Source organism: Medicago truncatula, chromosome 4 (genome assembly GCF_003473485.1).
Source record: "Medicago truncatula cultivar Jemalong A17 chromosome 4, MtrunA17r5.0-ANR, whole genome shotgun sequence".
In the NCBI taxonomy this organism is placed as follows: Eukaryota; Viridiplantae; Streptophyta; class Magnoliopsida; order Fabales; family Fabaceae; genus Medicago; species Medicago truncatula.
In genome coordinates this window covers 37,053,242-37,118,378 of record NC_053045.1, presented here as the reverse complement: position 1 = coordinate 37,118,378, position 65,137 = coordinate 37,053,242, and the positions used below count along the sequence as shown (strand labels likewise).

General features: G+C 32.8%; 4 protein-coding genes, 1 long non-coding RNA gene and 1 pseudogene across 7 annotated transcripts; 3 read left to right on the top strand and 3 right to left on the bottom strand.

The window, feature by feature from the left end:
- Positions 1-1,690: 1,690 nt before the first annotated feature.
- On the bottom strand, positions 1,691-4,121 carry LOC11444939 (scarecrow-like protein 3). Of its 2 annotated transcripts, none has more exons than XM_003607253.4 (2): positions 3,861-4,121; positions 1,691-3,376 (listed from the first exon to the last, which is right to left on the bottom strand). In XM_003607253.4, the coding sequence occupies exon 2, from the start codon at positions 3,372-3,374 to the stop codon at positions 1,956-1,958; it is 1,419 nt and encodes a 472-aa protein (XP_003607301.1). In that variant the 5' UTR covers positions 3,375-3,376; positions 3,861-4,121; the 3' UTR covers positions 1,691-1,955. The 2 variants fall into 2 exon arrangements, with proteins under 2 accessions (XP_003607301.1, XP_039689741.1); XM_039833807.1 differs by lacking the exon at positions 3,861-4,121 and adding an exon at positions 3,648-3,697.
- A 7,036-nt stretch (positions 4,122-11,157) lies between these two features.
- LOC11437726 (probable protein S-acyltransferase 19) lies at positions 11,158-17,703 on the bottom strand. The gene is made up of 9 exons (XM_003607251.4): positions 17,477-17,703; positions 15,523-15,636; positions 15,015-15,422; positions 14,573-14,641; positions 14,386-14,457; positions 14,162-14,290; positions 13,985-14,065; positions 13,115-13,306; positions 11,158-12,808 (listed from the first exon to the last, which is right to left on the bottom strand). Exons 1-9 carry the CDS (start codon positions 17,519-17,521, stop codon positions 11,687-11,689), a joined length of 2,232 nt encoding a protein of 743 aa, XP_003607299.2. The 5' UTR covers positions 17,522-17,703; the 3' UTR covers positions 11,158-11,686.
- Positions 17,704-27,367: 9,664 nt separating this feature from the next.
- LOC11438136 (vanillin aminotransferase) lies at positions 27,368-38,329 on the top strand. The gene is made up of 19 exons (XM_003607250.4): positions 27,368-27,541; positions 29,195-29,337; positions 30,073-30,157; positions 30,335-30,407; positions 32,462-32,559; positions 34,165-34,257; positions 34,631-34,704; positions 34,792-34,830; positions 34,937-35,025; positions 35,111-35,187; positions 35,271-35,345; positions 36,021-36,068; positions 36,169-36,252; positions 36,342-36,429; positions 36,507-36,585; positions 36,686-36,776; positions 36,855-36,933; positions 37,302-37,417; positions 38,063-38,329. Exons 1-19 carry the CDS (start codon positions 27,506-27,508, stop codon positions 38,135-38,137), a joined length of 1,542 nt encoding a protein of 513 aa, XP_003607298.1. The 5' UTR covers positions 27,368-27,505; the 3' UTR covers positions 38,138-38,329.
- A 1,000-nt stretch (positions 38,330-39,329) lies between these two features.
- LOC11440254 (uncharacterized) lies at positions 39,330-40,045 on the bottom strand. Its single transcript, XM_003607249.4, has 2 exons — positions 39,845-40,045; positions 39,330-39,766 (listed from the first exon to the last, which is right to left on the bottom strand). Exons 1-2 carry the CDS (start codon positions 39,935-39,937, stop codon positions 39,653-39,655), a joined length of 207 nt encoding a protein of 68 aa, XP_003607297.1. The 5' UTR covers positions 39,938-40,045; the 3' UTR covers positions 39,330-39,652.
- A 3,833-nt stretch (positions 40,046-43,878) lies between these two features.
- Positions 43,879-44,792, top strand: LOC11438135 (putative uridine kinase C227.14; annotated as a pseudogene).
- Positions 44,793-57,387: 12,595 nt separating this feature from the next.
- LOC120580025 (uncharacterized) lies at positions 57,388-59,243 on the top strand. Of its 2 annotated transcripts, none has more exons than XR_005645644.1 (2): positions 57,388-57,633; positions 58,515-59,243. It is a non-coding gene; the product is annotated as an uncharacterized lncRNA (long non-coding RNA). The 2 variants fall into 2 exon arrangements; XR_005645643.1 differs by lacking the exon at positions 57,388-57,633 and adding an exon at positions 57,643-58,176.
- The last annotated feature ends 5,894 nt before the right edge of the window (positions 59,244-65,137 follow it).

Sequence of the window (65,137 nt, the reverse complement as noted above, 5' to 3'; positions counted from 1 at the left end):
TAAACACACACCAATTCTCATTTCATTGCATTGGTGTGACACAACACAATTGTATAGAATTTTGCATAAATTGAAATTAACACAAACATGGCAACTAGTAGCACTTGTTTGGCCTTGACAATCTTGGTTGTTTTTGGAACATTATTATACAACACAAATCAAGTTTCAGGTCAATGTGGAGGAAGTCTTCCAGATCTTATATCACAATGTTCAAAGTTTGTTGAGAAATCAGGACCAAACATTCCACCATCACCAGGGTGTTGTGCAGTGATGAGAAACTTTGATGTCCCATGTGCTTGTAATCTCATCACTAAAGAAATGGAAAAGTTTGTGAGTGTTCAAAAAGCAATATCTGTTGCAAGGTCTTGCGGATTGAAAGTTCCAGCAGGAATGCAATGTGGATGTAAGATCTTCCATCTTTTTTTTTTGGTTACATTATAAGATCTTCTATCTCTTCATTTACGCGCGCACACACACGTTTCTTTTATATGTTTCATAGTTAGTAATGAATAAGAAATATTTTGAAAAAGAAAACTGATGAAACTTGTGATTACATTATTTGTTTCAGCTGTTAGAGTGCCTCCAAAAGCCATGAAGTGATCAACACACCTTCTACTGCCTCAGTGAAAATGTTTCCTTTTGTATTGACAATAAAGTTACCTTCAATTTTCTGTGATGACAAATAAATAACTAAATATATGGAAATTGTGAGTGCATGTATGATCTAATATCTTTTATACATACATATATTGTATGATCTAATATCTAATTTACAAGTTTTATATCATGTGTCACTCTCTCAACTATTCTTTTATTATAGGGAAATGCTATTTATCACGAACAAATATATCTTCGCAAATAGTAACGAAGTTACATGATTGAAACCGGTATACTAATACAGTGTCAGTGTCCAATTTTTTTTGTCAAAATATGTTTTCTGACAAAAAAAGCAAAATAGAAGAAAAGATGACGTGGGAAAAAATCGATTTCTTTTGTCGTGTTGATGATTTTCTTCATATATGACTATAGCTCTTGGATTTATGTTTGAATTGTCTTTCTTGCTATGGTGAAACCAGAAATAGTAGTTTGTGGTTAGCCGCATAAGAAGCTACCACGCCGTGATTTTGAAACAGACCATTAACCCTTCCAAACACGAAGACATGCGACAATCGTCACCATGACCAAAACATCAAAAGCATTAACAAACATTCTTTAGGAATGAACCATCAAATTTCTTGACCACATCGATGAGACAAAAGCGACGACATGTCAAGAAATGAACTGCATGCGGTCACGGAATCACGAGGTTGCTAAACTAAATCCCCTAATCTTCGACCAGAAAGTTCATGTTTTGAATTTATTTTGCAACCTGGAGTACAAGCCCTCGTATTAAAATCGGACGTTTGTAATCGGAAGATTGTGTGAATGTGATTTCAGGACTTAAGTCCACAAAAGCCAGTTTGCTAAAAGAGAGCAAACAATTATCTTTGAATATAGAAAATCCACCTAAAGAGTAAACAATTAAATGAATATAAACAGGTTCTGAAGAGAGTACATGGTTCATAAAAATTAAGATGGTCAACAATGAATGATGAAAGAGTAAACAGAATCCCAAATATATTTTCCCATTTCTTCTGTTGTCTGTCATACCAATGTTTCTTTCCTGATATGGTTTACCATGCAATAGGAGTATATCTAAAAATCAATAATGATGAATAGTCATTACTATAAAGACAAAATACTTTCATACAAAGATACAAAGTCATTACTATAAATACAAAATACTTTCATACAAAGGAAAAAAAGATTAATACTTCATCCTTTATTTTTTTTTCTTATTGCCATTACGGCTTATGATTTTGTGCATGGTTGAGTTGGCGGTGAGATTGACAAAATCACAGTGAGCCACCGCAATTTTTCCAACCTCAGGTGCTCATCCAAGCAATGACATCGTCTTACTTCCTTGATCTCCAAGCTGATATTGAAAACAAGGATCTATCTTGCCAGCATATTAGCACACAACCATTTTCCTCCTTCATTCTATATGCCTCACAACCATAACTCTGCATGAACCTCCTTGCTTGCAACTTACCAAAATAACTTAGAGGCTCATTACCAAATCCAGCTAAATCAAATCTCATAAACCACTTATCCAGCTTTTCATGCCTTTCCTTTCTTTCTAATCCCTCACATGCAATAATGTTCTTGATTTCCTCACCAAAAAGCAGTTTCTCCACCCTAAATCTCTCCAATGAGGTTCTTGGGATCGTTGATTCCAAACAATCAAATAGTGCTGCATAAGAGTGTAGAGCTTCCAGTAGCCTGTCCGTAAAATGTGAGCCATTATGATTAGAGTCTTGTTCTGTTACAACCATCACCTTTGGTGATAAACTCCACAATGCATTGAGAAACATCTCCGTGTTCATTGAATTTGAAGTCTTCAATGAAGCCGGTGATGATGAACTTGAGTCAGGACTTCTGGTATAGCTGCTAATCAAATCTTTCTCAAGCAAATTGTCGAATGTGCTTCGGTTTATTGGATGGAATCTTTGTAAGTGAATTCCATTTGAGGTTTTTAACAAAAGAGGAGATTTTCTCTTCATGGTTTCATCATCCAAGGCTAAAAGGGTATGTAATTGGAGAATCGAACTAATTGCTAGTGCCTCCCCGGTTTTAACACGAAGTTTCTCAAAATCAAGGTTTTCCAATTTGCTGACAACAGGATTGAATTGGAATGGTGTATCTAATTTTTCAGCTTCTGCAATCAGTCTATGAGCTACCTGGTCGAGAACCTCTTTCTTCTGATGAACGCCGGTGATTCTCAAATGTGGAGGGCCATCAGGATGAGCACTCAAAACTTGGAGAAGTGAAATCCACTGAGCAGGTTCAGCAGCATTGAGATCAATTATGTGAATCATTCTCTCCCCTTCCATTGCTTCAATGATAGCCTGATTTGTGAGAACAAATGCTACTTTCAAGAAAGGGAAAAACTCAAAAAAGAGCTTCTGCACAAGAATCTTTTCTGAAACCATCGACACTCGAGTAGAGTTGAGTGCTTTGTGGATTCCAGGCCATGCTTTAAGAATCCTATCAGCAAGTGCCTCGGTAAAATACGCTGCAATCCGCTGCATAGTATCGCCGTCAGGGGAAGCAAGCATCGAAATTTGCTCAAGTGTTGCATTCGCATGCTCAAGATTACAAGCAGCTACATGGTTTGCACAAGTGAGCAACAAATGGATCAAGTACAAACCCCTTTCCTCAGATTTCAGTTCCTTAAGCCAAGGGTGTGGAGATCCAAAGCCAGATGAAGGTGGCATCATGGAGAAGAGCTTTAAGGCTGAAGAAGTAACAGAAGATGACCCTTCTTGCAACATAGCTGTATCATGTAACATAAAAAAATCTTAGCATAGGAATTTGATAATAACAGAATGTGATTATTGTTAGCAGTATGAAAGATGCATAATGCAAAAATGAAAATAAAAACTTTCCTTTTTGTTATAAAAAGACTTAAAACTTTAGGCTCATTTTGATTGAGAAAAAAAAACACTAACCTTTTACAACAAATGAAATGAGTTTGAAGAAGAAAATGAAAACTTATAAAGCAGAATAATGCAGAAACTCGAAGCAAAAAAAAAATAAAAAAATACCAAGATTCTCAAGTAGACTCATTGCAAATCCAACAAGCAAAGCAAATAAGAAAAAGATAATGTAGAGCACAAATTCATAAACTTGTGATAAAAAACTGAAACTTTTATAACTCAGAAACATAGAAAACAAGACAGTTATCACCGACTCATGAAAAAGTTATGGACTAAAACATGGAAGAAAGAAGCTGTTACAAGAAGAAAAGAGGAACATACCAAAATCATGACTAAGGAAGAAACAAATATGCAATTCCTTGATGGGTTTTGAAGTTGAAGAGTAATGAAGAAGAAAGCCTAAGAAAATTCCAAAGCTTGCCTCTTGGATTTGAAGAGTGATGGAAAACCTTAATGAGTTACTTTGTTCTGTTGTTGGTGGTTCTGTTCTGTTAAGAGTGTGAGTTTGAACTTTTGGATTATTTGATTTGATTTGTTGTTATGGTTTCAAATGACTTGTTCTTTATGTCTACTCTGTCCATAAAGTGTGTGAAGTGTCCCTTTTGTCTTCACTGTTTTCTTGTCCTTCACACTTTGGTGGAATTTTATTTACTACCAAAATTACCTTTCTCTCTCTACGCTTTTCTAATGAAAATTACACTTGATTTGGGAAGAAAAAAATGTTATTAAGACACCAACTAAAATATGTTTTTCAACATCATTTATTGATTGAGATTGAAATTTAAATATGTTTAGTAAATTATTTAAATGAGAGAAATTACATTCGGATCTTTTTAATTTTTATATTTAAATGACTCAACATGAGTATTATGTGTAAGAAATTTTACTTTCGTTAATAGGGTTTGGAATCTCTATAGTTGTTATAGAGTTGTCGACAGCGGATGGATTCACGATTTAGATAGGGTTTGGAATCTTTGTGTATAGAGATGTTGGAAAGTGGTTTGATTCGCGATTTAGATTTTAATTGATCCACCGACTTTGCAATTGTCGTAAACGATGCAAACACTTTGTTAGTTATTATCACGTCATGCCCTCCAACACTTTACAATTGTCATAAACGGCCCTTTGTCGCATCTTGCCTTTTAATCTGGAATGAGGCGCGAATGGGGGAAATGGATTGATGGAAAGCGTATGAGTGGATAACAGAATGGCGTAATAGAGAGATAGACATGGATGTTGAATACGTGATCTTCTCTGTCTCAACTCAAAATGACACGTTAGAATCTATGGTGTAAGAAAATGTCACATGCTAGTGCAGCCGGTAAAATTAACATCCCGGATTAATGTATGAGTAAATGAATAAGAACCTATAGGTTTTTTTTTGGGTAGTTGATGATGGTCATAAATCAAAATGGCAATGAGTTACACTTTTAAAGATCAAAATGGTTGTTCCGCCTTTAAAAATAGGTGATTTGTGTTGTTTATAGAAAATGCTCTTTCCTAAAAACAGTTAGTTTTTTTACGGTAGACACGAAACCATGTGATTTATAATTAGTTTTTCATTCTTCATGTTTTCCATCAAACAACTATTTATTTACTCGTAAAACATGTGAGAAAAGTAAATATAATTTCTTAAACAAAGCATACACACTTTTGAAAACGTGAATTAGTTTCATTGTTGTGATTAGGTGCTTCAACCTCAATGGTATAGTTAATTATTTTTGTTACATGAAAAAAAGAAAGAGGAAAAAGAAGGAAAGGACAAAAAAAAAAAGAGAGGATTGCGTCCTTACAAATTACACGCCAATAGCGTCAGCTAATAAAACATGTCCTTACAAATGGTATTTTTAGTTTTGATACGTGCCAAAATTTAAAATTAAGTATTTTTGCTTTTGGGGCTTCAAAATAATACTCAAGAAAAAATGTCACTAAGACACTAAAATATGTTTTTCAACACACTAAAATATGTTCAAATTTCAACAAATAAGAGATTTTTGCTTGAAATTTAAACATGTCTAATAAATTATGTGAATGAGAGAAATCACACTCAATCTTCTTAATTCGTATTAAAATGAAACGACACAAGTATTCTTTGAAAGAAATTTCGCTCTCATTAATAGAGTTTGGATCTTTGTAGTAGTTATAGAGTTGTTGGATAGCGGTCATATTCGACATTTAGATTTTAATTGATATAGATCCAACCGATTTCCAATTGTTGTAAACGATCTTAGCACTTCTTTAGTTATTGTCATGTCAAGCCCTCCAACGGCTTTGTAATTTTCGTAAACGGTACTCTGTCGCATCTTCCCTTTTGATCTGGAATGGAGCGTGAATTGGGGAAAGATGGAATGGTGAAAAATGAATGCGTGGATAGTAGAATGACGATAATAGAAAACGTTTCATTTAAAAATCTATGGTTCTTTGTCTCAACAAACACAACGCATTAAAATCTATGGTGTAAGAAAACGTCACCACGTCAGCGCAGCGGATATAGCTAACATCCCTAACTAATGTAAGGAGTAAATGAATAAAACAGACTCCCTTCGTCCCATAATAAGTTAGCCTTTTGCAAAAAAAAATATTGTACTAAAATAACTGATCCATTTTACTTTTCAATGCAATATTAATTACTTTTTTTCAATTATAACTCTAATTAATAATATTTTAGTCACTCCAAATTCAATATCTTCCACTTTGCATTTATGATAAAGGTGAATGCACCCGTACTTGACAAAAATGCTTAAAACCATTTTTCTCTCTCATTCACTTATACTTATACATTTTGTTTAATATGTGTGAAATGAGCAAATAGTTCACTTAATCTGGGACGGAGGGAGGATGATTTTTTTAGTTTCATAATAGTCCTGAATTAATATGCACTTTAGAGATTAAAATGGTTGTTCCTTTTTTAAAAATAGGTGATGTCTGTTATTTATGGAAAATGCTCTTTCTTAAGCACAACTTTGTCACGAAAGACACAAATCCATGTGATTTGTTAGTTAGTCGTTCGCCTTCTCCATATTTTCCATCAAACAACTATTAATTTACTCTTTAGAATTTAATTTTTTTTTTACAGAACTCTTTAGAAAATTGACAAATTGAGGTTTGCGTGTTTTGTGAGACTTCACTAGCTAACATATAAACTTATATTTGTCATTTAAACACATATGAGGAAAAAGTAAATATAATTTCTTCAACAAAACATACACACTTTTGAAAACGGATGAAGGTCTTTAAATGTAGTTAAGCTTGAACGAGTTTCTTCAACAAAACTATTTTCCTTGATTCTTTTAAGTTACTTTTCACTTGAGTTTGTTGTCAAAACATACCATATAAATGGAAACATTAGTGCAATTGTCTCAATATTCTTAAAACATTAGTGCTTTTCACTCGTGTTCTTTTTCTTTCTATGGTGTCCCTGGTGTTGTATTGGATTGTTGAAGTGTGAAGAAAAGTGCCTTCAAGTGTTATTGTCTCAAAGACTCTTAGATTTTTGTTTTTACTAAAACAAAAGAAGACTGTAACTATCATTAAAAAAAAAAAAAAAAAAAAAAACTGTAATTTTTCCTAGGTATTTAATTTTTGTCATTAATCCTAGATGGGTAGGGAATCAGAGCTGACCTAAGTATTTAAATATTCCCAAAAGGGTACATAAATACAAACATATCTTGACAAAGACAAACATTGCCGTCAGATTTGCTTTTGAGGTGGGGGTAGTTGTGTGTGTGAGTGAAAGAGAAATGGTAAGAAAACTCCAAACTATTGGTTTTGTTTTATTTACAAAAGCAATGACCATACAATTGGTATTATCCTCTTCTATCAATACAAACAGACATGGAGGTTAAGGGTGAGTCCAAAAATGAGTTTCAACCTTTATCACTACTTGTGGAATCTTAGGTAGCCCTTACGAAAACCCTAACATCAACCCGTTGTTCATAGGAATTCCCGATTTTCATAAATTGCCAAAAATATCAACTTGATGTGTCAGTTGATGATGAGTGTGTTTGTTACCGTTTTTTGAAAAAATAACCTATTTTTAAAACAATAAGTTTTAAAATTTTCAGTATTTTACTTGACATGAACACAATTAACTCATCATCATTCATAAAATTGGTCTCAATACAAGAAAAAATATGATTATAAATGTGAGAATAATAACTAGCATATAACAATTATGCCATACTAATATTTTAACGACGTTATTTGTTTGTCTTGTAATGAAACTTATCTTAAATTTAAAAAAGAGTGAAGAGACTCTCCATACATAATTGGTATTAAGTTTGTAACTCAATATATCGTCAACCACTTGCTTACGGTCAAGTTCTATGTACACCCTTCTAATAATTTAACAACATTATTTATTTGTCTCCTAACGAAACTTATCTTAAAATTTAGAAAAGAGTGAAGAGACTCTCTATACATAGTTGGTGCCAAATTTGCAACTCAAGATATCGTGAACCATTTTGCTTACGGTCAAGTTTTATGTACACCATTGCTAAATTCATGCTACCTGGGCAAGATGTGTTCGGTGGTACAAATTATCCCTTATCATTTCATAAGCATATCCACACATCATTTTCCTCGCTCTGCAAAAATTGTTGCGTAAAATATTGCATTTTAGAGCTCATGTTTCCCGTTCGTGCTAGCTAAACCTGTGTTTTTTTTCTTTCAGGGAATAGCCTCAAAGTGTTATCAATGCTTGAGGGTGCGTTTGTTTTAACTTTAAAAAAATAGATTTTGAGTTAAAAGAATCTAGAGATTTAAAAAAAAAAAATCTAAAGCTATTTCTTTTTGTTTACTATCATAAAAATCATTTTTTAAAGATTTAAATCTCTTACACTTGAGTTCTTTATGTTTAGAAAAAAAATAGATTTTAAAAAAGTTACTTGAAATAGCTTTTCAAACACTATAAAAATAAAAAAGTGATTTTTTTAGATAAAAAAAATAGATTTTTTTTCAAAAAAATCCAAAACAAACGGACCCTGACTATGCCTCGGCCTCACCATTGCTTTAGCTTGCTTGTAATTTAATATTTTTCTTATTTTTGACCATATAATATTCATGTAGTCTAAAAAAGTGACTTAAATGTTGAATTTTTTCCAGACATATTTAGGAGGTTAAAATATTGTTTTACACAAAAAATTAGATTTTTACGACTATGACAGATTAATTACGAATTTTTATTCCCTATAACTATGAATTTCTTAATCAATTTAAAATTAATTTTTGTCACGTTTATAAACAGCAAAATTTCATTGTGAAATTTCTTATTATGTTCTAATCTTGCCTACAAAATTAGAGAACAAAATTTGACCTATGAGTATACAAATACTAGGAACAAAATTTCAATTTTAAACGTTTTGGTTGAAAAATAAAAATAAATTGAAACATCTTCGAAATGAAATGAAACTTTACAGATTCTTTTTATGTATTTTTATAGATATCTTTTCAAACAATGAGCTCAAAATTCGATTTATAGGTCAAGATTTCTATTGTTTTGTTTTTTGAGTTTTTCATACTTTAAAAATTCATAATTAATTTGTTGTTTGTCGAAAATTTATAATTTTTTGTATAAAATCATATTTAAACGTTCTTAACATTTTGTCAAAAAAAAAAAAAAAAAAAAAACGTTCTTAACATGCCTAAAAATAATAATGAAAAAATTCAATCTCTAGGTTGTATTTTTAGACTTCACGAATATTACATGATCATGAATAACAAGAATCTTGAATTACAGAGAGTCAGAATGTGTTTTTTTTTTTGTTGCAAACATCTTTCTTTTGGTGGCCGCCTTGTTCTTCTTAAGTCTGTCTTGACCTCTCTCTCTGTCTATGCTCTTTCCTTCTTCAAAGCTCCCATCATCGCCTCTATTGAATCTCTTTTAATTCGTTTTTTTTTTTTTGGGTGGGTGTGAGGATAATAGGAAAATTGCCTGGATTGATTGGGAGGCCATCTGTTTGGCCAAGGAGGTTGGAGGTTGGAGGTTAGGAGACTTAGGGAGTTTAACTTGGCGTTGTTGGGAAAGTGGTGATGGAGGATGGTGGTGGATAGAGAGGGTTTGTGGTTTAGAGTTTTGTCTGCTAGATATGGTGGGGTTGAGGGGCGGCTTCAGCCCTGTGGTCGGGAGGGTTCAGTGTGGTGGAAGGATATTGCCAGTATTCGTGATGGAAGTAGTTCGATGTTGGGAAGTTGGTTTTTAGACAGCTTGCGTCTTAGACTTGGTAATGGTGTTGACACCTTGTTGTGGTTGGATAGATGGGTGAGTGATGTCCCCTTTTGTGAGAAATTTCGTCGCTTATATGATTTATCTGATAATAAATTAGCTAATGTGGCGCAAATGTTTCAATGGGGGTGGGATGTTGGTGGGGAAGCTTGGAAGTGGCGGAGGAGGCTTTGGGTGTGGGAGGAAGAATTGTTAAAGGAGTGTAGGCTTTTTCTGTTAACAGTTACATTGCAGGTTGATTATGCTGATACGTGGAGGTGGACCCCTGATATAGCCAACGGTTACACGACTAGTGGTGCATATCGCTTGCTTACAAATACGACGCAGGTCAATGTTCACAGTGGCGGATCTTGAGTAATTTTGTTGGGGGTGCCAAATATCGATAGAATATATAATAAACAGTTTCAAACACTTTCAAGGATTATGATGTGGTATGGTGGTTTGTTAGCTTGAATGATACTTGGAAGACGCTGGTTCAAGTTTTGCCAGGATGTGCCTTTGAAGGTTTCGATGTTCGCTTGGTGTCTGTTTCGCAACCGTCTGCCTTCAAAATTAAATTTGTTTCGTAGAGGTATCATTCTTCCTGAGGCTCGTAACTGTGTCAGTGGTTGCGGTCTTCATGAATCCGAATGCCATTTATTTCTATCTTGTACTTTTTTCGGGCATCTTTGGAAACTGGTTAGAAGTTGGCTTTGTGTTTACTCAGCGGATCCACCACTTATTTTGGATCACTTCATTCAGTTCGGTTCTTCTATAGGTTACGGTAAATCTAGATGCTCTTTTATGCATTTGATTTGGTTTGCTACAACTTAGGTAATTTGGAAGGAAAGAAATGCTAGAATCTTCAAAGGCACCCAGAGTTCCCATATGCAACTTCTGGAGAATGTCAAACAGCTTTCCTTCTGGTGGTTTAAAGCAAGTTCTGTATCTTTTTATTATAGTTTTTACAACTGGTGCCAGAATCCTTTGTTATGTATAGAAATTGACTAATTTTTTCTTTGTTGTTTAACACTGACTATTTGGTGAGCATTCTCTGTGGTACACCTTGTACCTGGAAGATAACTCTTTATTCAATATATCATTTTGATTTCTTAAAAAAAATATATTTTTTTTTACTTTACAGTGTCATTTTTCAGACTTCGCGTATATTACATGATCAATTTCAATAATTAACCCTATTTTTTTTTTTTTTTTTTTCATAAAAACCTTGAACAAAAAGTTTTCTTTAATAGTGAAATGAAAAGTAATTCAAATCCATCGCAAATGATTTAAATCTAACAGAAATTGTAAAACATCAAATAATTCGATAGGTTAAACAAAAAAGGAATGTTGTCTTATTTAAAAACATCAAACCATTGGATCGGTGGTAATTAATATTTTTTGGATAAGTGGTAATTTACCTTGTAGAAAGCAAAATGTATTTTGAAATATAAAATAGTTTATCACATTCTAAATGATTAATTTTTTGCTGAAAACACTACACCTTTAAAATGTATCACTCAATTTTAGCATCTAGGGAAACAAAAACTACAATACAATGACTTATATTAAGAACTGGGGCTTAATGAAGTGACATGCCCTGCATTGAGATTTCATCTTACTACAAAACGGAAGATTCACATTTCTCAAGGCATGTTCAGCAGGAAGAAGAATGGAGCTCATTCTTTCAAACGCTCACTGGCATTGAAATGTAGCTCAAATATACAGACTGCCAGATGACAGATGTCCAACCTAAATGTTGATTTGATAAACAACCGATTAGCTGATGGAGTCGAGAATTCGAGAATGTTGTCGTGCGCCATAATGTATAGTCAGAAAGGCCAACATGGTGTCTACGGGATCCTTTTAACATCTAAACCTTCTTCACTATCCTTTAGACTCCAACAAAAAACTGTGTCCAACTCAGAATCTCAATCATCTTAAGCTAATTCATGCCTGACCGAGGTTGAAGAGCAGTATCAAAACCACCAGGAACAAACACTGGAAGCTGATTTGAATGTGAATCTCTTCTATATCTTGGCTCTTGGGGCAAGTTTACTGCTATACTATCATGGGCCTCCGCTGACCCCAAATGTCTTTCATTTTTTAAACCATCCTTAGCAGCCACGCTCAAAAATGGACCACCAAAAAAGATAGACTCTCCTGTATACATCAGATTCTGCGCATGCTGCCTTGGAGACTTAGGTGCAGATGACGACGGTTCCTGCCGGGGTATCACTGGTTTCCTCGGCTCCTGCAGAGGTATCACTGGTTTCCTTCCAATACTGCTTGTTTCAGCAATTGAATTTGGCAATTCTACTTGCAGGGATGACCTATTTCGAGCTTCTAAAGGTAATGACGGAACCGAGACATATCTGCCAGCTTCTTGATCCCAGACAACTGATGTACGTTTCACATCTCTCAGAATGGACGTGCTGGAAGCTGAAAGCAGTAATGGGTCGTTACTTGTTCCCTTCGGCATCACTGTTCCATCAAATCCAAGAGAAGGATTGGATATCGGGTTCTTGAAGTTCGGCAATGTAGCTTTAGAAGCTAAAGGCCGCTCAGGCACCAAACTAGGAACTGAAGTACCAGCCCTGAAGCCACCCAAAGTGCGCCCCTGGGGAAGAGGGCTGAGTGTAACTGCCTCTTGAACATGGCTTGGACTACTGAAACTACTCATACTCTGAGTTCCAGTTTCATACTCGTCACGGCTTCCTTGACTAGGAGCAATCGAATTCCTCACTGGAGACAATCTCAAATCATATTTTGTTTCCTTATTAATTCCAGTCTCTGTGCTCATACTACTTCTGATGCTCAAGTTGCCGCTAGAGCTTAATTCGGCATCAAGTGGACGATGGCTATCTACAGGTCGTAAAACTGAGGAAGATGCCCTGGCTTTTGCAGCTGCTCTCACCGCCTCTTGAGAATCCAACTTAGCAAGCTTCCAAGCACTAATACGAACAGGTCTTTTTGGCATCTTTTGCCCTCTTTCTGCAAAACCAGCTGCATCTGGATCAACAGTAGATGGCAGCATTCCAGGTTCCAAGTGAGGCACAACTTCATCCTAAAACCATGATTTAGAAAAGCCCCATAAGAGAGTGGTAAATATTATACTTTAAAAATCAGGATAGAATACTCAGCAACATAATTGAAATATCCTTTTAGCGGATTAAACATTTCAACTTCTATAACAATTTTCAGTAAAAAATATTCAAACTAAATAAGAAAAACCTCTTACTAAAGTTTCATCACTACAAATATATGATATCAAAAAGCCAACAAGAATCTTTAGGTACTTAATATCGCAGCATAACATATTTTTAGTTCGATCAATAAATATACAGATGAAAATAAATTCCAAACTAAGTACCTGATAATCCACAAATACCCTAGGAGGGGTGCACCATGCCCCTTTGTACTGCAACCCAAGAGAACTTCCTCCACTCAATCCAGTTGTAGTTGAGCCTGTTGGAGAGTAAAGTGCATTATGTGGAATATCCCCATCCGCAGGTGCTTCGCTCATGGCTCTCATTGCTACAACATATTCATAGGTTGTGATTCCCTGATCCAACAGAAGAAAGGGTGGAAGATAAGAGAACCACTCTGTGTAAAATGGCTAAAATTATGGCCAGACACAAAACTAATAGTGATATTTAAAATTATGGCTCTCATTGCTACAACATATTTAAATTATGGCCAAAAAGGGTTCAGTAACTAACACTGAAGTTTTGTATTTCTAGTATGGGCATTTCTCTTTTATGTTTCAACTTTCTTCACCATGTATAGCTTCATTAGGAGGATGTTTTACCCTTCTCTGTCTTTGTATTTTAATTTCTTTAAATTGAATATACTTTTTCTTCTTTCATAACAGAAAAACAATAAAATGAGATTTCCATTCCTATAAGTGGACAACTAAATTAAGAAATCCTTTTTGAAACTTTTGCCCGAAATATTTTATGCAGTGACCATACTGCTACTTTCTTTTCCAAATAAATGGATTTCAATTAGGGGAAAACAAATCATGAAAACAAACTCATTCAAAAAATGATCTTCTATTTCTAGAAAAAAAAATTTCTAGAGTTCCAATATGTGCACCTTACGATTCACTACGCAGTTACCTTGATCAAATTATATTAGACAAGCAGTATAGATTCTATAGAAGCATTCATTAAGGAATGTGGGTGGGGAATAAACAAGAACAAAAAAACAACCTCAGAATCTCAGCTACTGAATCACTGACCTTCCTGATTAGGATCATGTGGAAAAAGAAAAGCTCACCCAAAGGCACACAAGCCAAGACGGAAACTGCAGTACACACCATCTACACATATTGAACAAGAAACAAATTATCAAATATACTTAATGATGCCCAATTGCCATATCAAGATTACTATTACAACCTAAATAGAAGATATACCACAACTGCAGCAAATGGGGGACGAGAGAATCCATTTCCAAGTCTATCAATGATTTCAGATTCCATTCCTCTCTTGTTAACGAAGAAACGCACTATAACAGCAATACCGACTCCAGCTTCAATAACAAGCTGAAGTGCAGAAGAATAAATACAAAAGACATTATTAGCAACTAAACAAATTACTGCTTTTAAATAATAAATAATATGTGGACCAGTATACATACCCACGCGAGACTGAAGGCCATAAGAGAAATAAAAGAATGGTAGTTTTTCTGACCCACACAGTTGTTAAGCCACTGTAGCAATGTGATGTAACAAGTGAAGATCAGTGTTGAAAAGAAATAAATAAAATGTTAAACCAGATTTGAAAACTCCAAGATGTAAGCATTCATTCATCAAACAAAATCATACCCGACAATGGTGATCGAAGCCATCAACACATTTATCACAACTTCTACAATGTTTACTGAACTTGCGCACCTACAACACGAGAAAAGAATCATACAAACTGAGTGAGAAGCAGAGATCTATGGTCTACAGCTAATTCTCTAAAAAGTTTATATTCGCAATTGAATGCAACCACATATGTTCATGTCATTCGAATAACCAAAGTTTTGTCCCAGATATTTAGCGGGAGGAATTTCCAAAAATAGATAAAGGAATTTCCGAAGTTTTCATCCCATGATTTGTTACTGTACTTGTGACATAAGCATATGTATGCAATTAATAGCAAAACAGGGGTAAAAGAAAATGTAACAGATATCACTTACAACTAAAGTGATAGAAACAGAAAGAACTGAAATTGAAACATATTCTGCAAAGTATCGAAGAGTCCCAAATCACAGCATAATACCTCAGAATTGCACAAAGTGCAGAACAGAGCATCTTCCCCACCACCTTGTTCATCAGCTGTTGCTTCTTGTTTCCGGCAATCTTCATGAGAAAATAATATGCACAAAATTCCCCCAATCACATCACATGAGTTTGGGTTGTTCTGATTTCTCAAATCATCTACTCTATCAGGACCTTCCACTGAACTTTTCTTGCTCATATTTGTCATAGACCTTTTAGAAGCAGCAGATGACGGGGAAGAATGCTCCCCTGCAGCAACACCACCATGTTCAGAAGATTGATGCTTACCCAATAAATCATGGGCAGAGTCAAACTTATTTCTCACTCTAGGGTCAAATTTAGACATAATGCCTGGATCCGCAGGGTTAATTGCAGTACATCTAACATAAAGAATGAAAACAATGAGTGCCTGCAATGCCACAAGAATGAAACAACATAAGCCATGCTTCTTGTAGGTAAGTAAATAATATATACAAAATGAGGTGAAATCATATAAACAGTTTGCATACCACAGGAGAGTAAACACCAATAAAGGTGTATTCCCATATACGACCTCCAAGAAACGGAGCAAGGAAAGCATAGAAAGCAATCACCAACAAGCAGAATACAGTGATTGCGACAACCTATTCATGTAAGAACCAACAATTTTAGAAAAATAAGTTGACAAGCCTGCAACTGATGAAATACAAGTCACCAAAGCAGTGTAATCAAAACAATAAGCATTTTGTAAATGAAAAAGAATATGAAAAAGTTACATTTTATTTTCCTGATATGAGTATCAAATTTATTTTTCTCATTTAAGTAGTGCATGAACCATGCAGTCATTCAATTCAATTCAATTATATATATATATATATATATATATATATATATATATATATATATATATATATATATATATATATATATATATATAGTAGGGTAACGTACAAGTCTCTGCCTGTAAACAATGCTCAGCTTACACCATTATTGTTTTTTCATTTAGAAATTTTACACTTCATTCTTTTGATAGATTAATATGTTTTACATTTACAGTTCATACTAATGTGAATGAACTTCTCAGGGGTGGGTTAACTATTTAAGCATCATCATTAGCTTGTTTTAAACCTCTTACCATCACTGCCTTTGGAACTTTAGCAAATGAAATGAAGGTGTCAATTGAAGAACCAAAACCAATAGTAATGGTATTCAAAACTTCATTTCATTTCTAAAGTTTCATAGGAGTGTTAAAAACCAACAGAAAGAGACATTAAGAGCCGCAGAAGCTCAATCATAAGTCATGACTGCTCATAACCACCAAGAGTTATGTTTACATTAAAATGGTGTGAAAGGGGTAGTGCATTTTCATTTTTAAGAGGGCAGGGAAAGGGTAATTCAGATTCTACACAGTTTACTTTAAAAATGAACAAGATCCTGACCTTTCAAAAGTTGAAGCTTTAAAATTATTATTTTATGTGTTATAAAATTCATCGAATATTGGAATATAACCCTACATATTAATAATGTAAGATATTTGTGAGTATGTTTTTGTGAGTATTTACCAAACATAATTTTGAAAGAACTTGATTTTGCAAAGTGAATTAATTTGATTAAAGAAAAATCACTTTTCACAACCTCCACCACACATCCAATCTTCTTCAACTGCAGCCTCCCCATACCCATATGTTCCAGTAAATCCTCCGAAATTAAAATTTGTAATATTTCAATCTACAAGAATGAGATTTAAGCCTTGTTTGGGTAAACAAATTTGGATAAGCTTAATAAGCCATTATCGAAATAAGTTAAAAACAACTTATGAACATGTCATAACTCATAAGTTCCCCCAAATAGTTTCGTAAGTGCTTATGCCGGTAGATAAGCTCAAATAAGCCAATCCAAACAAGCCCTTATAGATAGCATGTTTCTATTCTGCATCATCTAACTTATCAACTAACAACCAAAACCCAACACACCAATCGATGCCTACTTGCTTGCTGATGTATAACTTCAGAATATGATAAATGTACAGAAATCAAATTCTACAGTCTATACTATTTCATTCAGTTCATAAACCAAATGAAGATTTATGCAACACATACGAGATAAAAGGGGTAAACTGAAACTATTCGATCTGTGTACATCTCATCTTCACCCACCCCTAAAAACATGATTATTATTATTATTCCAAACAAAATTCTCTTTTTCAACTTCCAAAAAACACAAAAACAAACTGTTCTAGAAGGAAAAAAAACAAAAAAAATTAAACTTTTGTCTTTTATTTTTTCCAAAAACAATTTTGAAAACCTTGATAAGAAGACCCAAATCTTGAAATCCTAAAAAATGAAAGCATTACTCAACTACCACTACTACTAGAAAGTAGAGATTTTTGAGCAAGAAGCTAAATTATGCGTTATGATCCTGAATTATTAGTGAATCGAGCAAAACCCTAAAAAAAAAAGTGAGAATTGGAAGAGTGAAAGCAACCTGAAAAGTATGAGCTGGCAATTGCCAGCCATGTTTTCTGACCATGTCTGACTGTGTACTCTGAAGTGAAGTTGCTTTGGAGAAGAATACAGATTTACACTGACAGTGTGTGTCACTCTCTCGTCGTCTCGTTCTAAAAAGCTTTTAACTACCAAACAACCGCACTCAGTTGCTTTCTATTTCCAGCTGCACAAAGACTCACAAACAAAACAATGGAATAATAATTGAAAGGGAATGAAATCATACAATAATAAATAAATAATTCAATATTGGAAATATTATATACCTAACCCCTAAAATAGAATTTTCTTACACATTAATAATACCGACGTCTTTGTTTTCTCCTTTTCTTTTTTTTATTAATTTTAATCTTTTGAGTTTCATTGTAAGGAATCTTTTTATCCTAAAAAATTATTTTGATTACATCATTTTTAATATATAATTTGAAGTGAAAAGGAATAAGTCTAAAGACTAAGTTACTAAATCTTGTTTTAATATATAATTACAAAGAATAAAGTTACTAAATCTTTTTCATAATCCAATTTGACGCAACAATCATCACAAGAAACATAAGTCTAAAGACTCAATCTTGGATGTAGTTACAAAGACTATACGACTTGGTCTCAAAGTTGAAGGTCCGGCGATGCACATAAGTTTAAATATGGACCATCTACACCAGCGAATAGATATAACTACAAAAAATAAGTTACTAAATCTTTTTTCGTAACCCAGTTTGACGCAGCAATCATCACAAGAAACATAGGTGTAAAGACAAGCACACTCTATAATCGAAAAGATTGGAGACTCAACTGAGGCGTGAGCATCCTTCCAGTGTAAACCAAGAGAATGTGGCGGTGGCACAAATAGGAGAATACCTAGACAGGTTTACTAAAGAAGTTGGAGTCGAAGACCGATGAAAGAATTCCTACTGGAGCAGTGTCTATAGTAGGGATCCAAGTTTCACAAGAAAGTCAGACTCAAGGGCAACCTCTCTTTCAATGAATTGATGGTTATGGCTAGTAAATAAATATATACAATACGAAAAGGTTGTTGGAACCAATATGATTATATAATATCTTATTTGTTGATGTTTTGATGATAACAAATGATCAGAATAATTTGTCGACTAACAATGCGTTTAAGTTTACCGATAATCTTAGTTGGTAGCCAACGAATATATTAATGACTATTTGCATAAGTGGAGCGAATTAATAATAATTTAGGAATAATAATTGAAATAATTTTTTTAACAAGCCAAAATAATTGAAATATTATACAACTGAATAATCACAAAAGATTATTATCAACTAACAAACTAAGATTGAAGTTTGCTAATGGCGTAAGTCTCAAACATGTTCGAGTGAAAACATGATTGAAGCAAAATTCTTGGTAACATTCATTAGGTGTAAAATAGTTTGGATAACACTAGTTATCAGTAAGATACCGAACCAATATAAATGTATTGTGTTGTATGGTTTCTTTTTTTTTGAAGAAATTAAGAATAATATATTAAAACACAAACAGTCCCTCAAAGCATAAGGTGTGCCAAAAGGAACTGAAAACAGTTAGTTACAATACAGTAAGGCTAGAGCAGCCAAAAAACAAAAAGAACATCAGACATTACAAGGCAATCTGCAAACAACATAAAGGATTTTGTCTCCAAAAGGGATAATCAAAACTGAAAGTGATGGAGTTTGCTTTCATCCACCAAAAAGTTTGAAGTTTAACCTTTTCAAGAAGAGCTTCAAGATGATCCATATTGTTTTGGAAAATCCTCAAATTGCGATCTTTCCAAATAACAAATAAAACCGAAATCCAAATAATAGACAAAGCTTTCATAGAATTCTTTGAAAACCTCCAAGAGCACAAAACTGATTAGCATGAGGATATAAATTGCCTTGAAACACCGTAACAAAACCAAGCCAATTCGAAACCAAGAGCCATAATCGACCATAAAAATCACATTGAAAAAACAAATGGTCTCTTTCCTCCTCCTTACCACACAAGGCCGCACAAGAAGTATCTGTAGCCTGAAGGACATTCCTCTTGCGAAGGTTGTCCTTTGTAGCAAGTCTATTCAGAAAGAGACGCCAAACAAAAATGTTAACTTTTAAGGGAAACCGCTTTAAGCCATAAAAATTGATCAAACTCTGCAGTGATATTGATGTCCACCGTTGTTAAATAAGAATAAGCTGAATGCACCGTATATGATTGTGACGAATGGAGTCTCCATACCCACCGATCAGATATATCTGCCTGCAAAATAAAGTTAGCCAGCCTCTCCACACACTCCCCCACCAAATCCTCCTCCCAAGCAAATAATCTTCGCCTCCACCTCCACGCACCCTCATCTGCTTCCCACCCCAACAAACACATCTCCCTTACTGTGACATTTTTGTTTTCCGACAACTCAAAAAGTCTAGAAAACGACACTGCTAACGGAACATCTACCAACCAAGCATCCTCCCAAAACAAGGTATTACTCCCATCTCCTACCTTCCTGACTATGTTATCAACCAACCAAGTAGGCTCCGCCAACCCCACACCAGCTCTAATATGGTTTAACTGACGCCACCAAATCGACCCTACTCCCTCACCAAACAGCACTCTCCCTCCAACTTCTCCGTATTTCGCACGCAACACCACATTCCACAAACTCTTCCGCTCCTCCAACACCCTCCACACCCATTTCCCTAATAAAGAAATATTAAACTCCCGCAACCTTTTAACCCCAACCCCCCATTCTCCTTTTTCAAACAAATATCATCCCATTTAATCCATGAAATTTTCCTAGAATCCTCACTACCACCCCAAAAAAAATTAATAAACAAAGAGTCAAGGATAGAAATGATACCTGAAGGAGCTTTGAAGAAAGAAAAGAAATAAACCGGAATGGACGACAGAACGGACTTTAGCAAAACCAACCTACCACCCAAAGATAAATTTTTACACTTCCATCCAGATAAACGCCTACGAATTCTTTCAACCTTTGTTTAAAGATCTTAAATGATTTGACAAAGAACTTATCTATGTGACAAAATGTTTTTAAAGAAGGCTATAGTTCAAATGAATCTATGTCTGCATAATTCAATCCTCATTTTTTTTATGTTTGCCAACACATTCAAGTGGTATCATTGCTCGATCTCACTCCTAAGATTGAGAGAACTTTACTTTGCGAGAGTAAAGATCATTTATAGTTGGAAATCAAAGTAAAGTGGTTTGATTTGTTTAGTGTTTTTATTTAAAAAAAAATTCAAAACTTTAGAAATCAAAGCTTTTTTAAAAAAAAAAATGTTTTTATCTTTAAAAACTTCAAATTGACAAAAATAGTTTGCTTTAAGAATAATATTGAAGTTAGTAAAAAAATAAGAGGTATTAGCAGCAAAGCTACTCATCTAATGATAATCTTGTTTTCTGACAACAATTGTTTTGTGTTTTTCAAAATGTGTTTTAAAAAAAGTTGAGTTTTACTTTTTTATGTGAGTAATCATTCTTCAGTGATATCTTAAGTACTATTCAAGATCTCTTTATTAATATCTTGCAAAATATTCGATGATATTTTGGTTAATAAAAAAAAAACCTCTTACGAGTGAAATTTTGAAGTCGGTCCTAGTTTTTTTAGTAAGAGAAATTTCACATTTTTTTTAAATTTTATTTCTCCTTCGTTCATCGAGGATGATGGTTTTAGGTCATTTTTTGACCTAAAATCACTCATCTACATCTTGTTTGTGTTGGAACAAAATGTGTTTAACATTAACCCTTAAGAGTTTTGATGATAACAAGGTATTAAAAATTGTCAATTGGATATGCTAATATTTGTTCAAGTGTATAGGACTATAGACAAAATTTGACATCTTAAAAAGGTCTTGGAAGAACAATAAAGAGCAAAGGAATCAACAAAAAGGGAAGCTTAAAACGTCTGAAGAAAACTGCACCTGAAGACAAAGTGCTCTTGAAGTGATGGCGTCATCAGTAGCAAGTTCATCAGAAGCGAGTTCATCAGAAGCAAGTTTATCAGAATCTAAAAATCACCAGAAGTTGTAGATGCAACTTAAGGCTTCAAAAGCTGTTTAATGGATTCAACCTCGTCTAAAGATTGCAGAAGACTGAAAAAGTGAAGCAACGACTATTTTGAAAGGATTTGAAGGCACTGGATGCTTGTTCTTTAAAGAGCGTTGACAAAGTACGTTTGTACGAAGTGTACAACCACTACCTCCACTACTCTGTTTTTGTCTCTGTTACAAGACAAGAAAACACAACTCTGCCTGCAACGATGTTCCTTCACAATGAGAATGCATTTGAAATTGACCCTTCTTAGGACAATAACCATATCAGGCAAAAGAACATTGGTGATTGATCAAAAGCTTCAAACGACTCTATTTTGAATGTGCTGGCAATTCAACGTCTCTTTCACATCTCTATATAAAGGAGTGAAGACTCAGAGTTTAAATAGAACAATACCAAGTATTACAAGAGCAAAAAAAAACTCTGCTGAAATTGTTCTGCATTCAAAAGTTCACTTAGAATTTCTTATCAACTTTCATATCTTAGAAATTCTAGAGTCTTTAGAGTCTGTATCTGATTTGTACTGTGAACACCACTGATTGTATATCAAGTGTTCAACCTCAAACATTTTTCTTGTAATTCTGTTTGAATTTAGAAGTCTCTTGCAGTCGTGCTTGAGCATTAGAAGTCTCTTGATTGTGTTCAGGAGCATAGGAAGTCTCTTGCAGTTGTGCTTGAGCAATTTGAAGTCTTTTGCTAGTTTTAGCAGTGAGCAATTGTAATCAGATATTACTTAGAGAATTCTCCTTGAAAGTGCAAGGGGGACATGACTGACTTCCAGTTTGTAGAAGGAACCTGTATAAATTGCTTTGTGTCTCTCTTCTCTCTCTCTATGCTTATCCGCTGCAATTAGTTCTGAACATCACTTCAGAAGTAGAACTCTATCTGCTTCTGATCAGTGTTTTCAGCTTAGGAGAAAAAGAAGAGAAAGCCAACACAATTCAACCCCCCCTTCTTGTGTTTTTCTCACCTTCAGTTTCCCCTTTATTTCAATCTAAATAAGTGGTTTTCACATATATCCGATTTTTCTTTTTGTGTTTTTTGTGATTTCGTCGTCTAAGTGCGGCGCTGTGTTGTTCATCGTCTTGTACGACGTTTGATTTCGCGTCTTGTCATGGTGTTCAATTAATTCTTATTGAAAGATTGACTTCAATTGATAATTTGGGCGTCAACATTGCAGATCTGGAAGCATGAGTATTTCGGTAACTTAGATTTTATCATATTATTTGTAGGCATTTTGTCGTTGTATGCTATTAACTCGACTCAAGTTCCAAACGAATCTTTTATTTAGCTCAAGTTTGGTTAGTTTAAAGGTCACAAACAACTCGGTTTGACTTGTCATGTTCAACTCGAATGATATAATGTAAAAAAATAATCAAAAAAGTAAAAGAAAACTTTGACATTTTAATCTTTCTTTTAAAAAGAAAAAAATTGAATTAAAATGAAATAAAACTATCATAGGCATATATTGTTTAAAGGACAAACAAAGATAGAAAGCTTATGCATGTATTAAATATGCAAATAAATATAGATAACTAAACACATAGCATAACAAGCCAGAAAGAACCAAAAACAATAATATAAAAAAGCATGCTAAAATTAGTATATGTAATTTCACACATGCGCACACACAAACATATACATATAATCATGTCAATTTATTAATGCTTTGTTCAACTTAATTTCTAGCTCAAGTTAAACTCATTTGGATAATGAACCAAGTTAAACGAATTAAATATGGAGTTGAATTCTGAACGAGTGAATAAGCATAAAAACATTAAAATTGTAACTTTCGTTAACGTCAACCCACCCCACCCACCACCCCCACCCCTGACTTTTAAAGAAACTTTAAACCTCCCGAAATTGTTTTGTTTTAACCTGTTAAACCCTATGGCGTGGCAGTGTATACATGGATTGAACGCTATGTCACGTCACAGGGGGTTCAAGTTTTAGAGGAGGGAGAGGAAGGAGAGCAAAATCCCTCGTAAGCTCATTTATTGCTCCCCCTCAAATTGGAGTTTTTTGGAGGGGAGGTGAGGGAATCATAAACGAGTTAATGCAATTTTAATTACATTCACATAATTATCCTCATATTTATTTTTAAATGACAAAATCATCCTTATTAAAAATTTTAAGTGTTTTCAATATATTGTTTATTACCCTTTTTTCTTAACGTGCCTACATCATCCTTTTTTTTTAGTAGAACCGCATATTCTTCTCTTCTAATATTTTTTTTACGAGATTTTTTTTACTTACGTTGCTCTCATTTTTTTATTTAATATTTTTTAATTGTAATATTAAAACATTATATTTTCCTAGATTATTTTACAATTATATTTTATAAATCAGTGCTCTAATATTTATGAATATATCTAATATCTTGTCAGAAGTTTTGTGTATGATTATTTATGGAGTTTTCGGTTACTGAGCTTTCATGTTTAATTTTTTATGAAGTGAATAATTTAAAAATCGTAATACTATTTTAAGATTAGAGGGATAAAAAAGTAATTTAGTTTTAAAATCCCTCCCCTCTCTTTGTGAACCAAACATATATTTGATTAAAATCTCTCCCCTCCCATCATTTGAACCAATCATATATTTAATTGAAATATCTCCCCTTCCATTTCCTCCCTTTCCCTCCCCTCCATTAAAACCCCTCCCTCCCTCCCCTTCGTTGAACCAAACGGACCATACTTCACCGAGATCTTATAACCCCATATAGTTGCAGTGTATCTCTTTCGCTAACATTGGATGCAATGGTGATTTCTAGGATCTAATTAGTGAAGCCAACAAAAGTAACACTTATTCTTCGTGGGTGTTTGGTAACCCAATAGTCAGGGTCGGCCTTAAGATTTTTAATGTCATGGGTGAATTAATAACATTATTTCATTTTAATTATTTGAATGTTTTTTTTTTTTTTTTTTTTTTACATTTTTTATTGCAAAATATTCATTCATAATCAAAGTTCTTTAAAAACATATTTTCAATATAATTAATTAAAAGCAATTTAAAAAGAAATATATCTATGTAGTACTAACTACTACATAAAAATAATAATTTTGGTGCCCCAATAAAAATGGTGCCCTGAGCTCCCACCCCTCGAGCCCGCCCTCAGGGCCACCCCTGCCATTAGCTCACCGCTACCTCAAGTTTAAGACCCTTTTCACCGCAATTTTCTAAAGCACCCTAGCTTTTATCCAACGTACGGTAGCACCGTAACTTTTTGAAATATCCAAACACACACGAATTATTTTTATAAAAAAGGAAAAGGAAAGCAAAAACTATGACACGACTTTAGAGGAACAAGTTTTCCTTAAATATTTTTCAATAAGTAACTCAATTCTAGGATGAATAACATCTAAAATGAAGAGGGAAAGGTATGTTTTATGGCTTCTTAGTGGAAGAGAGAATCAATATAAGTCTTTTCTTCATAGTTAATGTGATTTATGTAAGTAGTCAAATCTAAGAGACATCCAAGAGAAGAGGTTGGCGGCATGATATATAAGTAGGAGATTATGGATCATATTGATGGGATGAATGAAAACAATTTCAATAATGTGATGAGTAAGTTGTATCCCTCAAATGTGTTGTACCACGTACACTAACAAAACTTCCTTTGTTTTATGTACATTAGCGCCGATCAATCTTCTTTGTCGATGGTTAAAGATTTAATATTGAACTAACATAGTCGAATCTAATCCAACTGATGTGAGTTTGTTTTGATTTTTCTGTTTAGAGTTTTGAATATGTAAATTTTTTGGTTCATTCATCGCTTAACAATTTTTACTGTGTGATTCATGTAGGGAACTAGACAGTTACCTAATGTATGTTTTATGATCTTCTATTTAGAGCGCGTGTGATATTGGTGTATGTGCGTCCAGATCGTTTTATTAACAAAAGGTGTTGTCGTAGCAAGATTTTTTTTTTTTGAGCTAACATTGTAAATGTTTTCAACTAATTAGGTTTATGAAGATTGCAATCTTCAACTTTTGAGTGGTAAAAACTATTCATTTCATTACCGACGGTGAATGAAAACATTTCTTTCTTGCACACATATATCTCGGGTAGGGAAGGTAAAAAAATCCGCACCTGTGAATATTTTAACTACCCGGAGCAAATAACTTAATAAATATTCATGGATAAAATAAACGGATATTTTAACTACCCGCTAATTAATGGATACGGATGCGGATTTAACGGTATCCGCATCCGCGGATATCCATTTCCGCTATTAAACTGAATAAATTACATAAATAATAACCTAATAACTTTCAATTTCCTAAGCAAAAACCCTCGATATTGTGAGTGTTATTACGATCCTTTAAAAAGAAGTGAAAATAATTGTAATTGTTGACGCAAGAAGCTTTGTTTCCGAGTTTCACTTAAGCTTTTGTTAAATAAAAAAACTTTATTTTTATTAAATGTCAAAGACTTTATTTATGTTTTTGTTAAATCAATGATCTTTGTTATTATTGTAATGTATGAATATTATGTTTTGCTAAGAAGAAAATAAAATGCATGTGATGAACCTTTGTTTCTAAATTTTAGTTAAAACAAATAAACAAATTTTTTTGTAAATGTTATCCATAAATATTTGCATAAACCCTCAAAATCCACGGATTACCCGATATCCGCGCGGATATTGATAAGATACAAATTTCATATTTATCCGACGAAGCGGATGTGTATATCACACACTACTCGCATCCATGGATATCCATTTACGTCCCTAATTTAAAGGGGAAAATTATCAAGCTTCGTGCTCCAATTACCGGAAAAAAAGGAATCGCTTATTTTTATTGTGAATATTGATATTTGTAGACTGTTTATTTTATTTTGCTTATGTTATTAGGCAACTTATATTTATTTTGTTTTTTTGTCGTTTTTCTTTTAACCTTTTACTTTTATTCTTATGGATTGATTATTTTTTGTTTTATTTTTCAAATTAAATTTTATACACAAATTTTTTTTATAAAGTATAAAAACTGAAATGAAATAAAATTTTAGTGAAAAATTAATTTAATAATATATAAAATATATTGGTGTAATAATCATTTTGGTCATGTAACGAGTAATTAAAATAGTCCTTCAATATATCAAAAATTTCAAAATAGTCATTGATTATGCACTGCATTGGTCAAAATAATTTGTGACATTAAAATGCTTCGTTAATATTAACATATAAGTCATTCAATATATTTATTTATTGTCATATTAGTCCTTATAAATAATTACTTACTGTCATTTCAGTACCTATATCAAAAGAGTTATTGTGAGTATCGATGAATTATTTTAGCTTGAGATTATTTTGACTAATAAACTGCACAATCAATAATAAATTATTTTAGAATTTTGATACATTAATAAATTATTATAACTACTTATTAGACATAGAGACCGAAAAATAACTATTACTTATAAAGTAAAATCAATCATCAAATATAAGCAATCACCTTATTTTATCAAACAAAAGTTTAACATACAGAAGACGTGGACATTTATCTTATCTCCAAAAGCGGAGCATGGAGCCGAGTTAAGTAAGGTTGAATGATTGCGTAATGAAGTGTTATTATTACCCCATTAGTATGCTAATCATCCATTAATATAAAAGATCCACCTAAAAAATAATTGAATTAAATTAAGAAGAAATGCATGAATGGTGGTGAATCAGAGTGGTCCAACTCCAAAGTAGAATCAAAACAAGAAATCCACATAGATAAACATATTCCTCATTTTCAGTGGAGCCCACCCGTTTCGTCTCATTAGTGGCTTATGATTACGATAGAGCTCAACTAATAATCAATTCAAACTAGTGCTCTCTCTCTCTCTCTCTCTCTCTCTCTCTCTCTCTGTGATTACGCATCACATTTGCAATATAAATCGGAACCTTCATTTCTTCTTCTTCTTCTTCACATTCATTCTTTCATCAACGTTTGTTTCAGTGATCTCACAAAATAATCAACCATGCATACTCTTGTTCGATCCACTCTCAGAACCAAGGCACGTCTTTTTCTTTTCCATTTTCATTTTCATTTTCATTTCTGCCAAATCCAATTCAACTTTCACTCATCACTCTAACATTTTTATATCAAAATTAATTTACATTTACGATTTCTGTTTCTGTATATATCAATCAGAATTGACCAAAATTCAAGCTTATGGAAATGGAAATCCACTAATCAATCATTTTAGAGACCGTATCATCACTCCAGCTTATTTTGTAAAAAAAAAAAAGAGAATCTGAAATTAATCTAAGAAAATGATTCTTAGAATATCATTTTTCTTTTTTTTTTAATCGGTCCTTAGAATATCTTTGGCGACTGTTAATCACCTTTTACCAAATTCTTTTTCTATGTTTAATTAGCTTTAATCACTTTTTTCGCTGCTGTTATCTTAAACAAAAAAGGTTATTTTCACACTCATGTGTATACACTCTACAAGGAACATAGATCGAAGGTGAATTTCAAAGTAGAAATATAAGAGAAATGATGCAAATTGCAATGTAATGAGAAAGAAAAGGGATAATGTGGGTGAGAAGGAAAAGGGATAATGTGAGTGAGAAAATTGAGATATGAAAATAAATGGTTGTATTTTAGAATACAACTACACTTTTAAGCTATTTCCTTTGTGTATGTTTGGTTCTGAGATAAAAATTGATTTTGATTGTATTGATTATGATTAAAAGTGAGTTGAAGGTATGGTAATTTGTGTTTGGATACATTCATATTCATGTAAAAGTGAGTTAAACTTTATATTTGTATGTAAAAATCAATTTTGCTCGAAAACAACCTAACATGTTAGAATCAATTCTACACTTCTAGAATCAATTTTGTCACCCATAGATTATTTGATTTCTTTCCACTTGACTACAATAGCTTAGATAGCGGTGGGAATTTTGGGGTATTCCTCGTATACTACATTAGATTTACAACAGCATTTACATTTCTATACCTTTGGTTTTTCGAATTTTGAAATAATTGCTCTAGTAATTCCAAGAATCAATTATACACCTGAATCTGCTAATGTCTAGTTTTTATGCTTTTAGATTTCTTGTATTTCATTGTTCTTTTCCTTTCTATATCCTTAGGCTTTGTTTGCGAGTTTGGAAGGGAAGGGAGGGGAAGGCTTGGGAAAAAAGGAATAAGTAAGTGGAAGAAATAGAGGAAAATGGGAGAGGAGGGCTTTGGGGGGTTAACTTTTCTTCATAATACAAAACCCTCCTCATTTGGAGGAACTAAAAAATTGTATTGGAGGAGGGTTTTGGAGGGTTAATAAGAATTCTTCAAATTTAATTTATGTTGTTATAATATTTTTAAAATTAAAAATAAAGTAATCATATGCATTAATTTATCATTCTCTAAAAAACTATTCTTTTAAATTTTTTGAAAGATTTCTCTATTTTTCCTCATATTTTGCACCCCTCAAAGCCTTTCCTTTCCTTCCCCTCCAAACTCCCAAACAAAGCCTTAATAAAAAATTCATTATCAGTAAAATAAGGTTAAATTAAAATTTTTGCGGTTGTATCATTCTCCATAAATTCAAGAAATTGAGCATCTGTGAATGCTAAAAAAGAAGAAATATGAATATGTTAAGCAACCCTGTCTGTCACTAGTTTTTTTTGTCTTACTATGGTTATGTTTTTCTTATTTACAGTCTACTTCAGCTTTAGCATCTGCAGCAGTTTCCAGAAGTTTTCAAGAAACTCTACTTCAGGCTCCCTTATGGTCGAGGACAAGTAGTTCACAATCTTCTTTGGCAAAGGATAGTTCAACTTCTGATGCGAAAACTGGCCAAGGGTATATGGTTCTTCTGTGCTAACTGTTTACCACTTTTGTGTGTATGCTTTTAAGAACTGAACATAGCACTATTTTGTAGTTATCTAATTTGGCACCTTCTTATGTTAAGATTTTCAACAGACTAATTGTACTATGGCAGAGGCGTAAAAACCCTTTTACTATCTGTTGAAATTTGGGGCCTAACTCATCCTTACAAAACCAGCTTGTAAGGTGAGGATTGCCTCCTCTTTATAAACTCTTCTCAAGAGTCTTATCTATCTGATGTGGGACATGGGTTTTTCCCAATACACCCCCGTCACGCCCAGCACTCTTTGGGCTTGGTGCGTGAATCAGTAGGTGGCCCTTGAATTCGACAAGTTCTGATACCATGTAGAAATTTGGGGCCTAACTCATCCTCATAAGCCGGTTAGTGAGGATGAGTTAGGCCCCAAATTTCTACACTATCTAATGGGGGAATTGAATGATCGGGACAATCACTTTAAGCATGTGTTTGTAATTCAGATTCATTCACGGATGTAGTTGGATACATAATCTGATCCTTTCTCTTCTCTTTAGATTCCTATTGAGTTTTGTAACAGCTTTAAGTAACCATAGGTCAAGGAAAAACAATTCTGGGGGTGGGCCCATGCATGAAGTTTATATGTTTTTTAAATAGAAAAGAATTTAAAATTAATCTAAGTTTAAGCTTGATATGATTACCATGGGTAAATCTGCTGAAATTTTTGACTATTTCAGGTTCAAGAGCCATGATATGCTTGCCCCTTTCACTGCTGGGTGGCAGACTAATGAGTTGAATCCTTTGATTATTGAAAAGTCTGAGGTATATACTCCCATGCTATGTTTCTTTGATTTTTATTGTATTACTTCATTATAAAATATGTTAGTAATTATATTTTCATTTTGTTTTTATTCACAAGATAACTAGTTTTTGTGTGTATAACTTACCAGATTTAATTTGTTTTTTTGATTAAGTAATTTACCTGATTAACGAATCCAGGGAAGTTATGTATATGACATAAATGGGAAGAAATATCTTGACGCACTTGCTGGTCTATGGTCCACCGCTCTAGGTATATATGATATTTATTTCTGCCTTTTTATTTATTTCGTTATTTATCTTTCTTCCTGAGCTTTGAAATATCAAATTTCTCAATGACATATTCCTTTGGTTCATGTTCTCAATCCATCTTTAGCAGCAAGGGCACTATAAAATCTAACTAAGATAATATAGATACTTTCTCTCTCTTCAACCAACTTCTTAATTATGCCAAGTTGCTCAGGGACCCATCTCCCTTTTCTCTATTCTGGAAAGTTGTTTTTATTTGTTTCTCGGCAACAAGAATGAAAGGCAGAGATGTGTGACTATTTTTGCAGAATTCCCTGGTCATTGAACTTTAGGGGGATTGAAAGAGATACGATTCAAATTCATAAATCAGAAAGAATGACCTGTAAGGTCATGGATTGTGTTTCACTTGTGCTTAACAATGATAAAATTATATTAGAAAATGACTGAGTTACTGAAAGAGGAAGGAATTTGTGGTGCTTTCAAAGTGTGGTTTTGATATAATAAAAGAAAGATATTATCAGTTTGATAAGAACTGGATTTGAGAGAAGGAAAGAAAGAATTCTCAATTGGAATTGAATGAAAGAATTACACCAAGGTGTTCTAGAAACCTGAACTCTCCAGTTTCCACCCCACAAATTTCACCTTTTGGTATCTTTAGTTCTCCCTTTTCTCTCTTTTTATCCCCCTCACCATTTCTCTCAACTAACTAGCTGAAGGTAGTTATTTATTACAATGCACTTGTTTACTAACTGCTAAGGTTTCTTGAGAAGAAACAGAAGCAGGAATGGGATTATTCGTTCCTGTTTATTTTATTGAATCACAAAAGAGAGATACACAAGAGAGAATACTCTCTGCACACTGGTAATTTACTCAATTAAACAAATAAATCTTAACCTCCTAACTACACTTGGATATCCTTATATAGTCCTCCTAAGTTACAAAAGGATAACTACCAACTAACACCCTAACTAAACCTAACTGCCACCAGGGCTACAAAAGACCAATTTCTACACTAACTCAAACAGCAACTAACTAAACCAGGGAAATGAATAGTTAATGTACCACTTTTGTTCCCTCTTATGCTATAGACTTTAAAAGATGGAACCGCGGGAGTGCTGTTCCTAACACCAACAGAAGTTTAATCCTCTATTTCTCCTTACATACACAAGATTGCACCCTGTCAGATATGTTTGGTTAGACTTCTGTTAGTTAATTATAGAATATTTACATGTGTTAAATTTTTTTTAGAATATTTACATTTATGTCATCTTGTTAAATGCATTTGTTAAATCGTTAAATTACTGTGATTATCTATTTAATCGTGTGTATCTTTTACTACAAACAAGAAACCAATGTGCAAGCCTAGACACTCAATATTACCCAAATATTCTTTTTTTGAACATAGTACCACACCTAATACAATCCGTAGAGATCTGATCTCCTCACTGTTTTTCCTGCATAGTTCCACAAAATTCTGAAACACTTTTTCACTGTGTTTCTCCTGGTCCTAGGGTGTCTCGTGACTCTCTTCCCTAACCTTTCCCGTTGGCTGTGCTCAGATGTGGCCTTTCCGATCTTAGTTTCCCTTCCAACCTATAGCTGCTATGCATGCTTCCAGCCAATATTAGTGGTTAACTTTCTGGTGTGTTTTTCCTTTGCGGCTGCCATCTCAAGATTCTACACCTTATAGTTCCCTGTTTGGCTGATTGGCCACACTATTTCTACAGAGATAAGAGTACTAACTTTGTCAGTAAATTTGAATTTTCATTAATGCTCAGATTTCTTTGCAATTTAAGATAGTATCTGTTGATAATATATGATATTGCATAGTGTAATATTTGAAAAGCATCTTGTAGTATACGATATTATCAGTTAATTATAATTTACATTCAGATACTAACACACACAAAGGTGTATATTAATTAACATAGGAAAGTTGTAGCAAATGTAAATTCTATATATATATATATATATATATATATATATATACACACACACACATCTATCAGTTAATTTTTGTGTGAATGAAAGGGATTTAGAATGCATTTTATTTTGTAGGTGGAAGTGAGCAACGCCTGGTTGATGCTGCCACTGCACAATTAAAGAAGTTGCCATTTTACCATTCCTTCTGGAATCGAACCACAAGACCTGCATTGGTATTCATATCAATCTCTTATATCTAACTCAACATTATTTTATGCTTGCTTATTTTTCTTATTTATAATTTGCTTCTACATTATTTTTTCTTTCATTTGCTCTTCCCTTTTATACAAGAGATACAACACAATGGTCACGAGGCAAGATAGAGTTAAGAATGAATTCATTGGAGGAAATATCTAGGCAAAACATATTGGAAAAACTGCACAATCTAGCCTTAGGTAGTTCATGCATGCATCGCGAATGACTTGCAGAAACCCGAATAACGAGTACAAGCTTGAATAACATGTAGTTTTAGTATATTACTTTTATTAAAGCTTCTTTTGAGAAGCTATTATTTTTAACCTTTTGAGAAAGCACTAAAACGTCTTTCTTTGAATAAGGTTGTTGCTCTTTTTTGTTTTTGAAAACCTTATAATTAGTATAATATTTTTAAATATATTCCTATGATTGATTTTTTTAATAGTACTAATGAATGGACCCTACATCATATGAATAACAGTCCAGTAATTAAACTTGGACAAACTATCAAGAAGGATTTAAATTTAAACGGCTTCTTTTTAGACATGATTTACTATAGGATATTATTGTAGTGCTCGAGGGAGTCACGAGAAAGAAGGGTTGAATTTCGATGTGACCCTTGAAAATTTTCGAACCTAAAAGTATTGAAGCTTCTCTAAAGTTGTTGCTTGGAGTTCAGATGGTTAGTCAGAGTATTACAGAAGCTTTTAAGTTTTATAATTTGAATCTTTCAGAATGTGGTAATGCGGTATTTGAAAAATAATTTAAATAAACTTTATATTACCAATTTATTATATGAGATTATAATAAACACGTGTTTGAATGAAGTTCTTTTAAGTAATTTAACTGTAAAGGTAATTATTGATTGCATAACGTGTTCAATAAAAAACTGATACTTGCAGTTTTATCAATTACTTGCTGGACTTTATATTTGAATAGAAGCTTGTTGAAGATGTATGTAATATGACAAACATTTCTTAATACAAGCAGATGCTTCTTAGTCGAATCTGATAAAAAAGAAAATGAATGAGTAGAGATAAAGTATATTCTATATTAAGATTTATCCCAGTTCATAGTGCTTTTCAATGTTCCTAAATTGATGGTAGGTGTTAACATTATTTGCCCGTGTCAGAGAGAGTAAAATGTACTTTTGAAGATCTTTCATATATTGTTCACACTACCAAGACGGTTGCTTACTTTCAAATGTACTAAAGTGCAGCACCTTTTTATCTATCAATGGACAGGAGTGTAATTTTTCAATTAGATGGTAGCCTCTTGTAAAATTCAGGGTAATAATTCTTTCAATATAATCACTAGGTTTCCCTTTTTAGATGGAAGGCCTACTGTAACTTACACTCTCTGCAAAGGAAAGGGAATTTTACCCTTTTAATTGCGGGGAGGGAAATGATGGTCAATGATATTTTGGTTTATTTAAACTATCCTACTCCTATTCAGGCCAAACCTTCTAGGTGCCTTTCACTGCAAAAAATCAATTACCTTCCTGTCATGCACACAGTTGATGTTGATTTTTTTTCTTTCTTTTTCCATTTTGAAATTTAATTAATATATATTTCTTTATACAGGATCTAGCCAAGGAGCTACTAGAACTTTTTACAGCCAGAAAAATGGCCAAAGCTTTTTTTGTTAATAGTGGCTCAGAAGCCAACGACACTCAGGTGTGTTTGATTAATTATCCTCTTATTTGTTACTGTCTCATAGTTTCTCCAATACATTTTCGTTCAACTGTAGGATAAATATATCAAATCAAATGTGTTTACTTTCTCTGTCAAAATAAAAGTTTAGCATAAAAAATGTAAACTTGAATAAATATGCAACAGCTACCTTCAGCAAGGAAAAAAAGAAAGTTATCAAGCATCTAAATATAGAAGACTAAATGAAATATATTCTCAACCGAATGTGGTCTTCTGAAAATAAATGTAACCCATGTAAGGGTTTGAGTAGATGTCGTGTCAACGTATTTTGAAACGTACAATTTATGCAGGATAAATTTTAGCTATATTTCACATTCATATATATTTTTTCTCACAGGTAAAACTTGTATGGTATTATTACAATGCACTTGGAAAGCCAGATAAGAAGAAGTTCATAGCTCGCACTAAATCGTATGCTTGACATCCTAATCAATTCTGTTGTCTCTAATATACCTGAAAAGCATGTATAGTAGCTCATGTATTTCTACATTTTGTCAGGTATCATGGTTCAACTTTGATAGCAGCCAGTCTTTCTGGGTACCACAAACAACTATTTTTTCCAGTAAACTTGTGCTTATGTAGAACGGTTTAATGTTATTTATAAAAATTCTTTATTCAATTATCTGGACAATGTGTATTTCAGTCTTTCGGCTTTACATCAAAAGTTTGATCTGCCAGCTCCTTTTGTTTTGCATACTGATTGTCCACACTACTGGCGGTATCATCTTCCAGGTTATTATTTAGATTGACGTGTTTCACTAATATTTTAGATATCTATCTTAAGGTGTAAATGTTATGCATGCTTATGACATCTCAGGTGAGACAGAGGAAGAGTTCGCAACCAGATTGGCCAACAATTTGGAAGAGTTAATTCTGAAAGAGGGACCAGAGACAGTAATAATATATGAATATGCTTAAAAAGTGTTTCCTTCTACTGGAACATCAACATTATCACTGATTTTTTTGTTTTGTTACAGATTGCTGCATTTATTGCAGAACCAGTGATGGGGGCTGGTGGTGTAATACTTCCACCAGCAGCTTATTTCGACAAGGTATTTTCTCGTCATCAATGATTCAGACTTGACTTCCACATTTTCAAGCTGGGTTCAAGGATTGTTGGGCATGAAAAAACATTCTCTATTTCCATTTTTCAGTTTCTTACAAAAAATCACTTTGTTTTCACCTTATTTTCAGTTTTCAAGGATTTCTGTATGAAATGGTGAAAACAAAATTATTAAGAAAGCAAAATGTTTTCTAATTTATCAAACCAAATAGCCCTAAAAGGTGCTTTTAAGTGTTTACAGTAATGCATTTTCATTTGTATTCTCGGTCCTAGAGATGAAAAATTACTAGAAGGAATTATTTGTAAAGTATTTCTAGTTTAACAGTTAGATGATGTTAGGATTACTAGTCTAGTAATACCAGGCTTCTGCTTGAACTAGTAATTGAAGTATTTGACCCAAGTATTACTCACGTATATATAAACAGGTGTATTTTTGTGTAACATCTTAGTTCTTATCTAATAATTCGTTGTTGGCTGTATTATTCTTTTTATGATTATTATTGTCTAAACTCTGAAAAAGCTTATTAACAGGTGGAATAAATTGAATAAAGTAGGATGAATATATGGAATGGGGTGGAACTAATGCCATTTTCCATTTTGAAAACTGATGCCATGCATAATTTGCTCCTCCATTTTTTTCTTATAGCATTTAATTCTTATGTAGATCCAAGCTGTTGTCAAGAAGTATGATATCCTTTTTATTGCAGATGAGGTACTTCCTTAGCTCTTCAAATACTATTATATAAGATATCCTGTTTGGAGTTTTCCATTCTGATTGCTGTCTTATATTTCTCTTTGTACTTTTTTTTAAGGTAATCTGTGCCTTTGGGAGGCTTGGGTATATGTTTGGATGTGACAAATATAACATTAAGCCAGACCTTGTTTCCTTGGCAAAGGTAAAATTGAACAGCTCTAATTACATATTCACCTTTTCATAATTTTTTGAAGTTAGCACCATGTTTCTCATTTTCTGCTTGACTTCTAGGCACTTTCTTCTGCATACATGCCAATTGGAGCTATCCTTGTGAGCCCTGAAATTATAGAAGTAATACATTCACAAAGCAACAAACTTGGTATAACGGTTCATTTTCATTCATTCAACACCTCATCTTTAGGTTTAGTATTTTTGACACATGTTTGCTTATTTTAGGTGTATTTTCTCATGGGTTCACTTATTCTGGGTCACCCGTACCTTGTGTCGTTGCACTTGAAGCACTCAAGATCTACAAGTGTGTTTCTTAATTTCTACCATTTTAAAACTAATATGAAGCTTATTGTATCCACTTTCATCATTTGGCTGTGGAATGTGACAATTCCTTATCTTCACAGGGAAAGAAATATTGTTGATGTAGTGAACAAGATAGCACCAAAGTTCCAGGATGGCGTAAAAGCGTTTTCTGACAGTCCCATCATTGGAGAGGTATATATTATTTGCTGGTTCATTTTAAGTTTGTGGTTGATATAAATGCATGAAAATGTAACACTTCTCGATCTGCAGATACGGGGAACTGGCTTGATCCTAGCGACTGAGTTCGTAGACAACAAATCACCCAATGATCCATTTCCTCCTGAATGGGGCAAGTTCAAGACTTATTTTTCACCCATTCCTTTGCCCATTTAATTTTTACAACATGACTTATTTTATTCTGTCTGGTGAAATTACGAGTAGTTTAAGCAGCATACTATTTAATATATGACTATCCTTTGATAAATACACAATCGGAGTGAGACATATCAATATTTAGCAGGCTTCCTCCATTCAAGTTTAGGATCTATAAACGATAGATCTATTTCTCTTTAGGTCTATAATGGCTCATTTTGCCGTCTTACTCTTCTTTTTTGTGGTAAAGCAACTTACTGGTTTAAACTTTGAACATGCATGTTGTTTTTATGTCGATGTGGGCATGTTTACCAGTTTGTTCTAACACTATGATGTACATTACAGGAGTAGGTGCCTATTTCGGAGCACAGTGCGAGAAGCTTGGGATGTTAGTTCGTGTAGCTGGGGATAATATCATGATGTCTCCACCATTTATTATATCACCTGAAGAAGTTGACGAGGTAACTTTTCAAGCAAACTTCTGTTCTTTCCACTTCATTAAATTGAAGAAAGTTTTCTTAAAATTTAACATCTGGAGCAGAAATAAGTATCACAAAAATTAAATTATTGAATATGACCAGCATGAAGAAACATACTTTTCTGTTCAATCATCCTAGGTTCTTCAGTGACCTCATTGGCGGGGACATGCATACATCATAAATACTCTTATCTATATTGCAAAATTTCAAATGAGGGAATATACATACATAAATACTCTTTTATTTGAGTGGACTTGCTTTAAAAATTGTACAAAGTAATTGGGAAAAAAAAATTGGCCACACATCGAAACATACAAGTCAATCGGCCGCTGCACATTCCCATCAGGGAAACTCTTGTTTCAAACTGAATTGATTGCATCTGCCCAAATTGATTGACTAGTTAGTATGATGGCCTATGGTTCTATTGAACTTTTGCTGCGACTTTTTAAAGATTCAAAAGACCAACAGTCGCATGTTTCCTCTGCAAACAAGCATAACATAAACATTAACTTGTGTATTATCTCCCTCCTTTATATTGTTATTCAGTAGACAATTTTTGCTAAATGATACTGCAGATTTTAAATTTGGATTTTATTATAAGTGAGATTTGTATTCCTTTTTCCCCAGTTAATCAGCATTTATGGTAAAGCTTTAAGAGAAACGGAAAAGAGAGTACAAGAGCTCAAGTCTCAACGCAAGTAGCTGAGGCAGATGATGACGATGAAATAATAAACTCTACTTCCTTTGTGTGAAGAGGAGGTTTTTAATGTAATAACTTATCAGGAAAATTTCTTAATAGAAACTTTGTTCCAACTTTTTCGTTCTTGTAAATATTAGTGTGTGTGCGTAATTCGGATCCTTATTAAAGTAAACTGCAAAGGGGGCACTTCCAAATTTTAGCATTAAACTTTAATATCATGGGAAGGGGTGAGATCGATACTCGTAATCCAGTACGGTGATGAAGATGACCGTAGACAATCCAGTAATGCTCGCCACACATCATATTGTTATATCGAGCATCTGAAGTTGAGCCAACAAAATTAAGGAAAATACTTCGGGTGACTGAGTTTTGGTGACGTATATTTAAGGGTTAATAGTCTTTTACCCCCCCTGTAATATAAGTTATTTTCGGTTTTCCCTCTGTAAAATAGTTTTTTTGAATTTCATCCTTGTAATTTGAAGATTTTTTGGTTTTGGACCTTCATGGAAAATTTTACCCCCTGTAATTTGAGCAAATTTAGGTCTAATCCCTTGTAATTTGAGAAAATTTCGGTTTAACCCCCATGTTAATTTGAGCAAATTTCGGTTTACCCCCTGCCATATCTTCGATTTTGTACAGTTAAAATTCATGAAGGTCTAAAACCAAAAATCTTCAAATTACAAGGACGAAATCCAAAAAATATATTTTAAAGGGGGTAAAACCGGAAATGACCTATATTACAGGGGGTAAAACACTATTAACCCTATATTTAATTGACATACGAATGATTAAACTAATATCTTGTAAAAAAAAACACAACACAAGGAATGTAAGACTAAATCAGATTTTGTGATGCACAATAAAAGACACCCGATATTACTTTTTAGTGATCACAGTGTCACACCAGTCTCAACGGACCAAATTTAAGTCACCTGTTCTTTCATCGACTATACAACCTACGTATTAAAAAACTATTTACATCTGTTGCTTATCCTTGGCGTGTTTACTTTCTCATTGCTAACATATTATAGGTAATCAACTGTCAAAAAGAAAAACATATAGGTAATCTAACTGACTTTCTCACCCTCAAGTGTGAGATTAAGATCCTCTCAAGAGGAAATAATGTGACAATCTAGACCATTAAAATATAAAGAGAGGATAACATTGAAATTTGAAAAAGAGGGAGAAAAGTCATTTAAGGATGAGATGTAAAAATGAACATGCAACTATTTTGGTCTTTGGACGAGCAACTTGTTGTCAGACTAATCATCGACTCAGCGGAAAACACAAAATGTGTGACTTCTAACTCATATTTGATACACAACTTTCTACATTTTTTTTGGATAGAAAATGGAACACGAGCACTATTCAACGAACACCAAAAAAAAAAACTATTGAAAAGGTCACTCAACCTAGTACAAAATGAAAGACAACATGTAGTATAAAATCAAACATAAAACTAAAGAAATGAAAGACAACATAACATTTAAATAGAGTAATTCTCGTTCTTGTTGTAGTCATTTTTTGGTATTTTTACTAGCTTGTCTTCTGGCTCTTCTCTCTCGGGAGCTGGATGTTGGTCTAAAACCTCCATTGTCTGATTCAGAATCATCCCAATCTTGAAGTGATTTCTGTCATAATTCAACTTTATAAGATTGATAAAGATATCATCATGTAATATATATTACATAATTGATGATGTTGCTTACCTCTCTAATCTCATTGAAACTCACTGCATAGAAGGTCACTACTGCAGCTGCAACAATGCCCAAAACTGGAAGAGCGAATTGCATTGCATCCATTTCTGATGATATATCTCTCTCACTTTTTGTGTTTCTTCTTCTTTCTCAACTTTATTAAGATATTAATTTTATGTGATGATGATATAGATATTAGATAAGATATGGTTATGATTCTATTCTCCAGTTGCAATTTTACGGCCCCACAATGTTTGGGGTCTTTCTGCGGTTAAACAATCACCAATAAATTAACTCCTTCAAAAAAAAAAAAAAATCACCCATAAATAACTCTCACGTAAGCATGATCACAATTATTTGAACACACCGTTTAATTACGTATAAAAAAAATATATCGTTTAATTATTTTAAATGAAATACACAAAACTTATCTCATTTTTATTACATGTTTACACATACCATAAATCACCCCTTAGAAATATTATTTTAATAAGGATTTTAGGTTTGAGTTGTGTGGGTAAGATTGATTTTTTCCTCAATAGATGCGGTGACAAACCACCTAAAATACACATACAATTATGAGGTTTCAAATTCAAACATAGATGAAGAGGTCAAACTTAACAATATCAACATTGATAGTTGAGTTAAAGTTTATAAACTACAAAGAAGAGTTTTGTTGTTGATAAAATTCATTTATTTTTATTATGAATAAAAAATTATTTTATTTGAGAGAATAGATAATGTAACATTCTTCTTCTAGATATTTGAAATAAAAATAAAAAATAAAAGAATATAATGATTTTCTTGAGCTGATCAAGTTTTAAATACCGTAAAATTCACTACAACATATTTGGATTTTAGTAACATTTTACAAATGTTACCAAATCAAAAACTTTTTTACCAATGAGATTTATCTAGTTTGTTACACTTTTTAAATGATAACGGAACAAAAACCAGAAATATATATATATATATATATATATATATGGGGTTTGTTAGGATACACTCATTAATTTTTATTAAGGTGTGTTTTAGCAAAGATATAACTAAAAAAATTGTTAAATACACTTTAAGGTAAATGTTGCTAAATCACACCTTCTACAAAACAAGTGAGTGTATGTTAACAACTCCTATAAACATTTGCTAGGATACACCCACTTATTTTTTATAAGATGTGTTTTAGCAAGTTATAATTAAAAAGTAGTTAAATACACATTAAGATGTAGCTTACTAAAACACTCCTACATAAAAACTAGTGGGTGTGTTCTAGCAAATTCCTATATATATATATAGGCAGGATCCGTTGACATCAGGTGTAAGTGTATTTAGTTACACCAAATCATATCCGTTTATTTTAATTGATCCAATGATATCAAAATTAGTTTGACACCAAATCTTATCCATTCATTTCATTTAATCCAAAGGCTTAAAACTATCACCAAATTAATTAACTTACACCAAATACTCTCTATCACCTAATTAAGAAACATATTTATCATCGTTAATTTATAACCATGGTATCATTTAATCCTAACCATAGAGAACATATCATATATGAGAATGACCATCTTAGATCATAATGATGAGAATAATTATTAGATACAAAATACACTGCTGATACTGAAGCACTGCATTAAAACTCACGTGTACCTAATTAGAACTCCGTCTCCTTCATCATTCCTATTCTCATCGTGTTTATCTCCCTCACACAGCAACCAATTCTTTCCTCCATCAAGAAGAATAACGTGAACCTTCACAAATTGATTCCCATCAGTTTTTCGTAATACATGTCAAATTGATTTTTTATTTCAATGTTCATTGTAAAACCTCCGTGAACAAAAAAAAATCTATAAAAAACCCAAACTAACAAAATCAATTCAGCACCATAGGAATACACATTGAAATAGATTTGAAAGATTAAATCACTGTTAATTGTTTGTTTGTTTGATTCACGATGAAATATTGATTTAAGAGGAAATATTGAAATTGGTTTTTTGTTTACATCATGAACGATATTATCAATAGATAGATCGATTAATTGCTATCAATAGATCAATTTGTCATGTAAAAAATGAAAAAATAAAAGCACAATTTTGATGGTGAAGGGTGTCAGCAGAAACGGTGGGTGGGAATGGATTAAGAGCTCGTTTGTTATAGTTTTTTTAAAAAAAAAATTATTTATTTTAAAAAAATAATCTAAGAGTCCGTTTGTTATAGATTTAAAAAAAAATCAGAATTTAAAAATAATCTAAAAACAGCTTCAATTGAGAAGCTGTTAGGAGTAGTTTAAAATAAAATAGATTTTTTTTAGAGGAGAGAGAAAATATAATTTAAAAGATTGAACTAATTTTGTAACAAAAAAAATTATTTTTATATAGTTGTATCCAAACAAACTAAATTATTTGTTTTAAAAAAGTGAGTTTTATTACAGTAAACAAACGCAAAAATGATTCTGATTTTTCATATAATCTTTAAATTATTTTATATCAAAATCACTTTTATTTTAATCCGTAACAAACAAACCCTAAAGCTCTGCTGTGTGGTTTTTGGATCGGCGAAGATGAGAAGCTGAAAAGCTCTCAACACCATTTGTCCCGGCTTTTTTTTTCTCTCTTCAGTTTCTCTACATTTTTAAGGAGAAGCTAGGTCAAACAAAATATCAATAAAGTATCTTCGAAAAAAATACTTTTTTTAGAATGCATAAAATTGAATGGAATGAACTTTAACCAAAAGTTGTTAAATGTTACTTCAAAAAACTACTTATCCGTAATTTATTTCACAAACATCTCTCTTCAACTCACGCAGACAACCTTTTCTTTTATTTTTTAATATTATTTTCAATTTATTTTTTCTTTCATTTTTTTTAACCGGTCCATATAATTTTTTTTAAAGGAGGATCAATTTAATTTTATTATCTATTTTTGAAGGAATTTTATTATCTTTTTATCACTTATATATTTAATTTTAATATCTTTTAATTATCAAAACCTCACAAATATTTTTATTCATGCTGTCATTGAATGACACCAAATATTTTTATTCCCTTTCTTCAACCTCACAAATATATACACACACACACACATATTAGCGTTTAGAGTAATATTTTATGTCTGTATGTCTGTTTTTTTTTGTTACGCTAATGCGTATAATTTTTTTAGTGTTGCGTAATGCGTACAATTATTATTTTTATAAAATTTTGATTTTAATTAAAAGTACAAGTATAGATGCCTAAAAAAATTATACTTATATATATTTTACACTTTTATATTGTAACAAACTATGCATATCTTTTTCTTATTAAAAAAAACTAAACATATCTTTTTCAATGACACCAACAATGTAACAAATATAATACCATATAATATAAATTCTTATGTTTTTAAATGACACCAAAAATATGATATTCTTATTACAAAATTTGTTATATAGTATAATTGGAAAAGAAAAAACAAACTATTCTCTAGCTTAGCTCAGTTGATATAGACAATGCATAAATATATGCAAGGTCGCGGGTTCGAATCCCAGACACCACCAAAAAAATAATAAATTTAAAGTTTTATACAATATTTTGCCAAACAACTTTTAACTGAAAAATAACTTTACAACTAAAAAAATAACTTTAAAGTAGCTTTCAGACCGAAAAAAGCCTGACCAAACGGTACCAAAGATACAATGTGGAAAGCACACGTGTTGTTAAAAATAAAACTTTTAATCTCCATCATCTACTTTTGATCTAATGGTTGATAATAATTATTCTATCATTTTCATATAAGATAGACATTCTCATAAGATATGTCCTCTATATATATATATATATATATATATATCGTGTTTGTTATATTTTTTTAATATTTAAATTTATTGTTATCTCTTTATTACATTTGTTATTTGTATTCAAAATTGAAAATTGAATGTATTTTTAGAAAGAGAAAAAATTTAGCAAGAGCCGAAATAGTTGTTATCTTTATTATATATATATAGTATAGATACTATTGATTTGTCTAGTAGTAATCATTGAATTCAAGCTTCAATATTTGATTGAGCAAATGGAAGTAACCTTCTCCTCAACGACGGGAAAAATTCCTTCCTTGCCGATAACAAAATCAATCACTGGCGGTCGGAATTCGTGTTCAATCTCCATCGCGCGGTGTAACAAATTTGTTCAATTATCATTTTCTTCAACACGCGATCGCACTAACAAGAGTAATCTCTTCAAGGTTTTATCTACTGAAAAGGATCATGTTCAAGTTGTAGAGGGAAGTGGTGTTGATGAGATATATGATACATTGGTTAAACGAATTCTGCCTCCAGCGTCAATGTCGTTAAATCCTAATTATAAAGTTTTTGTTGGCCTGGCTGGTCCACCTGGTGCTGGAAAAAGCACCATAGCGCATGAAGTAGCCAAACGCATAAACAAGCTTTGGCCAGAGAAAACTTCTTCCTTTGACTCTCAGGTTCAACCTCCTGATGTTGCTATTGTGATTCGCATGGATGGTTTTCATCTTTATCGTTCTGAACTAGATGCTATGAAGAATCCCGAGGAAGCACATGCCAGAAGGGGAGCTCCATGGACATTCAATCCCACGCGACTACTTACCTGTCTCAAGAATGTGAGAGTCCATGGATCAGTTTATGCACCATCATTTGACCATGGTGTTGGAGATCCAGTGCAAGATGCTATCTTTGTGAACCTTGAGCACAAAATCATTATTGTAGAAGGCAACTTTTGCTCTTGGAAAATGGGGTATGGAAGGAGATTTCATCTTTGTTTGATGAGAAATGGTTTATTGATATTGATATTGATAAAGCAATGCAGCGAGTTTTGAAGAGGCATATCTCTACTGGCAAGCCTCCAGACATTGCTAAGCAGCGAATAGAGAACAACGACAGACTCAATGCAGAACTTATAATGAAGTCCAAGAAAAATGCTGATATAATAATCAAGTCGGTTGATTTCTGAGGAAGTAAGTATTATAACTTTATAATGATGTCTGTAATAAAGGTTGTTATTAGTTCACATCCTAAAATTGTTATGCAGCTTTAGAGTAAGCAAATAATTGTTTGAATCTTTTGCTGTAATTTTTTGAGAGGGGTTGCTTCCATTGGCATTTTCCTGTATGCGTATGTTTAGATGAATCGGAATCCATTCAAATTTCTGCAAAAACATACAAAATTTTTAGTTCACCCTTTCAAATAAAAAGTCTTTAAGTTGAAACAAGGTTTTATTAGGGATGTTTTCATCTTGTTGGAACAAAGTGACCTTTCATTTATAGATTTGATTAAAAACACGTTTGAGTTCATTATTACTTGGTTGCTCAAGTAATTATGTGAAAAATAACTCTCTTGATCAAAGGGGTTGCGGTGTTAATCTTTTGGCCGAGGGGTATCTGTTCCACATGCTAGGGTTCACGCTATTCACTAACTCATTGAATATCCGTCTTTTTGCTTTTTTTTTTACTGTGTTAACATTTGAAAACTATGAACTATGTTTTTTTTATTAAATTTTAATTTTGATTAAAACTAAAAATATAAATGTTTGTTGTTTTTTAATTATAACATACCAAATTAACATGATTATTTATTTCAATAACACCAACAACAATCTTTATTATAGAAAAAGTTGTTTAAGGCTATAATTGGGATAATAAAAAATTGGGTTAAATATGTTTTTGGTCCTTATAAATATACCAAATTTTCGTTTTAGTCCCTCTAAAATTTTCCTTTAACTTTTTGTCCCTATAAAATTTTCAATCACTACTTTTGATCCCTATTTTTAAGTTAATTTTTGTATTTTTTTTAATGAAATTGTGCAGAAATGTGTAGAATATTGTAAAAAATATTCCCCCAAAAAATTAGAATTTTTTAACAAAACATAAATTAATTATTAATTTTTAACCGTCAAAAATATAAAAATTAATATTAAATTCATGTTTTGTTAAAAATTTCTAATTTTCTTTGGGAGAGTTTCTTATAATATTATGAATTTTTATGCAAAATATTATTTAAAAATATGTATTCTACATATGATTTTACTTTAAAAGAGGGACCAAAAGTGAATATGGAAAATTTTTGAGGGACTAAAAGTTGAAGGGAAATTTTAGAGAGACTAAAACGAAAAGTTGGTATATTTATAGGGACCAAAAATATATATAACCCTAAAAAATTAGGTATAAATATACTCATTTAGTCTGTTACACTTTTAAAATGATAAAGAAAAAAAAAACAGACATATATATATATATATATATATATATATATATATATATATATATATATATATATATATATATTTCTATCGTGTTTGTTATATTTTTTTAATATTATTCTTATCTATTTGTTACATATGTTATTTGTATTGAAAATTGAGGGTATTTTTAGAAGGAAAAATTCAACCCAAAAATTCTAAAAGGGGTAGTTTTCTTTATATATAGTATATAGAATCACTTTTTAAATGTTACTAATTTTTGAAAATTAAACATGATGAATATAAGTAGTTACAAATATTTTTCCGGAATAATTTATTATCTATAACATCTTTTTTAGTCAAAAAAAAAAAAAATTCTATAATACCAATTCATCATAAAAAGAACATATTTAATAATCATTTGATAAAAATATTGTTTCATTTAGACAATATGTGTTTGATATAACATTTTCATTACTTTGTTGCATTGAATTATTCTTTACAAAAAATCGAATAAATTCAACAAACTTTATAAGATTCTGGATGAATAATTGAACATATATATTTACATAGTATAGTACTGACCGGTGGCGGATCTTAAGTAAAATTTTTTGGGGTGCCAAACTTCCATGGAATATATATTAAACAGTTTTAAATACTAACAATAAATGATAACTAATCTAGTAGCATAAATCCTTTGAAAGCATCAAGAGATTGTGGGTTCAAATCTCATCAAAACTGTTTTTTTTAATACAATTTTTAAAAGTAAAAGATAAAACATGTAAAATGAAAATTAGGCAGTGTTGAACCCGCGACCTTTCCCAGTTCATGGCACCCCTTACCACTGCATCAACTGAATTGTTATCAAAATTATGCACCTAATATAGTAAATAAGGGAAATCTGGGGGATGCCATGGCACCTGCCTGCCCCTTAGAAGATCCGCCACTGGTACTGACATCGTCAAGAGGTCAATACAAGTTTTAGAAACCAAAACTAGTAGAAGATTAGAAAATGTTGAAAATTAGAATCATTGAGTTTTTATCAATGTACCAATGCTTATCTCATTAGGCCTCCCCTAATTGATCTGTTATCTATTATATTTACATGGTCAATTTTAGTCATAATTTTACTTACAAATTGAGTAGAATCATACCTATAAAAACCAACGGTTGTTCTTTGGAATATTTTCGGAGACTAGTGCTCTGCATGTTGCATGCTCACAATAACCTGAGTGTTACTACAGCTCTCGTGCTGAATTTGTCATACAAAAAAAGTTTCTTGACTTTCTACAATACATTAAAATGGTGGGATCTTTTATGGACTCTGCGTATGTGGAAACTTTAATGTAACGAGGTGTATTTTTTTATTTTTTTTTACTTCAATCAAGGAGACATGTGCATTCATTTATCTAAGTTTAAAATGCAGCTTATTTTTAAAGTACGCGGATTACATTGGGGATATATTAACCAACTTAATTTATATCCAAGGACATGTCATTAGTGACTGAGAATAGAAGAGTACGTAGTAGTGACTGACACTCTTCAAAGTTGAAAGAAGAGATGCTTGCTTCCAAGGGAAAGAAACAAATGTTGATAACTAGAGCATTGTCATCAAAGATAGAAACTGAGTATATACTTTTTACGAGTGATTCAAAAATCGTTTTTGTGGAATTTGTCCACCATTGGATAAAAAAGTCACAACTTATTTTATTTTTTTAAGGCAAAATAGAAATTAAAATAAAAAGATAGGGAAGTACAAGACTCGGGGCGAAGGACCTGATCCAGTACCATAAATTCAAACCCTATCGAGTGATACAAATAAGTCAGTGCCAAAGTATGGTACAAAAAAGAAAAGCGACCATAAAACAACCACTACCACAGATAATCTAGCGAACCTAAAACATATTTCATTTAATTTAATGGTAAAATTTATTTTCAAATGATGAAAACTAGCACGTACATGCGAGACTTGTACATATGCACAATGGTGAAGGGACCATGGGGTCATAGAGGCCGTGGTCCCACATTTTTTAACAATTTGTTTTTATTTACTTACAAAATAACTTTATTTATTATATTATAATTATTTTACCATATTAATTACTATCTTAATTAAGTGGTATCTAATGTTATTATTTTGTACTTTAAATCTTAAAATATTCCATGATTCTTTTAATTTGGACCACCAAAACTTTGGGTTCAACTTGGACTTGTTGATTTGAGGCCATTGATATAGAAAAATATAAAATGGATGGTTGAGATTTTCGTTTGGGTAACTGTTGTTAAAGTTATTGTCATGGAAAAAACTATGTAAGACTGCACGCAAAGATTCTTTCATCATAAGAACCTTTTTTTTACTAAACATCATAAGAACCTTCACCATGAAATTTTGAAGTTTTTAAACGAGATACGAATTAATTATGAATTGTTTAAGAAATTCATAATTATGGGGAATACAAATTCATAATAAATTTGTCCCTAGTCGAAAAAATATATAATTTTTTGTGTAAAGCCATGTCTTAACATCCTAAAGATGCCTGGAAAAAATCATGAAAAAATTCAATCTTTCCATCACTTTTTTGGACCATGCGTATAATAGAGTGTAAAAAATAAGAAAAATCTCAAATTACAGGGTTAGAATATGTATTTTTTATTTTACAGGGTTATTTTTCAGACATTGCGTATTTTACAGGGTCATTTTAAACAATTAACCCTTTATATTATTACTACTATTACTTAAAATGTGATTAGTAATATTATTACTATTATTGATGTTATTATTAATTTTAAGCTAGGGTTTAATCTAGATTGAACTTGTTTAGTCCCAAATATCCCAAGATTAGTTTTAAATTAGGGTTTGAGTTTGTTTGAACTTGATTAGTCCCAATGTCCCAAGGTTAGTCTTAAGCTAGGGTTTGAGTTTGTCATCTACGTCTACATAAAATGATAATTTCATGTGATTACAAACCTAATAGCTAACTAGGGAATGAGTTACTAACTCCAATATCTAAGAATGTTATAAAACCCATTCTCTAACGATTTGATATGTGGTTAAAAGCCCAGATACTAATTTCATATGTGGTTATAAACCCTAATATCTAAGAACGGTATAAAACCCATTCCTTAACAATTTGAATAACTTATAAAACTCGTTCCCTAATAGCTATATGTGACACATAAAGTCCTTATTTGCTCATTATTTTTTGGCCTGCGAAAGTTGTCACTAGAGACTTTAGTGACTGCCCTTAATGTGGACCTTCTTCCTTTTAAGGAAACAAAATCTCATAACATAAAATATAGTACAGAAATTTGTTGAACCATTGATGTGAAACTTTCTCTTTTCTGCATGGCTATCCAATCACTCTTGACTCAGCAAACCCATCCTCATAATCATAAACCCCAAATTGAACAAATTACAGAAGAAGAAAAAAAATGAAAAGGAGCAAAGGAAAAAAACCTCGTGCTTCTCGTTGAGATTATGAACAACTTTGCAAATTGCAATGAACAGTTGCCAGAATACTACAGGGATAAGCCTTCAGATTTATCTCTCACAGTCTTCAATTTCTGTATAAATTATCATTGAGTATATTATTTAATTCTTTTTTCTCTATATTATTTTTATTTTTGTGAGTATGCCCAAATCATACGTTCGAAACCTTGTGACCTCCCATGAGTTTTTCCATGGAAACAAAGAGGATGGAAAGGACGATAGTTGGCTCCTATATCCGTTTTTGAAACCATATGCACAACTAAAATCGTGACCATTGATCAAAATATAACAGATATCTTTGTTTTTTGTGGCGATGGCTTGCAGAACTGAACTCATTTGATGGAAACCATATCACTACTCTTATTATTAAGTCATTATTTTGTGCATTGCAGCTGGTTACATCACCGTGATCTCATAACACGTAGTGAACTTCGTATTTATGTGGGAAGAATAACCTTAATGTGTGAATTTTGTATTTAATTGAATTACTTCTTTTAGATTCAAGTGAGTGAAAAGTACCTGGAAGATTAAAATTATTTGATGGTTTATTATGTTTCAAAGAGCTTTAATCATAATTATAATTTGTGTTATTTTGAGCACACTACTATTGAGTATCAACAACTCTCTTATGCAATAATGTTGTTGAGCAAATCATACATAGTCTCAATCTTAAATAAAATTTATTTGGCCGCACACACATAAATATGAAGAAGAAATAGTATTAAGTGATGTGATTCAATATATTTTTTTTTCAAAATTTTATCGTTTATGTGTGTGCGTCTAAATGCTTATTGATTTGAAATTGTGCCCTAATTAGTATTTCTCAAATGTTGTTTATACCTTGGGAGAGAGAGAGAGAGAAGGGGCACGTTTCGTCACTGCATCATTGTTATTTACCACTTGGAGTGAGTGATGGTCAACATTCATGAAATGATGACTCTCACCATAAAGTCGAAATAGCTGAAATTGGTGAAGAAAAATATTTAGATCAGGGCAATTATTAACACAAATGAGGAAGAAGAAATTGACATAACATTGAGGTGGTGCATCGTGCTGAAATAAAATAAATCAATGAACATGAGAGTTTGAAAAAAGTTGGGCGATTCCAAAGCAAAATGCGCCACTACTATCTCTATACTAAGATTTTTCAAAAATAAAAATAAAAATCTCTAGACTAAGACATAAAGTTTCATGAGACATACACTTTGACAAATCACATCACAATTATCTCTACAAAAAGTTAGAAAATTATCTATATACAGGAGGGACACTCCTCCTTAATGGTATACAAATGAAATTCTACTTCCATCTACACCTTGAGACAGAAAAAATAATAAACAGAATGATGTAATAAATGTAATATGTTGATGATGTGATAGGAAGATAAATATGAAAAGAAAATAATATGTTAAATGAGTGTTGGAAAATTAAAGATGTACAAATATAAAAGCTTAAAAAAGATATCAATTAAACGTAGTTTCCACTTTTTAATGAACAAAAAGTAGTAATATTTGTGTCATCACATTTTAAAATGTGTAAATTATTTAGACTCATTCGTATCTAATAGAAAGAAAACAATCAATTATTTTATCATGCAAATAATTAATGATGCATTTTGAATTGATGTTGTTGTTTCTCCTTTCTAATGCATTATTTTTTGTCAAATTTTGGTGACCTAACTAATGATAGTTGTGGTCAACGTGACCATAATTCAGTGTGCAAAGACATTGCGATATAGAGAGTTTGGGTTCGAACTTTTGTTTTTGCATTTACAACGAAAAAATTAGTAGGATTATTAGTGGTATTAAGAGGCTTGCTTAATGACTCTGGTATGTTCCCTTTCTCTAAATTTGGATATCTTCATATGATCACTAAGAGTGTGTTTGGATAGGGTATTTGAGAAATTTTGAAAAATTTAGAATTCTAGGGAATTCAAATGATTTCATTCTTAAATGTTATTGTTTGGATGAAGTAATAAAAAAAATTACTGTCATCATTTTTGGGCAACTTTTATAAACTTTATTTTTTTTGGGCCAAATTTGAAAAATGAAATTAGGGGTCAATTTGAAAATTTCAAAAAATTGAGGGGTCAAAATATATTTTTTGGAAAATTTGAGGGGTCAATTTGCAATTTTTTATAAATTTCTAGGGGTCAAATTGAAAATTTTGGAAAGTTTGAGGACCAAATTGCAGAATTTGAAAATTTATAACAATGAAGAATTTTGAAATTCTTAACTTTTAGGTGTCATTTGAAATTCTTTAAATTTAACTTGAACAAAATACTTCATAAATTTCCATCATTTTGAAAATTCTTCAAATTATTATCCAAACAATAGAATTCACATCAAAGTATTTGAATTCCCTCAAAACATTACATTCCCTCATCCAAAGACACTCTAAGAGTCTAAGACCATTAAAATTCCTTGCTGGATTTATAGCTGTGCTTTGGCACTAAATGACACTCATATCTTAAAACGGGAGTACCTCCAAAGAAAATCAATAACTAAATGCAAAATTACGAAAGAATAAACAAAAGAAGAAGAAAAAAGACAATGGTAGTGGGGTGATCCTCCTCCATTTATGTGAAAAGTACTCACATTTTTCTCCATATTTACTCTTGCAAACAATAATAATACCTCTCATTCATAATCAGAAGCTTCCAAAAATCCAACTCATCATACATGTGTAAAGCAGCAGTAGCTGAAATTGTGGAACAATTTTTTTGTAGCAAAACAATTATCAACACAAAAGAGGAAGAAGAAATTGACACAAAGGTAGCCTGCATGGTGCTCATTAATCAATTGGTCATATTTTCTCTCTTTATATACACCTACCTGCTTCTTGATGAACAGGTGGAAAACAAGTACTTTATCATACTCTCAAAAGACAAGGGTTTTCTCTCTTTATAAGAAAATACTCCCTCCAGTCCAATATATTAGAGAATGACCTGCTTCTTTGTTGCTTTAAACAACATTCAATCCTTGTGCAGACCTAACCAAATTTTGGGGAAACTTCTTGAAGATAAATAGTGTGCATTTGAGCTAGCTCATCTTTCGTTATTATCATGATTTTGCGGAGAAATTTTAAAATAATACAGTATATATGATGGGATAAAGATTCCATGATGAGTATATTGCACTCATCTTCCATGGCTGTTTTCTTCCTCCAAGGATGTCAATTGTGCCATGGAGAAGAGTGCAATAAACTTGTTGTGGTATCTATCGACAAGAACTATGTCAGCGTCCATGGAGGAAGAATGCAACAAGCTCATTATGAAATCCATCAACAATAACCATATGAATGAGTATCCTATTACCATTGATCTTCATATACTTCCTCTCTTTCTCATCTTCTTGACATATATGGTTACGTTGGAATAAATGAGTATTTTAATAATCATCTTAAATTATAAATGAATAAGTATAACACAATATTGTTATAATTGTTAATGTATAACATTTAGGGTTTAGTTGCAAATTAAATCTATGAACCCTAAATGAATAATAACTTTTACTTTGGAGTATGAAAATGATCAATCATTTTAGTTTTGGTATTTATCCCCCTCACTTCAATTATGTTTTGTTTTTTGTTGATTTGCAAATTGAACCAATGTATGAACATGATACCACGTTATTCAAACATCTATATATAATATATTCTATACTTAATTTGATTTACCATGTTCGTGCATATACTGATTTGGTTAACATTTCTAAAATTTTAGATAGGACACACATATTCATGTTGATGCTGGTAGTGGTGACTTTATTGTTAATTTCCTATGACCAGAGCTATATAATATGATTTCAGACTCCTATTGGTGAAGAGCTTGAATGTAAATGGCCACAAGTATGGCCTTGACCTTGTTTTTATGCTGTCATTGGTTTGAGTTATATGGTGAACTAAAGAAGACTTGCACAAATACCTTATCTTCCATGTTAATTACCTTTGAGTGTATATGTGTAGAAGAAATCTTATGTGTTTGTGAAATAGCCCATTTCACGGATTAATGAAATAAAAGTTTTATTTCATAGCTTCTAAAAATCAGCATCATTGCATTGAGACACAATTTGATAAAAAGAAACATATTTTTTTTTTTGGAGATCCATTAGTACCAAAAGAAAATGACATTTGATCTTTTGTGGCATATAGTTTTTCTTTATTTTGCTTCAACTTTTGCTTAGCCATATTGGCTAACATTGAAAGAATTTGCTCCTCTACCGCTATGCTTGTTTCAGCCGAGGTCCCACCATTTGAGAGGGAATATTACATTTCACAAATTCACATCACTTCTAATACTCCATTTACTTATATAAGATAAGATTCAGGGTTTTTTTTTTTTTTTAATCGGCCAATATTATTAAACGCCATCCCCACAAGATGCATATAGACGGTACACCATAACTACGTACCTAAAAACACCCGTCAATATAAGATACATGTGATATCCATTTTTCCTAAAATTTATTTTGGAATAAGTTATCCGAGTTAAAAGTGGTTTTGCATCATAAGTGTATGTTTGGTTCTAATTTTGAAGAGTCACAAGATTGATTCTAAATGTGTAAAATTGATTTTAGAATGTTTGGATATTCTCAAGTAAAATTCATCCTGCGTCAGCATTGATTAACTTGAAACTAAAATTTGAAACTTGATTCTGCAATTAATTTTTACCTTCAAATTTTTTGTTCAAGTCAATTTTATATTTTTATTTTTAATGATCAATGTTAATTCTTAGTCATGTTAGATGGGGAGTCGAACTCATGATTTTTTTGTTACTCTAATCGTTGTGTTCCTAATCAAACCACCAAACCACTTGATGAATCTCTTAATCAGTTTTATATGAATGCATTTAAATTCCTTCAAAAACAAAAAATGAATGCATTTAAACATGAATGATTTTATATTCAACTCAGTTATAATCAAAATCAATTCATTTAACTTACTGTTTAAAAAAAATCATTTAACTTATTCGTATGATGACAATAGGAGAAGAAACTGATGCTCTACTAACCCAAGTTTCAAACAATACTAATAGACCTTATAGTGACAAACTTCAAAGAATCCTACTCAGCATGCATGTGTAAATGGGTTTCTACAACGTCTACAAGTCTCAACTCAACAGATAAAAATGTTAAAATAGTTAGATTGAATATCGTAACCGGAGTTAAAACCTCATATCCTCCTCCATATGTATTTTTGAGTTATGAAGTACAGACACTGAACACGACACGAACATTGATACACCGACAATAATAATTTGAGAAAATGATAAAATACAGTGTAATTATAGGCGTCGTGTTGGACACTGACGTATATCCGACACTAGAACACGTCTAATTTGAGGAGCATCCATGCTTAATGTCAGTATTTTATTATCATTTTGTCTAACTACCGAAAAAAATACGCTCCATATTGCAAAAATTGGGGAAGCAACTTTTTACCGTAGAGCCATTATTCAACACAATAGAGGAAGAATAAATTGACACGACAATAGCATGCATCATACCCACTAATGAATAGGTTTTTGAAAGGTTTTGTTTTTGCACTTACAACTAAAACATTAGTACCTTTAAAAAAAAAACTAAAACATTAGTAGATAACTACACAATTATAATGGTTTGATATTGCAAAATACCCACCTCACAAAATAAATCAATACCTAACTCTAATATATGGAATTCTTGGCGTAAACTAACTCCTCCCATTTATATGAAAAGTGCTCAATTTCCCTTTTATCATTGTCTCTCCATATTTATTCTTTCAAACAATAATAATACCGCTCACACTCACAACCTTCCAAGAAGCCAAAGTGGCAGTAGCTGAAAATGAGGAAGAAACTTTATTTTACTAGAGCAATTATTAAACACAAAAGAGGAAGAAGAAATTGACACAATGGTAGCTTGCATGAAGCTTATTAATCAATAGGGCTTATTTTCTATCTCTTTATACACTGCTACTTAACGAGCAAAAGAGGGTGTGGAAAATCTTATTGGTACTCTCTCACGTCTAACTTTCACTTCCTTCCATTTAGATTTTTTTGCTCCAATATTTAGCTTTTTTTGGCCCTTCTTTATATAATTGAATGGCTTCAAATCCATGTTTTTTATTGACAAAACAATCCATGCTAAGAATATGGTAATACTTTTTCAAATGGAATACTCCTAGTTTTCTTTTTTTAAAGTTTGAGATTTCCAAAATTTGTGTAGTGGCCTATGGAGTAATTTGAAATATTCACTTTATATGTTGTTCATAAATGCATATATTTTTTTCATAGGGTACATTGTAACTTATTTATGTTTTTTTTTCCTATGGGGAAGAAATTAACAAATGATGAATCAATCTAAGTTGGTGTTTGTGCAGGTTCAAGATGTTGGAGAATTCTATGCCAAAGGAAGACGTGCACCACAACATACAAGATAAGCTAGATTCTATCCCAAAGTTGAATGTGATTGTCATGGAAGAAGAGTGCAATAAATTAATAAAAGGAACAAGGGGATACATTGAAGAGGTATTTAGCAGAGAATACGGAACATATGTTCCGCTATAAATACTTCTTGTTGAACTTTGGGGCTAAGTATTTAGAAGAAACCCTAATAATATGTTCCGCTACATATGTTCAAGTACTTTTTTTAAGGAAAGAAATAACCCTTCAAAAGAGTAAAGGTGCTGTTTCTGTACTCACAATTAAAATTTAGTTTTGTCAAGAAAATTAAAATATTAGTAGGATTCTTCTTCAAAAAAATATTGGTAGGATTGGGGGAATTAGGAAGCTTGCTTCCGAGGATTGTCAATTAATTAAATTAAATTTGTACTAAGAAAAAGTTTTGACAATTGGTTTAATGAATTAAAAGGTGCTAAATCTGAGTTGTAATCACTAAACGATCATGAATTGTCCATAAATCCTAACTAGTAAAATTGTCGAAATTGTTAAGTTTGACGTTGTGAACGAGGTACAAACCTCAAATACAATTTTCGGTGATTGTTGTCTTTTCTCTATTTAAACAAAAAGGGATCATCAATTAATTACATTATATTTATCATGAATAATAGACACCAAATTGAGAGATATTAAACTTTTTATTTTTATTACCACATGAATGCTTAAAATGCCTAATCAATATAAAACCAAAAACCAAAAAAGAAAATACATTAAATAAATTTACAATTATAATGTTATTTTAATAACAAATGTTAGTAGTTAATTTGTTAGATTAATATTTACTTATTCGTCCGGATTTAATTTCAGAACTCTCAACTTCTTTTCTCTTAGCCCAAATTAGTTGAAATATTCAACCCCCAATTATAATGGTCTGATATTTGCACAAAACACTGTTTAAAAATTAAACAAGAATGGAACTTGTTGAACACTAGTTGAATTTGAGTGGAAGTTGGAAGAGTAAACACAAGTCCCAATGGATAGAACTAGTGTTGGTGTGAATTGAAAAAATGCCCCACATAGGAGAGGACACACTCACTAGTAGTGTTTATAAAAGTGGGGGGTGACTTACAAGGTTGTGCCAATCATGTGTGACGCCGCAAACCGTCTGACCAGGCTTGGGCTTAATTATTAAGTTTGTTTAATCCGCAAATTAGCTTAATCCTTAAAGTCACTCCGGATTTGTCACGACGAAAATCTTGTGAAACTTTCAGTATTTTTCTTTATCATAGTGGTTTTATACCACATTGAGGATGTTATTTCTCAAACGATTACTTACGGTGAAGTACGTAAACGCACAATTTGAATTGATATGTTTTATCTTGGAGGCGGCGCGGTTTATAGTCTAATTTGCACAAATTCGTCTAATTTGCGAAATGTCTTATAGAGAGCGAGAAAATCTCTTCTATGGTAATTTTCCTTTTTAAGGCACTCTTTCTAATTCCGAAAACAACAATGGAACTCGGATCTAGAAATGGATCATTCAGAATACCCAACGCACAAACAAAAAATGGAAGTAGTGCACCTCCTAAGAAAATCAATACCCAACTCATAATAATGAAGTAGCTTATGAGAAAATCAATTTCCAACTCAGAAAGTAAATCAATACCCACCTCACAAAGTAATCAGCACCTAACTCCAATCATGGAATTCTTGACGTGAATAGCTCTTCCTCCATATTTGTGGGAAAGGTAATCAAATTTTTCCTTTAACATTGTCTCTCCACAATTATAGTTTTTTTCATCGGATATACTCTACACGCAACTGCATGTACCATTCTCTCGAGTCAGGTAGGATGGTAATAGATGAAAAAGTTCTCCTTCAAAATATCTAACACTGCCATATTTTAAGAGATCTCTTACCATCACATCTAATTGATCTTGAGTTCTCCATATTTACTCTTTCAAACAATAATAATACCACTCACACTAACCACCTTCCAAAAATCCAACTCAATCAACATGTGTAAAGTAGCACTAACTGAAATAGTGGAAGAAATTTTTCAAAGCAGAGCAATTATTAAACCTAAAAGAGGAAGAAATAATTGACACAACAGTAGCCTTTGGACCCAATAATCAATAGCTCTTATTTTATCTTTCTTTATATACTGCTACTTGAAGAACAAAAAGAGGGTGTGGAAAACAAATGAGAGATATAATTGTTCTAGAGATAGAAAATAGTGAAGGAAGAAGAGTGTGCAAGAAGTTGATGCAATCTCACCACCAATATCACTGGTACTCCTTCTCTCTCACCCACCCTCACTTTCACTTCCTTCCATTTAGATTTTCTCGCTCCAGTATTAGCTTTTTTTCCCTCTTCTTTTTTATAATTGAATGGCCTCAAATTCATATATAGTTTTCTTTTTAAGTTTGAGATATTCAAAAAATTTGTTCAATGACCTTATTAAAAGTTAATTTGAAGTAGTCTCGCTGTTTATAAATACATAATTTTTTTTTCTTAAGGTCACTACCTTGTAACTTTTTCTTTTATGTTATGTTGTTTTTTTATTTTTATTTTGTTTCCCGTGGGGAAGAAATAAACGAACAAAGAGTCTAATTTGGTGTTGGTGCAGATTCAAGATGTTGGAGAATTCTATGTCAAAGGATGTTGTGTACCAAAACATACATGATAAGCTGCAGCTGGATTCTATCACAAAGTTGAACATGACTGCCATGGAGGAAGAGTGCAATAAATATCATCCGCAAAAAGTGCACTAATATATGAATTTATGCCACAACCCACAAGGGTCATTGGGTAAGTTCATCCTCAAAAGTGGACTTCCTGATGGTATTTGCAGTTTGGATTTGGAACATATTGTACCAAATTGCAAACACCATTGATCGAGGACTGGAATTCTTGCATAGTTGCATTAAGGATGTATTTCAAAGATTGTGCATTTGGATATAAAACCTCATGATAATTTTTGGGATGACGATTTTTGCGCAAAAATCTAAGATTTTGGACTAACTAAAAGATGTCAGGGGAGTGATAATTTTGATATCAAACCCCAAAACATTCTTTTGGATGACGATTTTTGCCAAAAAAATCTAAGATTTTGGACTAGCTAAAATATGTCAAGAGAATCATAGTATTGTGTCTATACTTGGCACAATAGGATACATAGTACTTAAAGTATTTAGACCAACATATGGTGGAGCTTCTCACAAGTCAAATGTATGCAGCTATGGCATGTTAATTCTATAAATGATAGGAGGAAGAAAGAGTTAGGATACATGTACTTTTAGTATTGGACTTATAAGGATCTTTAACAAAGGAATGACCTTGTGATTTGTTTTGCAAATTCAAAGGAAGAAAATGATATGGTGAGATAGATTACAATGATGAGTCTATCGTACATTCAAACGATTTCATGAGATAGACCATCAATGAGAAATAATAGAAAAGTTACAAGGACGACTTATGTCAGTGGCATATCTTCTAAAGTTTTTCTTATATTCTTATGAAATATCATCGTTACAAAGTTCATATGTGTTTTCTAACTTGTTAGAAACAAATTTAATAGTGTTTACTTAATAAAGTTACTTTTTTTTTTTTAGAATCAGCAAATATTATTACGGCGCGAGTGTGTAAGCAACACAACAAAACACGCAGGCAGAACATACATAACACAGGTCTCTGATATACCAGAAGACCAGTAGCTAAAAAACAGCCATACCAGAAGGCCAAAACCAAACCAAAAAGCGCAAAAACCAGAAAAAAGAAAATAGAACCCAGCTGCTACTGTCACGGACATGAGGCTGCCATATACCAAAGGGACTGTAGACCTGAAAAACAGGAAGAAACAGAAAGGCAGCATACCCCAGCCTCAAGCTCCTACACACAAACATCGAAATCCTATCGCAAAAGGCATTCTTTTGGGTTCCAACACCATTCATAAAACAAGCAAGTCGGCGCCTTGACACGAGTCAATGTCCATCTCCACGACAGAACCTTGATAGCTTCCACCACATTCTCAACATTACAAATAGTATTCTTGAAAATATGATCATTCCCAGCCCTCCAAATACTCGAAACCGCCGCATGCCATATTAACCGGTAGCCATTACGGATCCTTTTGTTGGTTAAATTATCATTCCAACATGCCCAATGGATGAACAAACTAGGGGGTGACATAAAATAAAATCCCAGCCATCTAAACAAACCATCCCACACCCCTCTAGCAAACTCACAGTGAATAAATAAGTGATTTGACGATTCCATGTTCCCATCACACAACACACAATACAAGGACGCCTCTGGAGGTAACACACGCCTATATGATAAGTTCACCTTCGGAATCCTATAAAGGAGTAACTTCCACGAGAAGGCCACCACTTTGGAAGGTGCCTTACTCTTCCAAAGATTCATGAACACCCTCCCCTGATCCTCCGTAACAGATCGCACCTCAATCCGCAAACCCTCCAGCTTCTTGTACATTGATTTCACCGTGAAACAACCCAACTCTTCCAACCTCCAACGCCAAGCATCATCCTCTTTTGTCCGCGAAAAACCTTCCAGATCCGCCAAAAGCTCCTGCTGCAAGGCGTCCTCCCACACAAACAAAGGACGCCTCCACGAAAACAACCAATGGGTGCTCGGAATATTGACATCTCCAAAATCACCTATTTTTGCCTCCTTCTGGTTTGATAATGAATAAAGCCTAGGGTACTTAGGACGAAAAGCAACCTCACCTCTCCACACCACGTCCCAGAAGCTTGTAGCAGCGCCATTCCCCACCCTTCTAATCAATTCTGAGTTGAACCAGTTTGCTTCATCAATCCTAAGCATATCCCTCCACCACCGTGAAACATGCGAAGGCCAAACATACTCCTCCCTCTCTATCACCCCAAGTATTACTCTACCGTATTTTTCTACCAAAACCTCCTTCCATAAAGCACTATCTTCTTGTATTAGCCTCCAACGCCACTTTGCTAGCAAGCTCAGGTTAACTTCCCTAACATCCATCACCCCTAACCCGCCATCCTTTTTTGGTTGACACACAAGAGTCCACTTGACCCAATTTATCTTCCTCCCACCCTCCACACCACCCCAGAGAAACTCCCGTTGGATTCTTACTATCCTCCTCCATACCTTTACTGGAATCTGCAAAAAAGAAAGATAAAATATCGGGATAGAATTCAAAACCGAATTTAGAAGCACAATCCTACCTCCAAGACTAATTAATTTATTTCCCCAATTATTAAGGCGCTGGGACAATAGATCCAGAAGCAGTTGCCAAGTAAAAACTCTACCCGGATTTGCTCCCACCGGTAAGCCTAGATAGTGAAAAGGGAGGCTACCTTGACTACAATTCAAAAACTCATAAGCCATATCCATAAAGTCTCTATCCACATTTATCCCCATCAAGCAACTCTTAAGGAAATTCACCTTCAATCCAGACGCCATTTCAAAACCCCTCAACAAAGCTTTCAAAGTCTAAAGATTCTCCACTGAAGGCTTCCCTATACAAAGCGTATCATCCGCATATTGGAGATGCGATAGAACCATCCCGTCCCTCTTAAAACGGAAGCCTTAGAAAAGGTTCAAATTAACCGCATTCCTCATCAATCCACTAAATCCTTTCGCTACAACAAGGAACAAAAAAGGAGCAAGTGGGTCTCCTTGCTTTTATACCCCTTTTAATATTAATCTCCTCCGTCGGACTACCATTAACAAGAATTGACATACTCCCCCCACACACACACCCCTTCATCCACCTAACCCATTTCGCACAAAATCCTAATATTCCCAACATGTACTCCAAAAAACACCACTCCACCGAGTCATATGCCTTTTCGAAGTCCACCTTTAGAATTAAACACTCTTTCTTAGCTTTTCGCGCAAAATCCACCAATTCATTAACCACCAACACATCATCAACCAAGTTTCTACCTTTAATGAAAGCCGATTGCGATTTTGAAATGATTGTATCCATCACTTTAGCCAACCTTCTTGCAAGCACCTTCGAAAGAATTTTATACAAACATCCGAGCAAGGAAATTGGTCTAAAATCTTTAAATTCCAAAGGTGAATGAATCTTTGGGATTAAAGCCACAAAATATGCCAACAAACTTTTTGGTACCACCTCATTAGCATGAAATTGATCGAACATTATTCTAATTTCATTCTTCAACAAGTACCAAAACTCCTTAACAAACGCATAATTAAAGCCATCCGGCCCCAGGCTTTTATCACCATCACATTCCTTCACAACCTCCTCAATCTCACACAATTCAAAAGGAGCCACCAAGAACTCATTTTGTTCCTCCGATAGCCTCTCAAAGGGAACTCCATCAATCTTTGGCCGCGCCTCATCACTAGTCGCCGTATGTCTTGTGAAGAAATCCACCACCTCCCGTCTAACCTCCATAGGAGATTGAGCCCACCCATCACCAACCTTGATAGCACGAATTGCGTTTCTACTACTTCTAGCCTTAACACATTTGTGAAATTTTTTTGAATTTTCATCCCCTTCTTTTAACCACTTTTGCCTAGATCTTTGAGCTATCATCGCATCTCTAGCCCTCAAAAGTCACCAAAGCTCAACAAATTTTGCCTTACGACCTTGAACTTCCGGGTCCGTCAATACCAACTCTTCTCCTTTCTTATCAAGCTCACCTATCTCCTCCACCAACAACCTCACTTTCTCTTCCAACTCCCCATGCTCCTCCTTGTGCCACTCTTTAATACCCGCTTTAAGCCCCTTCAACTTTTCTTTCAAGATATAACCCATCCACCCCTCCACATTTTGATCCCTCCAAAGGCCCTCCACCACACCCTTGAATCTAGAATTCTCAAGCCAATGATTGTTAAATCTAAACGGTTTTGGTCCCCAATCCCAACCACCTTCCTTTAAGATCAAAGGGCAGTGATCCGACACATCTCTAGGAAGCGCCCAAAGAGCCACTTCTCCCCACACCTCCTCCCATTCCTCCGAAATTAAAACCCTATTGATCCTACTCATCGAAACTCCATTCAGATGATACCACGTAAACCTTCTTCCCAACAATCTCAAATCCTCCAACTCCACCTTCAGTTATTATAACGACTTTAAATGTTCTATAGTAAAAGATAAAAATATTAAACTAGTCTTAGTCCCTTAGCCTGATTATAACAAAAGGCTTATTAGTTATTAGATTTTATCTAATATATTCCCTCAAACTCACAGTGCATTAGTAGTATTATTCTTCTCTTTGGTTAGTACACCTTGGCAATTTTCATTCAGCTTATTTCATAAGAGCCAATATTGATCCCACAAATTAGTCATGGGCAAATAGAATTCATGAATAGTAATATTATCCTATTTAAGATCCCTAATATCACTCTCTATCTTATATCGTTTTACAAAATTGAACTGCTCATACAAATTCAAATTACACCAACCCTCCTGAGCAATATCATATTTTGTTAGAATGTGGCGGTCAGTTCCGCAGCTCTGAAGCTAGATAGATCAAAGGTTACATTAGAAAGATTGAAGTGTGTGACGCCTTGCATGCTGAATTTTGTCATACTTAGAGAGAGGGCAAGCAATGTGTTGTTTGACTTAACTTAATTTTAAAAATTGTACTAGTTTAGAAACATTGAACTTTACAGAGAGCTTTTATAATAATATTTTCGGGCTCTTCATTTAATCTCTTTTCAATTTCTTCCATTTGGAGAAATAAAGCTACAAAAAAAATCTTAAAAATAATTAATGATGGTGGAACCAATTTAATTATAAGACCTACTATCAATTTTTTGGAGTGCATCTTTGCTCCATTTAGCAAGCCTCAATTTACTCCTTTTCACTTTACGTCAAAAATAAAACTAAAGGCTAGGATTAAAAGATTTACAAAAAGTACTTTTTTTATGAAAAACAAAACACAATTTTTTCTGTTCTCTGATAGCTCGCTCACGCATGCTTCTTCTTCTTCCTTTCCTCTTTTTAAGTATGGACGGAAAAGAGCGGCGGTGGCAGCGACGTATGAAGAGGAAGAGTGTGTACTATCTTTTTTTTTTTTTTTTTTTATCCCGGAAGAGTGTGTACTATTGTTGTTGTGCATCAGGGAGAAAAATGTTTTTCCTAAATCGTTTAATCCTAACCCTTAGTTTTAATTTTTCTACATGTCACACATCCATAATGGAAAATGGAGTAAATGGTGCAAAAATGGAGAGGATCTCATCTCAATTTTGAGGGTTACATCCTTATAAATGGAGTATATCTTTAATTTTCTTGTTTAGGCCGGTAACCCTCTTTTATATCAAAAAGTAAAGGATTTATTTCAAAAATTTAAGATTTAATTCAGCAAACTCTTACAATTTTAAAAGATTAAATTTTCAATTCTTTCAACAAAAGAAAAAAGATTAAATTTTCAATATGATTTTGTAAAGAAAAGAAATACAACATGATGAACTCATATGGATTGAAAGCATGACGATTTTGGTCAAGTGTTAAATTAAACGCCCTCATAACTTGATTAGGGGAGGTGGGTAGACATACATGGCAATAGGCATGACATCTTGTGTGTGGCATTCGATTAATTCCAAAAAAGACAGTAGTACTACTAGTCGTCATTCATGTTTTGTTATTGCACAAAAGAAGAGGGCGGTTTGGTCGGTTGACTGTGGCCACCACTTTGTGCCAATAAAGCCACTACTTTTCTCTAGTCTTATTTTTAGTGGGGCAAATGCTTACTAGGATACTAATATTAGTCTTTTTAAAACTGTAAAATGCTTTAAATTATTTAGAATATATTTATTACCACCAATTCCTTATTTCTAGAAGAAGAGAAGAAACTTGTATATTTATGTTTATGTATTTGATTTCAACAAATAAACTTGTTTATTTAATTAAATCAATAAACCAAGTCAATAGATTCAAATAGTTGATGAGTTCCGATTAATTGAATGTGAATCTTGATAGAAATATTTACCGATCAAATTTTATTTTTCTTTCAATCAAATTTTGAGTGTTGCTAGTTTTCTTTGGAAATGAAAGATTAATACCAATTTTTTTATTAACCAACGTAATTATATACTGTAGTCAACAAAAGTTTGGTCAAACGGAAGAAGTTAGACTCTATAAATTAGCAAAGTTAGTGTTTTAACAATACCTCAGATAGAGTTGAGACAATACCGGTAAAGCCAACCCGTTTAATCCGTTGTTTTAGACAATACAAATTAAGGTTTAGAATTCTACCGCTCACATGTTAAATG

Coding starts and splice junctions, on each gene's coding strand:
- LOC11438136 (XM_003607250.4), top strand. CDS start 27,506: ATGCATACTCTTGTTCGATCCACTCTCAGAACCAAG. Junction 36,069..36,168: donor TCCTTTTTATTGCAGATGAG/GTACTTCCTTAG, acceptor CTTTTTTTTAAG/GTAATCTGTGCCTTTGGGAG. Junction 36,430..36,506: donor TTCACAAAGCAACAAACTTG/GTATAACGGTTC, acceptor TGCTTATTTTAG/GTGTATTTTCTCATGGGTTC.
- LOC11440254 (XM_003607249.4), bottom strand. CDS start 39,937: ATGGATGCAATGCAATTCGCTCTTCCAGTTTTGGGCATTGTTGCAGCT. Junction 39,767..39,844: donor GTTTCAATGAGATTAGAGAG/GTAAGCAACATC, acceptor GAATTATGACAG/AAATCACTTCAAGATTGGGA.
- LOC11444939 (XM_039833807.1), bottom strand. CDS start 3,669: ATGAGTCTACTTGAGAATCTTG. Junction 3,377..3,647: donor GAGTCTACTTGAGAATCTTG/GTATTTTTTTAT, acceptor TACATGATACAG/CTATGTTGCAAGAAGGGTCA.
- LOC11437726 (XM_003607251.4), bottom strand. CDS start 17,521: ATGGTCAGAAAACATGGCTGGCAATTGCCAGCTCATACTTTTCAG. Junction 15,423..15,522: donor TTGGTGTTTACTCTCCTGTG/GTATGCAAACTG, acceptor GTGGCATTGCAG/GCACTCATTGTTTTCATTCT. Junction 14,291..14,385: donor TGGCCTTCAGTCTCGCGTGG/GTATGTATACTG, acceptor TCTGCACTTCAG/CTTGTTATTGAAGCTGGAGT.